Consider the following 69,707-nt stretch of genomic DNA (forward strand, 5'->3'; position numbering starts at 1 on the left):
GCCGCATCCACAATGCGACATGAAGAAAGCTTGATAGTTGTATGCTTCAGTAGATATTTATGGTGAGACAAAAGAATTGTTAGGGTACCTTCCCTGCTTTTCTCTGGCTTGGCTCAAGCTTTGTCGAGTTCTCTGTTAATATCAAATAATAACTACCCGACAACGCAGGCGATGCATTCATGCTTTGTAATTTTTTCGTCAATTCAACGAATCTCAACAGGTTCGGTAAGACATTCACCAAACAAGTTATGATCGATAGCTGTTTTTACATGGTTGGTCATGCGGGGGAATTCCGCCATTTCAAATTGCTCTGGACTCTCCGACACGTACATCAAAAAATATGTTACACTACCTCCTCCGAAAAATCTTTTGCCACCGCAACGGGTGAAATTTCTCATTTCTACTTCCTCATCATGCCTATACAACTCCACCAAAACCTCTATACATAGTAAAACATGCCCACCTCGATGAGACTGGTATGGGGAATGTTGAGAACAACAGCTGGGTCCCGACTATTCTTCCGCAAAAATGTGTACATGTAATCTATGGCACACTTCTTCAGAAAGTTCGACGATTTCTTAGCTTTCACGTATGAGTGGCTCATCATATATGCAAGACCAGCCTCCCTTGCTTTTGCAAGAACCGAGAGCTCCTTCCGAACATCTGTGCTGTGGTGCGCCTCGCTCATGGGAATATCAAAGTGCACCCGCCTCTTGTGGATCGGCCTAGGGGATGATGATAACCACTCCTGTAACTGCAAACTGCAATTCGTTAGAAGGCAAGCATTGCTCAACATGGTGGCTCAAAAGGCCAGAAACCTAAGAGATGCCTGCCCCCTTCCCCCCAAAAAAAGGTACATCTAAATTACCTGCAAGGAATCTCCGTTATTTGAGATGACACTGGATTTGATGCTTTCCTCTCTTCTGTCTGAGAGGCTGTTGAAAAGCAACCCAGGGGTGGTGCCCATGACGGCCAAGTGTCGGTCCCCTTCGAAGGAGTGCTCATTGCTGGACGTAGCCTCCTCACGCTGAATAAACTCGGCGAGATTGGCTATCAACTGATTCTCAAAGTCGTCCTCGTCTCTGCGCACGTCTTTATAACCGTAACGTACAATACATCTGCAGTCCCGGCGCATCGATTGTCAGCAAATTTGGAATGCAGAAAGTTTTGTTTGCTACTACGTCTATTTCTGCATCCTGTTGAGTGACACAAAAGAAGATCGAAAGAGAAGAAACCAACCTGTACATATGGTAATTCTTTGGGCCAATACGGCCAATCAAGTAGCGTTCGTGCTGAGAAACATACGGCACTGGTGCAGATTTCATACAAACAAAAACTAGCACTTCGTGGAAGGCCGGCAAGTTGGTGACGAAGTGGGAGAAGATGGCCGGGACCCCACTCACAAGGTCGGTGTAGATCAATCCTATCCCGGGGACACGAACAATTCCCAGGCTTGGGCCGAGATTTAATAGCCACTTCATTGACACCTTGTTCTGGAAGTCGTATTCGTACTTCTTTGTGGTGCCGTAATGCCACACGTACATGATGGACATGAAAACTCCGGCGAGCACAAGAGGAACCCAGCCTCCCTTGGGGACTTTAAAGAAGGCGGTAGAGAGATAAAGGAGCTCAATACAGCCGAACACGGCAAAGAAGCACAAGGCCCAGAATATGCTGCATTGCCACACTGTTATTATGACTAGTGTCATCAGAAATGTGGTCACTAGCATCACTATGATCACAGCAATCCCTGCAGTCAGCCAACACAAAGCCCAAATATAGATTAGTTGCATAGTGAGTATTTACACCAACACTTTCGAGAGTAAAAGACTCCCAAAAACCTGAAACTGTGAAATAACCACAGAACATTTCTTTTGAATGTCACAACGAGCACTGCGGCAGGGGAGGCTGTACCGTAGGCGTTCCCAATGTCAATGGTGTTCTGGAAAGAAATAGTGAGAGTCAGACATAGGATGAACATGATCCAGTTTATCTCTGGTATGTAGACTTGTCCATAAACTTGGTTAGAGGTGTGAACCACTTTGACGCGAGGGAAGCAACCCAGTGCCATGCACTGATTTATAATGGAAAATGTTGCGGATATGACTGCTTGGCTTCCTACGATTGAGGCTAATGTGGCAACTACAAACACTGGCCAGAAGACAGGTCCTGCATGAAAAACGAAAGGGCAAGTCCAATGTACGTCAGTTTATTGGAACAAACGGGGAAATGAAAGAAATTTGAGTGTTATGGAAGGTAGCATAATGAGGTCTATTGAATAATCCACTGCTATGGAGGAACTAAATCCATGGAATAAGAAACTAACTTGGAACGGACTTGAAGAATGCATGATCGACTTCGTTAAGATGCTTGGAGAGATAGGCAGCTTGCCCTATGTATCCAATCAACAAAGACGGGTACACAACTCCCACAAACGCGAGCTGCAAAGAAATCCCACAAATTTACTGCTTAATGAAGTTCACGCCATTGCCCTAAACCTAACGAAATAAAATGAATGCCTGCGCTTGTTTTTATTTCGTCAGCTGAGCAACAGAGTCCTTCGCAATCTCAACGTGGAATATTGAAGAAGCTCTTATCGGTGATCGTGATCTGAGCTACAAATCTCAAGGTAGACATATGGTAGAGAATTTCACCTTGACAGATTTGCGGGAAAAGTGACCTAAGTCTGCGTACATTGCCTCGGCTCCTAGTCACAAGAGTTTATAAAATGGTCATCAGTAGGATTCTGCAAGAATATGAGTGAAACAAATTGAGAAATCCACTAGAAAGAGGAGAGGAAAACATTGTGGAAAACAATGACAGACCTGTGATACAGAGGAGTACACCCCCAAGAGCAATCCAGCCCTCCTTTCCATCCATCTTGAAAAAGTAGTACATGTAATATGGAGAAAGGGCTTTTAGTATACTTGGATTCCAAGTGATCAAATTGTACATGCCAATGCTCGCGTTGCAGAGAAGCCACGCAAGTATAATGGGCGCGAACAAACGTGACACACGACGTGTACCCATGTGCTGAAGTCCGAAAAGGAGGACCAAAATACAGCAAGCGACTGCCACCGTCACATCTGCAAGCTCGGATTCCCAATTTACTGATGAATTAGCAGAGATCATGCACTTGATACTAATTTCATGCTCTCTTCATCATATCCTATGTACCACTACAACAACAACAATCATAACGAGAATAACATCGTCTCCGGTGAGAAATTAAAACTCTGGTGGTGAATTACGACAAATCAATTGGAATTTCAAGGTTTCTTTTTTTCCTTTTTTAAACGAGAATCTAGTTATAGAGCAGAGAAAACTTGCACTCACTCTCGTGGAGGTGGGGGGCAGCGACCCGAATGCCCGATATCGCCGATAAGACTGATTCATTAAACCAACAACAAAAGGGAATCCAATCACAACGTCAGATTTTGTGGTCGTTTCATTGCTTAGATTACTCAAACGACATAGCAGCTCTGAACAGATTTTAAAGTCGAGACCTACAGATGGAAATCGGTTCCGACTTTGAGGTACTTCGGGTATTCATCAGGAATCTGCAAATCGCTACTGCTTATTGGCACTGCGCAAGAAAGAATATTGGACGTCTAAGGCAGATTAGATGCCCGGAGAACAGGATGAACGATGTGAAGATAATGATGACTGCAATTTCTACCTGAAAGAGCAGGGGTGAGAGCGCCATCTCCAATGACCATGCAAGTTCCCAGCAACACGACAATGAGGAGTCCATTTTGCAGGAACTTATGCTTCTCAAGCAGGTGCCTGAACCAAACCCCTCTTGGTGACGTAGTAGGTTGTTCCAACTTATACGACGAAAGCTCTTCATCAGCTGCTTGCTGGTTCAAAATTAGGCTGAGCTTCAAATGCCGGCACAGTAAAGCATAAAGCGCAAAGGTCCCTCCTGCTCGACATTACATCAAACTTGTCAGTACCATACCCCTGAAGTAAAAGAATCAAAACCATAAACCCTGCTGTAGTTCAACTATCATCAACAGGATTTTCATTACACGGTACAAAAAAATTTGCGGTTGAGCGAGAGGAATAAAGAGAAAGCTGCGGCACCTTCCCCATTGTCATGGGCACTAAGAACAATAAAAGAATATTTGATAACCGGTATCAGGGTGAGCGTCCAAAAGATGAAACACAGTACGCCCATGATCTCGCGCTCTTCGACATCATTCCGCAGAGTGTCTCCGAATGTAGCGCGAAAAACGTAAAGAGGGGAGACACTGAGGTCTCCATATACCACCCCAAAGCTTTGATATGCAAGAGTCAGAAGCACTGCAATAGAAGCTCTCTCAGTGTACTGCATCACCGATCGCCACTACTCGCCATTCAGTGCACTTTTCAAATTAGAAGAGAAGAAACTAACAAACAAATAAAATAAAATAAAAAATAAAAAATAAATAACTTCAGAGCTGTATCCATCGAAGTCTGATTCCGTCAGGGAAAATTTTATATAGGGAACTCAAAATTTTTCAATTGGAATGTGAAGCTTCAGTATCTGAAACACCGAGCCCTTTCTTACAAGTGTGTATTTTAAATCTTCAAACGTGAGTTTTCAAACGCGACTTATGAAGTAAGTTTCCGTCAACAGATGAAAGGAAACAATAAATAAACAAATAAAATCATAATTTACGACGAGTATCTTTCTGGAGAGTCGATCTAAACCCAAGCCTTAAAAGAGAGATACATGTTATCCATCCTTTCAGACTTTGAAGTTACACTCGCTAAGTCTTTTCGGAGTCGATCTGGAATATTCGAAACGATTTAAAGTGTCAAACCTCATTCAAAAATCAAGTTTGGGACAGAACCCACTTGACATCACCAACTGCATGACTTCCGAAAGGACTGGAAACTGTTCGTTGAGTCCTCTCGAACGCACCGCACGACTCTATCGATTAGTAGCTCTGGATACAACACTGAATTTGCAAACTCACAGCGACACTAACAGAAACGCCACAGAAGCTATAGCTAGAACAAGCATCTCCAAAGGGGAGGAGCATCAAACCTCGAATCTTCCAATCGAGCTTTGCTGAGAGCTTGCACGCTCCGGGTCCATGATCAAAACACTTGACGAAAAGAATTTGTGACAGCACTTCGAAGCTCAAAAACGCGCTTCTAAGACAAGCGCGCCCACATCCTGGCTCAGATGCCTGTTCGGTCCACACGAACATGAAACAAACCGCGGGGAGGAACCACTCTAATCCTCTGCATGTCCTCAATCGTCGCCAAAATTCCACACCATGCTACTACACATTGTGCCACCCCTCGCTCAGCTCCCTTTCTCACTCTCCTCTCACCTAACCTCAGCTGCGATTTCCCGGAATAACAACCCAACTCTCGCTAATCCACAAGCCTCACAACCTCACGTTGTTCTCTTCCATACCCACTCAGAACATGGCTTCCTCATCAAAAATCACTCTCCCCCATTTCGCATCAAAAAAAAATCCTCATCAGTGGCTAGCATCTGCACACGGCTCGTTCACAGCATGGCCAAATACTCCCCCCTCTCTCTCTCTCTCTCTCCCTCCCGCCCTACCCACCTCTCTTCACTTCCACCCAACACTATCTTGTCGGTGACCGGACATTTCCTCGGATTACACCACCAAATTACGTTGTTTATGATTGAGACAAGTGAAAAAAGCGAGGAGCAGATAAACAAACTCGTCGAACTAGCAGGGCTGAGCAGGAGGAGGGGCATGAGAGAGAGACCCTAAAGTAGACTGATTCGAAGCTAGATCTTGGACAGAAATGATGAGCGCGCGGGCGTGGGCGTGAACGAGAGAGAGACAGAGAGAGAGTCAGTGAACGAGTTAGTGAGTTGAGTGAGTGAGTGAGCTCCCACGCGGACAAGCGTGATCAATGAGCAGCAGCAGCTGGGGCCGACGAGACCTGCAGCGTGCAACACGCTGATCCCTCAAATAGAACACACTCCCTTGCGCTGGCTGGCTGGCTCCGTTGCTGCGTACCCCGCGGGGAGGGGCTCAACAACGTCTTGGAAACCACGACCTCCTCCTCGACGGTGCGGCGATGACGGCGACTCCCAGCGCGTTCTGTCGCCGTCGCATACATCCTCTGCGCCGCACACCACCGTCGCCCCTCCCCTCTCCGTTATATCCTCGGTGGATTTCGTCCCGTTTCGTCGTGATGTTGACAGGGGTGGACGAGTATTGTCTTTTTCGTCGTGATATGGACGGATGTGGACGATTTTCGGTACCCTGCTCATGCCAGGCGAGCCTGCCATGAGTTTACCGCCGTGCTCTTCCTCCCTAAAGCTCGCCGAATGGGATGTATGAATTGATGAATGGATGGATGTCTTTTCGCGGTTTGCGTTTTGGATGGATGAATAATTAATATTGAATAATTTAGTGTTTTTTTTTTCATTGTTTTCTATTATTGAACATATGTGTAATTTCTTGAAAGATTGTCCATTGACTCGTTTCATTTGGGGAATTTTAGGTTGATTTAATAAAAATTTGGGTCACTTTATCATTCCCTCCTATATATAAAAATTGTTCTTGTTCCTAGTTGTTCCAAATTGTTGCCCTTGTTGTGAATGTTCTCATTCCCTCACCCAGTCCTTAGCAATGGTTGGGAATAGTGAACAGCTGGGAACAAGAATGGGGACTTCAAGGATGCAATGATGGTTAAGATAAAGTGGGTTGATTTATCATTCCAATATATATATATATATATATATATATATGTAAATGGTTCTTTAAATATTAAAGTAATACTAATATGATAATCCAATTAGAATTTTGAGATACATATTTAATGGGTATATTAATATTTATATTAGTGTTAGAATGAATATTAACATGATAATCCATATCATATTTAAAATGAATATGTTTTATGGTTCTTTTAATATTTGTATTACTTTTAAAATAACACCAACATAATAGCCCAAATCAAATTTGAAAAAGTTTGCTGAACTTTTCCACGTGAACTTTTCCACGTGGCGAAGCTTCACAGCTTTCTCGAGAGAGAGACTGAGTCGTTTCTCTACCCACGTGTCACACTCCTCCTCGCCCAAACTTGGAGGGAAAATCACACGTGGATTTTGACAACAGAGAGAGCGTAATCAAACTCCTCTTCCTTTACTTCATCCCCCAAAAAGTAAAAAGTTCGAGTCATGCATTCAAACCCTTGTCCACCCCAGTCGTCTTTTGGTCCAATACTTTTACCCACAAACTTTTATTTGTCAAGTGGTGAGCTTTCATGCCACAATATTATCATGCCCCACAAAACCCAAAAAGAATAACAAAATAGAATAAAATAAAAAGAATGAATAAAATAAAATAAAATAAAATAAAATTTGCACTTTTTTTTCGAAAGTGAATGAAAGTTCCGGCAAAAGATATTGGAGTGTATTTGTGTGGCATTTTCGTAGAGGTGGCTTCATTGCAACAAACTTTAGTATATAGATAATGATAAAAGAAAATAAACAAATAAATAAGATAAACTAATGAAAAACACACAAATGCTTTACTCAAGCAAGCAAACATGTCAACCAACTACAACAAAGTCACATAAGAAGTGCTTTACTCTTTGTGTCTCTTTTTATCATAAAATCAACCATTTGCATGCCCTACTTTTTTCCCTATGATCCAACATTTCTAACAAGTTATCTCACCAATCATTGAATTCACGAATGAACTATCTAACCATTTATGTCATTGTTATAATAAGTATAAACATTATCATTAATAAAAATATTTTTATTTTATTTTAAGGTTTGGGCTAATTATAGAGTGAAATCTTTTATGTGAAGTCTAGGAAATTATCATAATAAAAAAAAAAACATTGTGGGAATTGTTTAGTAGTTAAGAAGTGTTCAAGAACTTTAAAAGACGCGGAGGCAATTAATAACTATGCATTTACTAATTTATTGCGGAAATTTGTGAAATTAATGTTTGATTTCTCCATAAGAGTCAGACACAACATGTGAAATTAATTGAGGGTTTCTCTAATTTATGATTTTTTTTTTTGGAAAGAACATCTTTAGACACTATTCTTTCCCATTTATATAGATATATATATATATATATAACTAGCACGCATAATTTGAAGTGCTGTATTATTAATTTTTTCAAATATATATGTATATATATTATTAATTGGATAAGGTTGTTTTATAAAGTACTTTTTTTGTATTTGTGCATTACAAGACAGAAATAATTGGAGCATGTGGAGGATTGTTGATTTTCACCTTTCTTATTTAAATTCATGAAGAAGTGTTTCATTTCAAATTTTTATCAGGAGATTTATACATCACTCAAGAAAAAGTTTATTAAATTTGGATGATTGATTACACAAAGCTTCAAACAAAAGACGTAGGCAATTCAGTAATCTCCCATTTACACCAAATATTGAGCATTTGAATCCAAAGGTGGTCAAAGCCAAAAAATACAAAATACAAAATAAAACAACAGGTAATTTCTATAATTTGCAACAACAATTTATGCTATATTACTGCAACCTTCAACACACGCTATTGTATTTATGTATGTATATAGGTGCATGTTTATTAATATGACTTTTTTTCTATTTTCTCTTTTAATCAAAAAGACTTTCAAACAATGTAGTAAATACTATATTTGATGATAAAATGGTGTTTGTGTGTATACATATTTATGTACCAATAGGAGTGAGACGTTTCCATCCGCAACAATGGTTGCATGATATAAATGCTCAAAACAAATGTTCATGTGAGACGAAGTGGATGGATCTCCTCACCACAGGAACTGAGACAAAATGGGGTCTGTTTACTCCACAAAACCCTAACCCTAACCCTAATCTCACTCCCCTCCCTTGCTCTCACTCCAGCTCTCCTTTTGCTTCTGTTTTGTAGAACATGGTCCATCTCTCATCTATTGGGGTCTAATCTGAAACTCAACATCCCACGCTGCCTTTACCTTTTTTTCCCACAAAAGTAGTGCTTGATGTTGATGTTGATAACACCCAAAAGCTTTGCCTGTCCCTTAGTCTAATGGAATCCTTCAAAGGGGATTTTATTGTTTATGTATATACAATTGTACATATATGTAAGTAATTGATATTGTTAATAAACCTGAATTGAACACTGTACTTGGAGAAAATAATCACGTATGCAATTTTGAGCTCCATTTGGACAGAAATATTCAATTCCAAGATAGTTTCAAGCATTACAGTAAATTTTATTGATTTATTTTCCTGCATTTGTATGTGCACACATGTGAATGAAATCCTTTAAAGCCACACCATGCTCACAATAAGTTACATAACTTCCTTTGGAGATGCAAAATTTTGATAGGATAGATAGATAGGGGAATGTTAAATAGACCAATAGTTTGACTAAATAGACCCACCTTTGATGAAGAATATGGTAATTACAACAAATGTGGTTGGTTTTTATTAGTTGCAGATCCGATAATGGGGAAATGAATCATTGTTTTTTTTCATGAAGGATAGGATGGGTGGGTCAATTTTGTAAAAAATTGGGTCTATTTTATATATATATATATATATATAACACATGTTTGAAAGAAATAAGAAAATGGATTGTTGATAGTTATGTGAAATCATCATTAAACCATCCTACTTAATTTGTAACTTATTTCAATGCTTATCCAATGTTAATATCTAATAATTCCATTTTTTAAAAATCACTTTACAAAATGGTTTTCAGATTCTATTTTTATTCCAATATTTTATACAGATTTTTTATTAACTATTAATGAAAAATCCTTTAAATCATAAACACACACACACACACACATATATATATATATATATATATATATATATTAGTATGCAAGATGTAATAGCATGTTGTTACATTTACCTAAGTAAACCACTTGATTTTGATATTGATTTTGTTTAATTTTTCTATTGATTTCCTTCATAAATATTTGTAAATCTTCATTCAAAATACGCACATATTAATTTTAAACATAATTTTAAAACATAGTCAATCTTCCATATATATATATATATATATATATATCAAAAATCATCATTTGCTTCAATGCTGGTTTTTCAACAATGACTTGAAAAATCATTACCTGTTTTAATAATTGAAAATTGAATAATTAGGTGTATTAGAACCCACTTCAAATTGCATTTAATTTTTTTCGTAAACTTTTGTATAAAATTGAGCATTGAACGAGGTGGTTGCTCTGATTACACAAAAATAGAGCTTGCCTACTTTTTGCACGTACGATGATCATTTAATTACAAAAATTAAGAAACAAAACAGAATAGAGGTCAACTACCACAATCAACACTGCGAACACGTGCATTGGTATCAATCTAGATAACTCCATTCCAAAGATAAAACCATTTCCAATAAGATTTAAGAAAAAATTTCCTGAGAATATTTCTAGCTGTGCACAACTCCAGTTCAAAATGTTTGACGAACCACAACTTGGTGCCTCAGACTTGGGGGTAAATGAGTAGGGACTCGGGACGAAATAAGAAATAGCTCTAGAATAAGTGGATCATGCATGAATTTAACAACAGCATACTGTGTAATTCAGAAGCATTTCTTCACAGTTATGGCCAGGTCTCTGGTGTGATAGCTAAGTTGAGCTTAGAGCACACAAATGTATTATTAACCACTTCATTGCTCCTAGTGGCTCAATCTCCGAAGACACAAGATTCCATGACCTTTACACAAGAACGTAGGTAAAAATTTCATGAAGTTCTGAAGCTTTGGAATAAATATTCCATGCTTCACAAACAAACATGTAGCAACAGCTAGGAATAAAAGAAGATTGATCACCACGTTTAACACTTGGAACATATCTCCAAGAGACAAAAAGTATCACTGGCAGGTTAACTTATTCAATAAACCCAGTACTGCTGTTTTATACCTCCTGAACCATCTCTGGTTCACATGTGACGGAGAGTGGCTCTCACAACATATGACTCAATAAATTCACCTGGTATAGTCTAGCATGACGAGCATGGATACAAATTGAGCTGTTTGCATAAGACTCATTGCTTTAGAACAGATACAAAAAGGGCATAGGATGTGCTCACATAAGCAGGCTAGACTTAAAAAATTGCTAATATATGGTTGTGTTAGCAAGCATAACAGGCTTAAATCTTTCACCACGCTTCAAACGCTTAGTGAGTTTAGAACGATACTCAGCTATTGGGAAAAGGTATCCTCCCATCTCGCACCCTGTTAAGCCTGCAAACATTTGAGCACCTCGTTAACATACACACACACACACAGATATATATATATATATATATATATATATATATATATATATATATATATATATATATATTTTCTGCAATATGGAAATTTTATTTACAAGTATACATGCAGTATCGTTCGTCTGTTTACGATCATGTAATCCGATTCCTCTGATATCAAGATTAATCTCTCAAGGAGTCGAAAGGTTTGGGAGGACAGGAGAGAAGCCCTGAGAAAAAATCTGAAACCAGAGGGACTCAGGTTGGCAGAACACATGTTAAACATCTAAGGAAGCAACATCTGAACGATTTCAAAGAAGAAAAGAGGTGAGAAGGCCATACAAGGGTTCAAAACACCACATCGCTCACCTCCAGTGACTTTGCAAACCGTGAGATGCTCCACCTTCTTCAATGCCTAAGACGTACCCTGTCTGGGACCTTAGCAGACTCATTTTGTTAATATTTCTGTCTTGATGCATGGCAAATTATGCTCTGCTGTCATTAAAAACATTCGTTAAAACCTGCTTTCAGTTTGCCTGGTAAAACCGATGGTGAAAAGCATGAGGTTTGAGACAGACCACATGATTGACATACCAAACTTGCCCCTACACCTAATCCAATTCTGGAAAAAAGGAGCGACTACCTTCGTCTAAAGCAGTGAAAGCTGGTGAATAGGAACAAATAGCAGATTGAATGCTGGAGAGCTTCTGTCGAATTCCCAGCATGCCATGCCGTCTGCTAGTCCACGCATTAAAATCCCTGCAAAAAACAGAAAGAAAGAAAAAAGTAGACTGAGGGTAATGCCACACCACTATTTAAGCTCTGCACGAAGTTTTATTTAATGTAAAACGGATCTCACCATGCAACTCTCTTGGGGTCCCACCGTGCAAACTACTGCATTACTTGATTCAGCTCACCAACTAATAACGAACCGAGAGTATACACAAGCCTGTATTGAAACTGGAAAGATTAACCACTACCCGTAACATATGCTACCAAATCCTCCAGAGAAAAATAAAAATAAAAAAACAAACAAAACAAAACAAGAAACAATAAAGAAACTAATCAATAAGAACCAACCATCCCCCCCTACGAACCGTAACCTTTACTTCCGCTACAGTACTGTTGAAATCCTCCAGTATAATTCTGAATTCGGACATTATTGCCAGTTCGGAATTGCGACAATCAACACACCAAAAGAACAAAAACTACTTGCAATTTAACAATGTTTACAATTAATTCATGCAGGAAAATGATATATATACCAGACCAAGATGCCATGATGAACTTCTGTGGAGATCAATCAAAACTCCGTTGTGATATTATTTCTGGCGCAGCAGTTCCGGGAAGTTTCATGTGCCTCCGTTGAGACAGGTGCCATGCTGGTTACTTCCAAACGAGCTCGCAGCTTCCGCAGTTCTTCGCCCCTTCGCAGCTTGAAGTATTCTCGGGCCTCCTCAGAAACGAGCTGCTCCTCCGGAACAGTGAACAGCGCCATCACGTTCTGTTCCTCGAGGATGGCGATTTTCATCCTCGTCGCTGCGGCCATGTCTGCTGTCGCCCGCGCTTGGGCCTTGATAGCATTTATCATCTCTACCTCGCTCTTGCGCTTCATGGGCAGGGGCTTCTTCAACACGTCATCGCGTATTTCCTCGCGCATGGCGTCTATCATCTCTACCTCACCCTTGTCGAGATCAGTGGAGGCACCAGGATTTTTGCGTTTCACGGGCGGCGTCTTCCTCACATCCTCGCGCGCGTCTTTCCATCGAGGAGCGTCTTTCAAAACAAGCCAGCAGTGTATAAATGTGAAAGACTGATTACTGGGGTGCCTCGACCTGTACAACTCGAGAGCCTTCTGAAGCATTTCCTCTGAAGATGTTCCTGACTCAGCCTCTGCGCGCACAGCCCCATAATTCTCAATGAATTTCGCCACATCATGCTTAATCATCCCCCATTTCGTCTCCAACGACCTCGCGGGTCTCTCGCCACAGCCCTGGGGTCGATTGCAATTGTAATGAACCTGCACCCTATGCCAGAAACTACCCGCTTTCTGCTTGTTCTCTACTCCAGAGTCTTGTAAGACATGAAGATACGATCGGCACAGTTGAGTCTCTTCTGCCGCAACGTATAACATCCCCTTCCTGTTCCTCGTCGCCGTTGAAGCAGCCTCAGCCTCAACAACTCCAGCTCCTCCGTCCACACTAACCAAAGCCATGGATCCCCCTAACTGAAACCCTAACCACCCCCTGTACCGCTAAACTGTCCACATGAACTCTCCCCGAAACATTCTCACAACCAGGCGCTCAGAAAAAACTGTATATTCAAACCCAATTCACAAATATCAACTTCATAACCCTCCGAACTAGACTGCGAGCATGCAGAGACTCCACGCAGAAAGTCGGAGAACGATTCTAACGAAAGGGTGAGGAGGCAGAAATCAAGACCTACTTGTGAGGATAGGGGTAGAGGGGGGTATAGCGGGATAGGGTGGGGAGCATCGAACGCCGAACCTCTTCACGTCTATACCGTCGCCGCTAAGGAGCCGTAAGATAGATTGCAGAGCGAGATGGAGGGGGCACGGTGGGGAATCTCGCTCACACATCCGCTTGAGCTTGAGATATCTCCTCATGTGCGAGACGGTTCCCAACGGGGGCGTTCTCACGAGTTCCCTCTCGTTAACGAGCCTGGGAACGTGTCACCAAAATAGAGTTCCCCTGTTTCACCCACATGGGAAATTTGAAGATGTGAAGTTTTGGGACTTTGTTTGTGCGCTCGTGTTTTATTTTGTTTGTTTGCATGTGGAGATGGATTTTAATCTTGTTGGTAGTGGGGGAAAAAAATGATGGAGGAAAAAGCTGTTCTTCTGGTCCCCATAGTGCAGAAGACGTTCCAGGCAGTTCTGGAACAAATATAAAATAAAAATAATAAAAATAAACTGTTCATTCGATGTCTTATGTGTGTTCAACAATATGGGTTGAAAGAAATTGTATGAAATGTGTGGTGGAAAAATTTTCAACATATATTTGAACTCCCAATCTGGAACAATTTTTTTGAATTCCCAATGGATTGGTGCCAAGAGGTTATAAATGCTTGATGTTCCAAAAAAAACAAAAACAAACTACTTTAATAATAATAATAATAATAATAATTTCATATATTATGGGTTTAATGTAAAGCATGCTATGTGTGCTATAATCTTTTTTTAACTAAATGTTTGATAATTTTGGATAGTTTTATTATAAAGTTAGACATACATGCATTACATTTTATTTTGAATCTAGATTATAGATTTACCAATTACTTTATTTTCTCAATAACATTAAAAGTATAAATTGTGGTAGTACTTGGTGGAATACATTAATGGATGTTAATTGTGTATTAGTGTAAAATATAAAAAAGAGTTGCAACTTGATAATCATAACATTGCAACATAGCACTTTTAGATTGTAGTTGCTTGCACTTGTGGTATATAGTGTTTTGATTTGTTATTCTCTTTTAAAAAACATGTTGTTTTGTTGTCATAAATGTGTTAAGAACATTTGCAAAAGTATTGAAAATGTCAAATACATGTCATATATTTTAAAGATATTGATTAGAACTTAGCTACGAATTAATATAATAAGATTAGATTTGATCTCAATGTAAAAAAATACATATATATATATATATATATATACGGTATTGTTAATGACACCACAATTTTTGTTATTGCCACCCCAACATTCAGGTGTACAAGATTCGGGAGACACAAGGACAAGAAGAAAGAAGGGGAAGGGTCCAGCTCATCTCACTGAGCCAGCTCGGCGCGTCTGAGTTGGACCCAAACTGGACACGTCGGACGGAAACCGGAAGCGCCGGTATAGAGAGCGAGAGATAGCCGGGGGGCCGGAAGAAGAAGGCTGAGGCCAAGGGCGTTGGCGCTGCTTTGGCTGAGTAGCAACATCATCAGATAGATTAGAAGAGATAGAATGGAATAGAAGAGCAGAAGAAGACCAAGCTGCGCTAGCTCCGACGCATCCTAATGTTCTTCATGGCCATGGCGTCGTCGTCGATGATGGTGCTCAACCCTTGCCGCACGCCCTCTACCGTCTCCGCGGCGCAGCTTCTGAAGGAGCCCCGCTCAAGTGCTCTTTCTTCTTCTTCCAATGCCAGGTTCACTCAATTGGGCTCGGAGCTTCGTTGGAGCGCTCGCCTCGCTGCACCATTGCTACCAAATGGTGGTGCTAGGGTTGTGCGGAGGCAGGAGCATTGCAGTGTCGTGTGTATGGTGCTTCCCGCTGGAGATGCCGAGTGAGTGTGTATGTATGTGTGTGTGTGTGTGCGTTTTCCGTTTTTTGTGGTGTGGGTGGTTATTGAACGGATTCTCTGCAGCGATTTATTGAATTGCTGTGGAGGGTTTTCGGAAATTTGGGGGCTTGAGTGTTCTGCTACGCCGCTGTGAGCTTTTCCTGGGTTGGATTTGTTTTGGGTTTTTCGGATTTGTTGCGTTGCTTGAGCACGCGTCTCAAATTGACCTGTTTTAGAGTCGCTCTGATTTGGGATTGCATTGGATTTGATTTGGTAACTGTTTGTCAGAATTGTATCTTCTCCGGCTGGAGCTAAATGGGAAGCTAGAGCTTTGAAGTCTTTCAGCATGGCTGAGTTGGAAGCTCGCAAATTAAAGTACCCTAATACGGGGACGGAGTCGCTGTTACTTGGAATTCTTACAGAAGGTGAGGAAGCCTTGAAACATCCAAATTTTGGCCTACCGTAGCGGTTTTGAATTTAATAGCTTATTGTCAGATGAATTTCGGTGCAGTTTGATTGCGCATTTGGAGATTCATTCGCAATGTGAATATCATTCATCAGTTACCTCTGATGCAAGGTGTGGGAATTCACAGGGACAAGTGAAGCAGCGAAATTTCTCCGAAAGAACGGTGTAACACTGTTCGGAGCGAAGGATGAGATAATTAATCTTCTGGGGAAAGCTGATATGTACTACTTCAGTCCAGAACATCCACCTTTAACTAGCTCTGCCCAAAAAGCTATAGCTTGGGCTGCTGATCCAGCAAACAAACCTGGTAACTCCATTCTTGCTCTCCTTGGAATGATTTTTTCATGTCATTTAAACTGGAGCTGTAGCGTTTAGATTCTTCAGGGTTTAGGGCTTAAGTTTGCGCATTAAAGAAAAGGAGACAAACGACACTTCACCTCATCCAACCCGTACATGTCAATATTCTTTTCAAACTCCTAGAGTGGTTTTATTCAAGTTTTGGACACCAGTCTATTGTAGCAGAAGCACGCATCAAGCAGGAGGAGCTCCGAGTCCTTAACAATGTTTTGGTAAACGGAGCATGCTCTATGTGGTATGTGGTGTGTATTACAGAATGGGTTTCTGGTGAAGAGCTGAGCACAACGATGTTAATTATCGGTATCTGGGCTCAGAAAGGCTCGGCTGGTCAAAAAATATTGGAAAAGCTCGGGATCAACGATGACAAAATTGCTAAGCTCTCCGACACCGTAAGTGCCACTTCCTGGCTTTTTGCGACAACGATTAGCATTCTCACATGTATTGAAGATCGAGTAACCAGTACCTTACAGTGTTTTTAACTAGTAAATTCCATCTCAACAAGTTGTTTTACTAAGGTTTGCTGTATGTTTTTACTCGACTAACGATTGTATTGAGCGTCATCATTTTTGTTTCATGTTGCTTTTTCTTTTATGTGAATGCATATTGATCGTCATGTTTCATTGCAGATGAAGAACTCGCCGAACAAGAGAGGGAATTATCAACAATTAGCTCAGTAGGCAGTTAGACGTTTTCCAGTTTTGCCCAATTTTCTTTCATTGTGATCCATTGTAAAAGAGCGTATCATTGGTCAACTTATTGCATTAGGTAATCGCATTTTTAGCACGATGGTATCTCAACTGGTAGGGGTTGCTCGCTTCGTTAATCTTGCAGTTTTTGTATACAACCTTTGCTGGCTTTGACACGTAGTTGCATTTTGCAGAACTACATATTCGTAGGTATCGTGCAAAGCAGCGCGCTTTTGATAGGAGTTATTTTATTCCAGCAGGCCAGTCTGCCTTCTTAAATTTCTTATCCGAGAGTTTTTGCTGTAACCTCTAGGCTCTCTGCGTTCAGGATCAGTTTACGAGTGTGAATCAGGGGTCTATTGTGAGAAGAAAGACAAGTAAGCCTGGTATATTTCACTCAGCTACTGTTTCATCATCAGGATGCCAGGTTAGCTTACTTGTCCTTCTCTGGTAACGCAGGCCCATTTGTGGTTGCTCCTCTCGACTGTATTCCTCGCCTTAACCTGGGTCGAGTAATTTTTTCTTGCTCCACCTTTTCCGCAACCATTGTTTTAGTCGGCATGTTCATCATGAACATTGAATTCATGAATGCGTTCATGCAACCTTAGACTCATCGTTCCCTCTCCAGCTTGTAGCGATGTTGTGCATGAGCGTATCCGGGTCTTGGTGTACCAGGAAACCTGTCTGGCGGATCTCATCACAAGATGTTTTCGTTACCCTGCACACTAAAAACAAATAAAAACACAATCGTCACGCTCACACTTACCGCTTGCGCTCTGCATTTCGAAGAATGATTAAGCCCTAGAGTCGACTCACATGTAGGTCGGACGCCACACCCCGGAGCGCATCGAAGTGCTTTTTTCATACTTAAAGGTATTAATTCGAGTAGAATTACTATTACTTGACAGGTATAGAACAGCTCTGGTGGCCATAGAAGCCAGCTCTGTCGACCTTAAACAAATCAACCGATCTACTTGCAGTCATATTTTTAACAAGGCCAATAATGAATGAACGTGTGTCCACCGAGTACTCTCCAAGTACACGCTTAGCTTCAGGTCATACTGCTGTCCGCGATTTGCAGTGGAATTGAGTTCCTAGTTCGAATGTAGGTTGTTGCTTGTTTGAGCTTTTGAGGTGTGAAGCTGATCCGAGTTTTGCTTTACCTCTCAGTTGAGCTGCAGGAAGCTGGGACTCAGGGATGGGATTACGATTGCAAAGTTTTGTTCTCCTGCATCACCTACCCTTACCCGTCCCAGCCCTGTCCTGTTTACAACCTAAGTATAACAACAGCTGTCCGCGCCTATAACAAATTCTTGAAATTTATTCTGGGAATGTACTCATGCTGTATCGAGGAGAAACAGGGATGAGTTCGGTAGCCAATTATATACTCGCATGTCAATCTTTTTTTGGATTTTTTTTTTTTTTTTTTTTTTTTTTTTTGTTTTGTTTTTGAAACAAAGGAATGCAAACGGTTCGCGAAACAGTTGGCAGGATTAGGCAGTAAGATCCGATGCCTCTCGAGACAGGTGGAGGAAGCTTTCCAACAGCCACCAGTCTAATGCAGTAACCGTCATTTGCTGGTCGAAGGGACCGCCAATTGAAGCGCGATGCCTAATTGCAGGTCTCGTGCACACATCAATTCCGCGGCAATCACAAACTCCCTCAAAACAATCTGAAAAAAACTGCTCGAATGGGACCTATAGCTTGAAGAAGCAAGTCCCTTTCTAATTAAGTGCAAGTAGTCTGCCCGTGCCAAATGCACATCCTAAAGCCATGGTTTGAATCATGGAATTAGCAATAAAACAGCAGAGCTTCCGTAGCTGAAAAGTATAACGCAAAATTTGGCTTATGGTGCTCGTTCCTGAGCTAGCCATTTCTGGTTGCTGTAGTTATTTATAGTTGGTGCTAGTGAATTTGTCTGGGATGATACAAAACGAAACACCGAATTGGCATTGGAAAAGAGGGAACGAATCCCAAGTTTTGAGCAAATAAGGAACTTACCAGGTCAGCCCACAAAAGTCACCTCTCGATCTTGTGACGATTGACTAACTTATGAGGCGAATATAAACATTCTGGAATCTGGTCCGCTAGGACCTGCTGTCCTGACAAATGAGCATGGAAATCTACTGACCGTGGTCGTTCTTCCTAATCACATGCATGCGGAGATTTTTCCTTGTCACCTCGCAAGAGTTTGCTTCCACCCTATTCCCGACTTTGAAGTCGTCCTAAAGTCGGTCACCTCCTATACCTCGTCCTGTGTTGGCAACCTCTTCGACCTAAAGCCTTCGGCCGATGTCATGATATCCTCGACACAATTGCGAACTTGTTTGAAGAGGCTGTTCTGCACAGCACTCTATAGATACAGAAGCTTGTGTCGGGAAGCCGGGTACATGTCGACAACTTCACCATCTCGAATTACTTTCCCTGAAATCACTCCTATCATACTTCCAATCGACCACCCAATTTAGCAGACCATTACTGAAGCACTTAGTTGCATCGTTGTTCAACGAAAAACACTCGTCTGGTCAGCATATCATTATATCGTACAATCATTCACCAAACATGTGAAGAAAATCATCGAAGATAATCGGAATAATGAGATGTCCTCTGTACTCAGCTAATAAGCAGTCAGAGCAGCGTCCAAGCATGCGAAGGGTGCCCCTCAAATGAGACAGCGATTGTAAGGCCTCGAAATGACAAAAGCCTGGATCCTCCGTGGTCCTCTCCCTTGCATCTTCTTCATTGTGAGTACGCGAAACACTCTGGAGTTTAGGTCTAAGCAAATAGTTTGTCAACCTGTATAGCAGTTTCATGATAGTCTCATGCCTCACATGCGGCAGGCCTGACATCTATGGCATAAGTACAAAGCAAGTACACGTGACATTGGACGAAAGCCCAGACAAGAGAAATACGCTGTGACTAAATCTCATGTCCAACTAAGTTTCGCATCTGGAGGTAACCCATGCATCGATGGTTCCTTCGATGAATGTTTGCATTTTAACCAGACAAAACCTTGTTAGTTTTTCATATATCCATTCAGATATTTCACATACATGCTCAAACTTTGAATCCAATGACTTGGCAACTAATAAAAAGACATAGTCCACACACTGCATGTCTTGATGCAATACAATATTATTAGTTTAATCGATCATGGAAGTCGGAGAAAAGTCCATTCATTTAAATAGGAAGGATATATGCTTAGAAACCTGAAGCGTCAGTTTAAGCACCATGCGTCTCAAAGTAAAAGCTAGCAATTCGAGGTGGGAAGTGGGCAATTCAGGCTTCCCGGATTCGACTGCGTGACTTCTGCATTTGACAGGACAGCTGACCGAACTGAACGAGCCATTGTTTTGCTTCTCCACAGGCCCCACGGTCTAAACAGTTGTAGAATCCCAAGATACATCAGATGAAGCTGCGTAAGGTCGGGGCTTGAGAGGCTATTCGTCGATCCCCAAGCACATCCGGGAGCTTTGTGGGACCCAGTTTTACGCATAGGAGTGAAATGAAAACCATTCCAGCGCCGAATTACTGTGAGCGCTTCATTAGTTGGATGTATGAGTGACTGAGTAGCGATTGGAGTCGGATCCACCGCCCAACCAGCTGACCCATTGGGTACCTGCAAGGAGGGGCCCACTCTCAAGTGACCCATGAAGTTACAGTCCTCTCTTTGGTGCGGCCTGAGACACTACCGGTTAATAAAAACACGACCCACCAGCTCCATTATACACGGTTGGAAGTCATTTCACTCCAGACGTATCCTCTTTTCTGAAGATTGGTTACTGAGGCAGCGGAACAGTACGTATTTTGAAACTTTTCCGTAGAAGGTAACAACCATTATTAAAGATCTTTCTCTCGGGAAAAGCGGCAGTCGATCCGAAATGGGGGGGCTGTTGCGACCAGGTCAGTCAGAGTGTGGGCCATCTGATGGGGTTTCTTCAACAACAAGTGGCAGTTTTGAAGCATGAGAGCTCGGAATTGGGAAGAAGGGGGGGGGGGTTGTGGGAGTGGGGTCTGCGGCGACCGACCAGGGACCTCATGGATGCTCAACAAAGTCTCCCGAAAGGCGCGACGTCCATCGCGGCCTCGATCAAAGCTGATCTCCGGGTAGAGGATTCGATGCAGTTCACGCTTGTTCGATCGTCCAATCACAAGCGCGATCGATGAACATACACTGTGGGCAGAACCATGCTGACCGACACCCATCGATGCGTATCCAAACTGCAGCGGAGTGTTGAATTCTAAAATGTAGAATCTCAGCGCAACCTCATCAATCGTATTCGCGAACCATCTTCTTCAGATTCAACGGAGCGGCGCTGCGATTGCAATACCGTCATGCGATCTCTCCGCGATCGCTTCCTGCCACCAACCTCTCTTTCTAGCGTTTTGATCCTACGGCAGCGGAAGAACCAACTGGGCTCGACGGATGATACTTTGAAGCTTGTGTTTCGATGTAGATTGGATGGATGAAATGAGATCGCTACGTATGATTGTACAGAATATTTACTTTTTCGATTCATATTTCCAAAATGTGAATTGTCCTTGATATTCACTTTTTGTGGATTTTTTTTCTTTTTCGGTTTGATGTTTTCTTTGCGTTGGGTGGCAGAGTTGATGGGAAAACAAACAAAAAAGAGAGTCAAAGAAAGAGAAAAACCTCCAAGTGTATTGGTCCCATTGTTCAAGTTATATACACACATATACACACACACACACACACATATATATATATATATATATATATATATATTGTGGATTCATTAAATGCTCATCGCCAAAGTATTGTGCTTCAAATAAAGTAACATGATTGAAACTATAATGTGCTTGAAATACGCTCCAAAGTTAACAACTTTGTACGTGTATTTATATATATATATATATATATATATATAAACATATATGTACATATAATATCCTTTGGTTTATTCTAAATTGATTCTGATCCTCTTCAGTATTTTTCTACAAAAACCATGCAAATAGACTAAAACATGTAAACATAAATCATGAACATGTGACTTTTTCGGCACCCAGCTGATAAGATTGCGAGATACTTTTTTCCATGGTTGGAAAAAAGTCAATTCAATTTGTAAAATGTCAAAAGACATGAAATTGCATGCAAGCCACCTTAATATCCAGGTATAGGAAAAATTAATCACATTCACCTAATAATACTTACAGTTTTTAAAAATTTGTGTCGGTTCCGTGAGAAGTGCTTGTACAATGAGGCAAGTGTTAATGGGCCCTCATATTAGTCTACCTTGCCAACTATTAAACTATATAAAGCCAATAATAAATTTAGATTTAGTGAAGAATATGCCAAGTTAATGTTGGGTTCACAATTCAAGGCCCTATGAGCGTGCGTGGGCGAGAGGTGCTGGGGCATGTTCAGAGCACGAGAGGGACCCAAAGCCGTGCCAGAGAATGTAAAAGAAATGAGGAGAGGGAGGGGGAAGAAACGGGCAGGGCAGAGTGAGAAATTTCGTTCGAACATCTGCCCGAATCCTTCTGATCGACCTGGTCCTCGTCGTTGCACCGAGCCCGGCTTTGCCTCTTCTTCTTGCGCCATAGCCAATTGTCAGTAATGCTTAGAGCTCCTCCATGAGCGAGAGCTCCAAGGAACTGTCCACTTTCTCTTCTCTTTCTTTCATCACCTGAGAATGCATCCATCCTTTTGGGTTGCAGTTTTTCCCTTGTTGTGAGAAGGGAAGATCCTCGTTAAAACTACGGTGTCGTACATTTACAATCTCTCGATCAGTACCTGAATCGGCTCATCTGGCGCAAGAGCTTGGGCTTCATTATTTTATTTTATTTTTCTTTTCAGAAATCAGTTTGCTAGACTGACGGGAGGGAATCCGCTTAGAATTAGCGATTAGATCGTGTTTGAAGTGGTGAAGATTCTTTTAGAGAATTACTTGTGCGTGAGCTTATCCGTTGTGATTTGCGCTGCATCTGGGACTCGGTTTGTGGCCTCTAGGTCTTCAGAATTGTGTTAGATACACGAGGCCGATTGTCGGATTTCAGGTACAAAGCGTAACCTAGGTCTGCTCAGATACGTGGAATTTTGGTGTGAGCACTGCGTTACAAGTCGTGCTTGACTTTTTATCAATGCAAGCAGCCTGATTGAGCTCATAGATAGCAGTTTTTGAAGAGCATATTTTGTGTTGAATCTTATCTGAGACGTCCTAAACAATTTCGAAAACTCGAAGTAACGCATCTTGTCGCATCTGTATCAGTTTAGTTGCGATCGGCAGCAGTTTCTGGTTGGTATCCCCCTTCGAATGTTATAGCTGTGCAGAAAATTTATCACGGGGATAGCGAAGCAGCTTGGAAAGGTTGAAGATCCAAAAGCTGCGATAGTTTCTGTAAGTTTTCACTGTTTTGATTCACCTACACATGTGGCAGAACCGAGCGAGTGTTGTTGGTTCATGTTTTAGGTGAATTCTCCAGGTGAACTCTTAATTGCGCGAACGATGGTTTCTTGATTCTGTTTTACACTCTCCGGTAGTTTAGCGTGCCTGGCTCAGACAGTGAATTTCGTCTCTTGATCCTGGTGCACTACGCCACTGTGCTTTGCAGTGCAACCTATTTCACTTTTCTTCAACAAGTGTAGTGTTCAGTGCCTCGAACAGTTTAGCAGGTCTAATCTCAGTCGATCTCGGGTCGTCACAGCACCAAATGTAGTCCACCCTCTTACCACATATGGCCTGATTATGCTGTATTGTAATCTAGTGAGTTAATCGGATGAGAAGTATTAGTTGCAGTTTTATAGCCGTTCACACACTAGGAGGATGTGGCTTACATATTTAGCTTTACAGTGTGGACCGTCATATATTTTGCACGAATCCGACCATTCGATTGCGACTTGAATTGAAGAATTGATTTGTTCGTTTCAGTTCGTATTACAGCACTGTGTGTGTGTGTGTGTGCGTCGATGTCTTCTTGGTGTAGAGCAGGTCACTGTTTACAGTCGTTCTCCCAATCTCTGTAGAGACAAAGATAAAATTCTTATACAAATTTTTACTTCACAATATCCTTTTTAGAGAGATGGGAAAAGGAGGTGGAAAGTGTGCAAGTAGAGCGCACAGTGCGAGCTCCACAAGAACGTCAAGGCTCCCTGCTAAGAAGAATAGAAAGCCTCCAGTTAAGTCGCCAACACAAGCTTCGAAGTCAAGTTCTTCTAAGGACAAAGTCATTGACCCCGATCCTTCAACCCTGGTGCCTCTGATTTCCAAGGTTCACACCCTTCTCTACATTTTCGATTAATTTGCACCTTTTCAGCTGCATGAGGATCCGTAATCGTAATTAAGAATGTGCTGTGTGATTTAGCTTATTGATATTTTTTCAGACGAGCCCTGGCTGTCAAAATTGGACCTGTATATCCTGTGGTTGGGTTTAGTGAATAACACTGTAGTCTGCAATACGTGATACTATTGCCGACAATAGCCTACTGTGAACGCGGGTAGATGTAATGGTAACCGTTGTTTATATGCTGGCCTTTTGTTTTATCCAGAAAGAATCGCAGCCAGCCGCAGTTGAGAAAATTAATGATGATGATGACATTGATACGAATGTCACCTTTGATCAAGAAGAATTGGATTATCCTGCATCCGAACATGAACGAAGGCTTACAGGAGCATCATCGTCCGAGATGCCAAGTGTCTACAACACTGCAAATGCTAGTCCTGCCAGGTCATTTTCAAGTGGAGCACGAAGCCCTGACACTGTGTATCTCAGCGGATCAGAAGACATCCCGCAGTACATTGCCTCACCTGTGCACCCTGTTGGGATGCCCTTGGCCATAAAGCATTCAAAGGCTGGTGCAAATTCACCAGAGTCTGTTGTCTCTTCTCAACGCCGTATTCACAATGATGAGGATCAGTTTATTGCGAGATGGGCACCTGCCTCATCTTCAAGTAGTACTGGGCCAAGCGGTGGTGTTTTGAGGAAAAGACATAGTGTTGCTGCATCAAGCACCGCACCACTGGAAGTCAGAAGTTTGACAACCAGCAGTAGTTTTCCAACACCTGGTGGGCGCATTGAGGGAAAGCCGGTACCAAACATTGATTCTGTTAATAAAACAATTGATGAAGTAAATCTTTTTGGAGAAAGTGAATCACGGAAAAAAGATGGGCCCCTAGTTGTAGAGGGACATATTGCCAATAAAGAAGAACCGAAGCCGTATGATTCTCAAGGAGCAGAAGCATTAAAAGAGTCATTAGATGACAACTGGGAAATGGTACCAGCACAGCATCAGTCAAAAGGGTTAGGTCGGGAATGGATTGCGGTGCCTACGCCTAGTATCACTGACACCAAGCTGCATGCGCCTTCATCTCAAGGTGTGTTACTGTTTTGGTGTTATTTTAGAAGTGATTTTTTCCCTTGTGCTTGTGAAAGGTGGGTTACAAAGATCGATGACTCAGTAGTTTGTGAACACTATGAAATTTCTGATTTGACGAGAAAATGCATTTATGCATTGAAACGCTTCTACCAGAACTGCAACCTCAGATAATATTTTGAAGTATTCCCTCCGTTCTCTTCGAACATTCACATCACTCATTAATGATTTTTGGGCGAAGTAATCTCTTCATTTACTATGTGACAAATTTATGTTCATCCTAGCATTGTCGTTTTGTAATTAGTTTGAATGTTACAGAGAGCAAGGAGGTGGAATCACCAGAGCAAGTGAATGAGAGAGGTATTGGGAAGTCAAGAGAGGAGCCCCTTGAAGTCTTTTCGAGTATACAACCAGTAATTTCAATTGCAGATAGTGTTAGCAAGGCCGCAGAAGGACCAGAAACTCCTGTCCAAAAAGAAAATATTATGAAATCAGTGGCCAGTGATCAGTCTGACGAGATTGAAACTCGGTCGTTAAATGGTGAAGGAGGAGATTATGTATTTTTGGGGGCAACAGGAAGTCCAAAAACAGAACAAAGTTCTCAAGATCCAGACCTTGACACTGATGTTCCTGAGTCAACCATTGCACTGAATAAGCTCGCTTCATCATCAAAAGGTGATGATAGTCCTGTGCCGAATGCCACACTCCAAAACAATGAGGCAGAGGACATACCCATTGTAGCACATGGTCTAAGAGAAGAGACTCCTACTATATATGATAGGAATGAGGAAGACAGGGAGGCAAAGCCCCTATCAAAATCCGTAAAGGAAGATGAGGAAACACCAGAAGTTGCCGAGAAGGGATTGGCATCTCCTGCTCCGGTACCTGAAGAAAAGGATGCTCCATCTTTTGAGTTAGATACTACCCCGCTCGAAAAGACTGCTGCTCCTAAGCATTCCGAATACGATCCTGCAGAATTAGTGGAGGAGGCTGGAATAGCCGCACCAGCTCTGTCGGAGGATGCCCATGTCGACCAGCCTGATGTTGAACAAGTTCATGATTCCAAGGTTTCTGGTGAAGTTGAGGCGTCTACATCCGAGCCTGTTATTGAAACTGAGTCTGGAAGTGCAGCCCCTGCTGAGGGTGTGTCATCGGTTGAGGAAGCCGTTCATGAGTCGATTACTACCCCAGTGGCGGAGAATTTGGCAGCGGAGGTTGGTGAACAAGACGGTATAGGTGTGGAATTTCCGGCAAATGACAATCCTGATGCTGATAGCTGGAGAATTTTCAAACAGGAGATTGAAAATGATACATCACAGGCTTCCGAAGGACCTGAGGCAAATGTGGCCGAGGAGGCTAAGGTCGAGGAGCTAGCTGCAGCAGCGGATGCTGAAGTGGAAACTACAGCTTCAGCGGGAAAAAGGGAACTTTTAGGGGGTCCGGGGGCCTTTCAGGTCGACTCAGCCTCAGTTGAGGTGGAGGTTGCCCCCGCCCGTGTGGAGGAATCTGCTGTCACTGAAGTTGAGAAACCCACATCTGCAACGGAGGGAAATAACGCAGAGAAAGCTTCTGCACTAGTAGAGGAGGAAGTGAAGCAGGAGGCCACTGCTTCGTCTGCCACAGCTTCTCCACTAGATGCAAATGCTGCGGAAACAGCCCTTGAACTGCAGAGCCGTGAGAGCGAACTTCCCGTTGCGGGTAGCGAGCCGTTATCAGAGACTGTATCAGAAATCCAGGCTGTCCCCGACCGAGACGCCGATTCCCCAGTTAGTGAAGACCAGGCTGCGGCTATTGGTGATGGCACGCTTGAAGTGCAGCACGATGATGCTCCTATGGACGTGGTTGAATCTGCACCTCTTGGAAATGACGCATCCACACCAGCTTTAGACACTGCACAGGCTGAAGAACCCGTGGCCTCAACCTCCTCTACTTCAGCTACTGCGGATGGAGTACCGGAGGTGCAGAGTCGTGAGTTTGAGATTCCCGGTGCGGGTAGCGAGCCAATTCCAGAGGCTTCATTAGGAGTTGAGGGTGCGAATGAGGTAGACGTCGATTCCCCAGTTTCTGCGGAGCAGGATGCGCCTGCTGGTGATGACACACCTGTAGCGCTGGAGCAGGCCGTCCCCTCTAGCTTGGACTCACCCACACCTGGTTTGGAGTCTGCAAAAGATGGAGGGGATGTGGTATCTTTGAGTAAGGATGAGGAGGTAGATGCTTCACCTGTGCAAGTGGTTGAGGACAGCTCAGTGGTGGATGCAAGTGCGGAACCGTCGCCGACAGCTGCCGAGGCCGTCGCTGATGAGGTTGCAGGAGCGCAGGCAGAGGTGCCCGTGATTGTGGATGCGAGTGATGCAGCGGTCACACCAGATACGAATGCTGTGGACACTGCTGAAGAACAGAGCCGCAAGGTTGAACTACCCGTTGCGATCAGCGAGCCGGTATCACAGAGTGCATCCGAGGCTGCTCCCGAGGTGGTGGGTTTAACTGATGTGGAAGGTGCATCCAGTCCTGTTAAGCAGGTAGATTCTCCTAAGGTGGCAGAGGTTGCTCCAGGTGAAGATGCATCGGCAGGTATTGCTGGTGGCTTGAAAGACGTTGAGTGAACGCTCAGTTTGCAACTATTCATTGTCTCCAGTTTCTTCACGTACAATTGAAACGATTTCTGTTTTCGATCTGTCAAAGTGTCCCTCCTTTTAGTGATGGACATTCTGCTTTTGCCACTGTGGATGAGAACCTTGGCTATTTAACGCTTAGCATTGGGCTCCAATCTCGCTTGTGTCGACTGTTGCCAAGCATAGCTTGTGACTCCTGTCAGTCCAATCCTTGCGACTTAAGTATCTACAAGAAGCATTCGGTTGTAATAAGGTTAGCTGTGACCGGCCCTTCAGCAGTGCGTTGGCTGTCCTTGGGCAAGTAGTGGGAGAATTTGATATTGTTGCAGCGAGGAGGGTGTTGCGTACGGGGGACGTATGAGCGCACACGTATGCCTGCATTAGTCAGAGAATGCTTCGCTTCTCGTGAGAGTACGAGTAGGTGGTTTCAGTGCGAACTGTTCCGTATAAGAGTTGTTACTAATTTTGTCCACGACACTATGTGCAGTATGTTCGGAATATGAGAATAATAGATGAAGTTTCTCACTTTCTGTAGAATTGGGTCTAGGTTCTTTTTTAACACTATTAATATGTCTGGAGTTCCACCCATTGTCTGAACTAATCCAAATGTCACCCACTGTCTGGCAGCGCTCGGCAAGTTTTTCCTTGTCTTCTTCCTTGTCCATACAGGTCATACACCAGCCGTTTTGTACTGTAAACAATGTAAAGAAAATTTACAATGGGATCAATTCTATCATTTGTCTATAAATGAGTGCTTTGCTCTCAGGAGGCTTGTTCATTTCTATTATTGCCAAATCCTTTGCTGCAAGGTATGCAGGATTTAGTTTGTTGGACTTGGTGGGAAGAATTATGTGCCGCTGTTTGTAAAGTGTTCCTTTCTCTCCAGTGGGACAAGATTAGTTCTACAGTTTTGAAAGTAGGGTTGTTTTCCAATGATCTCCACAGTCCCTTGTTCAAAAGACCCCAAATGAACTGAAAAAGAAACAATTGAACGCGTCCCTTGATTGGTTTGAAAGAAGGAAAAGAATCTTGTTGAATGCTTATCTGATTGTGAATGGTTTTCTTGCGAGTGACTGTATTTGGAACTTCGGTGAGTATTGTGGCATTGGTGACTCTCAGTGCATGGCTACTATTGAAGAATATGAGGTTATATGGGCAGAGTTGGCAAAATGCATTGTGGGTTGGTCATGTTAAGTAGGGTTTTCTTGAAGAATGTAAACTAAATCTAAGGTGGGTGTTAGGAGATGGTGAAGAATATAAAGGAAATGCTGCATCTAACTTTGTGGAAGTGTAGGTATTTGTACCAATCAACTTACAATTTACAGCCTGCATTTATTATACTTTAAATCCAATCAACTTTAAAACTAATATAAAGAAATAAAAATGAAGCTTATCTAACTTGATATTATAAGCAAGATATGCTTTGTATATTAAAACATCAAAGAATATAACACAAATCGCATTATGTATGTATGTATGTATGTATGTATGTATGTATTGTAAGTTTTTTTTATTTTATTTTAAATTTCTCTTGAGAAATATTTTAAAAAATATATGCACATTTTAAAATTCTTTTATGCACACATAATTTAATTGAATCAATATAAACCCAAATTTAACAAATCCACGATTTTTATTATTAGAAGATACAAAAAATTTCCCAAATGTTTCAGTTTGTGTTAAAATCTCTAAACCATTTTTATCAATAATTTTTCTTCTTTAGTTGGATTATTCAATAAAAATATTCTTTTTTTTATTGACAAGATTATAATATATCTTCATAAAATACTTCTAAATTAAGATTTTATAAATATCACAAATTTAAAAGTAACATTAACAATTTCTTTCTTTCTTTCTTTCTTTATATTATTGAAGAAGCTCTGATCTTTGTTCATTCAAATTTTTGGAATCTAAGATTTTTTTTTTTTCATAATATGAATTTTATTACATATCTATATTTTTTAAGTAGATAGAAGTAAATTAAAAAAAAAAAAAAAATACAAGAAGTACCTAAGTATTACTAATATAAATTTTATAGCAGTATAATGATTTCATTATTTTCAATTTAGTATCTATTTCTATTTCTCATATAATATCATATGTCACTTATACTTCTTAATTTTTTGGTGGCTTATCTTCACAACCTTAATATACATTGTGACAAGACTAACATTGAAATTTAATCTATTTCAATAAATTAAAAAAATACATTAAAATTTCTCAAAATACCAGAAAAAATAGCAATTGCAAATCATTTTTACTTTTTAGTAATAGGATTTGGTATTTTATGCTGGAAAAATATCATAATTTCATTCAGTAATGCACAAGCTCAAACATGCATGTAAAGTTGCAAAATTATAAAATTGACATCAATTCCTTCATCTCCTTTACACAAATAAGCTTTTTCTAGCCAATTATTCATTAAAGAAAAAAGTGTACCATCTGATTGTGTGATGATTTTGTTTAAAGAAGAACAAACGGTCTTTGAGTAGATTGGTGTGGATGCATGGCAATGAGGACACTCAAAAGAACATCTTCTACATCATGTAATACCATTATTCTTAGCCCACGGCCACTTACTTAGGACAACAAATTAAGATTGTGGTGCATTCAAATTAATTAATCTCTTTAAACTAGATAATTTTAAAAATTAGAACTTATTTAAGATTTAAGATGGTGGATTCATATTAACAAATTTCTTTAACATGTGAGTAAGTTTACTTAGAGTGTAGTATTTTAGCTTGTAATTTGCAAGCTCCTTTAGTTAGTTACTTCACTTTTAGTGTGAGATTTTTTTTGAAGTCAAAATTGTTGCAAGTTTATTAATAATGTGTTTTTGATGGTTTTTTACCATACGTAAACTCTATTATATTTTTACTTTGTATCATCTTTAATTTGATTAATTCTTTTATTTTTTAACATAAATATAATTCTCTATACATATAAATATTGCATTTGGTGCATTGGTTTACATTAGAATTGTGTTAATATTTTTTTGCTATGTATGTCTTTAGAATCCTTTAGAAGAATATCAATAGGCATTTCAATAAGAAAGAATCTCTGCAAAAAAAAGAACTATCATACCATTTTATAAATTTGTGATTCTATTGTATATTAAAGACTACCAAAAATATTTCATTGTAATCTCCAAAGTTTTTTAAAACTAAGATATTTTATTAATATAAACTCATGTGATGTTCAAGGTGCATAAAACTTAATTTGATCTTAAAAAATATTTAATATATTTTAAAAGATAAAAAATTAAATTTATATTTAATTAATAAAAAAGCTAAAAAAATAATTTATACAGATATAAATATATATCAATGATTCAAATCTAAATAAAATTTCAAAAATATAAATATATAATTATCTGTAAAAGAATTCATAAAAAATTATTTTCATAACAAAATAAGATTTTAGAATGGTGCCCTCTAAGTCCAAATAGTTTTAGATCTTAAACTAAAAGGTGTTGAAAAGACTAAATATATTTTTAATGTTTCTTCTACATATTCTAAGAAATAAGAAGACCATGAAAAAACTTCCTAAAAACTACAAGGTTTATAAACTAAGTGTCTAAGTTACAAGAGATTTCTACAATTATTATATATATATATATATATATATATATATATATATATAGATACATTGCACGTTTAAAAACACTTATAGATCTAATCTACATTTAAAACAATTATTTAAATTTTCTCAAAGAAAATATTATCTATTTATTCTATTCTTATATATCTTTAATTATATCCATTTATTTAAGTATTTTAAGCAATTTTAAAGTGTCTTCATTAGGCTCATCACAAATTTTTGGCATAACAAGTCAAAATAAAATTGCTTTGATTTGAAAATATTGATTTTTATATAATTATTATTCACATAAATTATAAGCACTGAACCAACTACAAAAATTTATTACTGAATCTTTGAATTACATCAGTACACTTGTCTACTTGACTTGCACATATTTTCCATTCAAAATCATATTAACTAGACTGAAATTTGATTAATTTTGCACACAAAATTTTAAACATATATATATATATATATATATATATATATATATATATATTCCAGATTGAAACAAAATTCCAGAAACAAAAAAAAATCATATCATTAGTCATGTGAATGAGCTCACATGAGGCACAATATACAATACCATTTGGTGAGGGAAATGGAGCTTTAAAAGTTCTTTAGGATTGAAATTCTAAGCCCTCTTCATTCCACTGACTGCAGAACAAGCATGCAAAATGATGCATTTATTCACAAAAATGTTGCAGGCTGAGGTTTATTAATCAGTTTCAACTTTCCATAGCCCAGGTGTGATTAGAACTGCACAACTAAATCAATTGCTCACAAGAATTCTCTACCTCGTGTCAATATTGTCTAACTGAATATACTCGACCCTGTCGGTGAAAAGTGTGACAAAGCGGCAATATTTGATAAGTAATGGCTGGATGTGATTTATGGGTGGCGATTGGATGTGAACGATGGTAAGGAGCCTGGCTATGGAGCTCAATGAAAGGAGATTAAAAGGTTTAAAAATAAAACTAAAACGATTTTCGAGTAATTAAATTCACTTTCAGCGAGGTGAGGGCAATTAAACTCTGTATGAATTAAACGCCTCCTCTAGAGAGATCCATAGGAATGGGCTTCCATTTCTAACAGACAAGTTGAATGTGTCTCTTGTCAAGGATTGGAGTTCTCTGATAAAGTTTCACTTGATAATTTCAAGTTCTCAAAGTTAAAGAGTGACTGTGGTTGCAACCTCTAGCAAAAGGTGTGCTGCTTTCCCTCGAGATTGTTAACATTTCGGCTTCTTCTGTGGAGGTCCAAAAGAAATCGATAGTTTCTGTACTAGCTTGGTCTTGTCCCCTTGATTTCGAATCAACACTTAATCCCTGGAGATGATTATTGACACACAGGAAATTTCGTGTTTGCATTAATTAACAAGTCTTTAGTTTGATGATGTAAGCAGAAGAGTAAACCTTCGCTTGACAGAATTGAAGGTAAAACATTATGTGGTATGTGCATTGCAATCCTGGCCTTCGCTGCAAATTAATTTGTTCGCATTATGAGCTTTCTAACTCAAAACCTGCATAGAAATTGTAGCTTATAGCACACAGTATACTCCACGTTTGTAAAATTCGAAGTAATTGCATTGAATGAGAATTTTTTCACATGTACCAGACCGCTACAGTGGTTTTATTCTATAGCAAAGACACCCTCGGGTTGCTTCAAAAAATGGACATAACAGGGATTAGCAGTAGTGAATGCCGACCTTACACTACGTGTGCAAGGAGTATGAAATCCGTCAGCATGCCAGAACAAAGCTTCATAGAACTGTACAAAAAGAAACATATTACATCGAAATCATGAAACCTAATCTGCATACAAAGATCATATTTTCGAGAATGGTTCTTTATCAGAGAGTTGCCATAACTTCAGCCTGAGAAAACAGTCCCACGGAAACTGATGCAACGTTCACTTCCTCACCCACCTTTCAGACACGACATCCCACCAACTGTCGAACCCTAAAAGCCATCTCAAACGCGGCGGGTAGCTCGAGAAAAAAAAAATCCTCAGCTCGGCGACGCATCCGGTGTTGTGATGACCCACACAACGCCGACCACTGCAACCACCCAATGTCGAAGCACAGATTCAGTCGGTGCTGGTTGAAACCTCATGGTGTCAGCTTGAAGTTGGCCTCGGTGAAGTTGATACTGGCCACGTTAAATCATCTCTGTTCATGTATATGTAAATGTTTGTTTCTACAAAGCAAATACAGAATAAGATCAGATGCAGAAACTTAGTGAGAAAACCTAGTGCAACCTTCGGCAGTCTTTTCTGCCCTTCATTTCATGCAGTTGAGTTTCATGTTGTTGCTTAATATGCAAAGGGAACAGTGTTGCCGAGTGGCTGGGCTATTCATAGCCATTACATTTAAGTAGTGTTCGACAATTGCGGCATGGATTGCAAGGAGGTTTGTGGGTCCTCAATTTGTGGGCCTACTACAACTGGACACATTCTTCACATGGACCAGGTTTGTGTAAATCCTCGGTGGAGTTCACTGTTTGGTTGAATTTGTATAAGGTTTTTAAACGATTGATTCCAAAATAATAAAAATAAAAATAAATATGATTCTTTTGTATTTTGTGTTTGAAAACTTCAAGTTGAAAAAGAAGTTTGTTAAAGATGATGTTAATATTGGGTCGGATTTCATTTGCACTTAAGTCAAGTATTTCTCAATTTTTATATGGAATTATTAAGCTGGACATTATGTTTTATTATTACAATATTAATAATAATGACATCCTATTTTTTAAAATGTTACAGGCCAAAAGTTGTTAATATGAATGTATTAAAATGTGTATGAATATATATATATCTATATATATATATATATATATATTTAGCAACTTAAAGTTTTATTTCAAATAGTTATTAAAAAGAATTGAAGCATTAAACATAATAATTAAATTTTCATGTAAAAGATTAGCATTTAGAACTTTAGACAAGTTCTGAATATTTTAACATTACTACAAAATGTATAATAATTGGTAGAACAAAAATCCAACTAAAACAAAATGTTGCATTCAAATTTTAGTAATATACTAAAAGATTGGTTATTTAGTGTATTAGATGGTTTATTAATATAATTAAATAAAATTATTACTATATTTATAAATATATTATATAAATAGGATGAATAAAAACAATTTAAATTATATTTTGTTATTAGCATTAACATGGATTGTGATGTGTCTAATTAAAAATCATTTATATTGTTTTTGAAATTTTAACCGAAAAATAGACAAAAATAGATTTTTAGTTGTGGCAACTTTAAAAAAAAAAATTGTATGTTAAATATTTTTATTGATATTTTTAAGATTTTACATAATAGATTAGATAATAACTATTGTAACTATGTCTTTTAAGTACATAATAAAGTAATGAAAGTGAGAAATATGTTGATTTGAATATAAACCCTATTCTTTTTAATACAAAATCATGTAATTTTTTTTATGTGATTAAAAAAAATGTTACATAAAGAAAATAATGTTATGTAAAGTTGAGACAATACACAATAATATCTAATGACTATGTGTTAGAAATAATCACTTATTTTTGTATATTATTTTAGAGACGGATGGCATCTTAAATAAAATCGAGGTTTTTAATTTTCCTAAAATAGGTTAAAAGAGTCATTGGAGATCCATTAAGTTAGAAGATTCCTAAGCTTGTCTTCTGTTGGAGAAAATCCAAACTCTTGGGGAATGTTTTTGTTTTTTTGTTTTTGTGTGTGTTTTTTATTTTTATTTTTGGTAGCCTTGAACAATACTTAAGCTGAAAACATTGTCTTCTTTTTTCATCAAGTTTTGTATTCCACATAGTTTTTGAAAGTTTCAAACTAAGATCCTGTTTATTTTGATACTACAATAATAGATTAAAAAATAATTAATCCAACAACAAGAATTTTAAAATATTAAACAATTTTTTTGTTATACTATTAAAATTTATTTTCTGGTTATAATTATAACACATTAGTGTTTGTGTGTGTATATATACATATATATATATATATATAATATAATATAAACTGTGATACATCTATGACATTCACAAATCTTTATATGCAAAATGAATACAAAACACTCTATTCAGTACAGATATAGTTTTATATATAGAAGGAACATACATATCCATATCAATGAAACATTTGTTTTTTTAAATGAATTAACTTCAATGTTCTAGCACAGAAACACACATTAGAATCAATGCATTACATCAAACTCAAATTGCATCCATAACAAGTACCCATCTTCTCACACAAGTTTTTGGATAGAGGAGTAAAAATGATAAAATAAAAAAACAAATAAATAAAAGGGTGGAGGATTCCACATATCCAAGTATTCCCTATCCAAAAGCTCTCCCTTGGCCTTTGAAAAACTCAACTCCCCCTTTCAAGAGGTCTCTTATTATTGGATTCCGGTTTTTCGCAAAGTGTGTCCCATTCATGGATGCATAAATGTTCGACATGCAATTAGGGTTTTGACTTTGTCATGAAACGGTCACTAATCCACCCTTTTCAATATTGAAATCATGTGTCTTTTGTCATGTGCATGTGTTTTTAATTTATGTGGGTCATTCATTGCCTTGAAGAGTTTGACCAATTGTTAAATGCCCCCTTTGACAAGATGCCCACCGCAAAAGCAAAGTCCAAGTGGGTCCAAGTCACAATGGCTCCACTCGGCCCCGCTTGAATGGCACCCATTGGTTAGGGTTGTGAGATGATATTGAAGGAGTCTATGGGAGCCACAACCCACTTCTTTTATTATTTTGATTGTTATTATTCCCTAGGGACCAACCCCCCCATGGAATCATACTACTTGGCTTAAATGAATGGTTCACATTTGAAGGATATACATTTGTATAATAATAACAAAACCCATGGATGATTCCTTTGGACACACAAGAGTAGAGTCACTAACTGGAGCCACCCAAGAAAAATATCACATTTGCATTCTTTTCATAGAGTTCAAAAAGCTTAAATATGAGAAGATTTAAAGGTTGTAAATTTATATTATTATTATTATTATTATTATTGTTATTTTCTCCATTTTGTTGTTGTTGTTGTCGTTGTTGTTTTTCTTTTTAATATCAATCTTTTGGGTCTCTTTTATTTTTCTTTGTGACTTGTTTATTAAACGTGCACCTTGTTTTCATTTTCAATGGTTGTTTAAGTTGGGTGAAGTGTGTGGCACAACTTCTTTTTGAACAGTAGAGATTATTTAATCGTGGTTCTTTCCATTCCAACAGCACAACTTTATAAGTTTTATGCTAAGTTGAAAACTAATTTTCATGGGTAACCTTCAAAAAGGCAAATTGCTTTTTTTTACTTGAATTCAGTTTTCCATGCATTCATTAAATGATTGTGATACATGCATAGATTTTATTTCTGTGTAAATTATAAAAACATTCATTTGAATATGAAAATTGTCATTGAAAGATGTACAAGTCCAAAATTCAATCTATCTTGATGCTATTTTGTGCTGTAAAAAAGTGAATTGAAGAAAACAATTACCCTAAGATTTTTATATATATATATATATATATATATATATATTAGAAGATTTTGATTATATGGCATAATCTTTGATTTTTTTTTCTTTTTATAAAGTCAAATGTCTTGATCTATTTACAACAATGAAGTTTACTATGTTCTTCTAGATAATTTTTTCTTTTTTCTTTTTTCATATTCTCACTCAAGCAATAATAAAATAAGGAATTTTTTACAAACAACACCCATTTATCCTATATTGTTATTATTATTATTATTATTAACGCAACTTATTTAAGTTATTATAAATCCTTTTCAAACAAATTTTGTTGTTATGCTAATTTTTGAAGGCTGCATTTTAATGTTTAGTACTTTCCAACAAAACAATATATGTTCAGAACTTGATAAAATTGTTGAAGGTGCTATTAACAACCTTCTTAAAATTAGGTGAAATGGATGTTTTTACCAAATATTTCCATATTCTCAACTATGCATTGTTCAAACATGCACTTGCATAACAGAAAATTGGAACAATATTTTATTCTAATTCTATCTCAATTTTATTTTTAATTTCTTACGTCTATTCAAAAGGTGACAAATCTCAAATTAGTTCTAAGTACATAACAAATTAAGACCTGGATAATAAAATAATATAAAATAAAAGTGCAAGAGAAAAGAAATAAAAATAAAAGCAATTAGAAAAAACCCGAGAAAAAGAAAAGTTAAAGACAGAACAAGAAAAAGTAACTCACTGCAAAAGCTAACACTGCGAACGGATATATATACGATTTTGAATATATACGATCACGTGTACGATGTCGACTGCCCACGAAAAAACCGTGCGTAGCGTGGTTTGAGTCTTGGTCTCGCGCGCGAAGGCGATCTTGAAGGTGAGGAAGCTGGGCTCTGATTCTGTGCATGGCGGAGTTGTGAAGGGGCTTTGTGGTGCCGCTGGCGGAGATCGAGAGATGGTTGAACCGACTCTTGTGATCGCCAGGGCTCAATTTGTCCCTGTTGTAGCCATCGCCCTTTTGCGTCTCTGACGACGCGCTTGGCGAGATCTTTAGCCTGCTATTCTGTTTGCGGAATTCGGTTAAGTTTCGAAGAAGTTGTGTGAATCCAAAGGGAGGCGAAGCGGCTTTGACACGGAACAAACGAAACGAGTCCTGGTCCTTTCCCTGCCGGTCGGAGTTTCAGAGTCGATCGGTTAGTTTTATTTTACTTGGGGGATTGAGCACTTCTTCTAGATATTCTGTACATGATCACGTCAGAATTTGAGTTAGTGTTGAGCGCTGTGTTGATCTGGGAAAGGGGAAAGAATTAGCGAAATTTCGCAGATCTTCGGTGGATTTTTTAAACCAAGCTGAGAAGCGCGTAGGTTATTCAGTTTGTTGCCGTTGATTTTCTTTCGTTTCGGCGGAGGCTCGTTCGTTGAGTCGGCGCGGATAAACTTGTGAAAGGATTGTGCACTCTTTCGATAGGTGGGATTGGTTTGCAAGGACGGCTCAAGTTTCCATTCGAAGCGTTAGGGGAACACGTGATTGTGCAGTGCGACGGTTTCGTTTACTGAACTCAATTGTATCTGTTAGTTTCTATCTGTCCCTATTGGGTCGAATTTGAGGTGATTTTTAGTATCTCATACTTTCGTCATTACGGTGAAGCGCCTCAAAACGCGCTCTTCAATATATTGTTACACTGGATTCAGTGCTTCAGTCTTGGATATTTGCGGAATTTATTGAGGATTAGTTCCTGTTGTAGTTAAGAAGGTACACGCCTTCATTTTATTGACGTCGCAGTACTTCGCGTGGTGTATCCTCCCTGGAAATTGTGCATTTTTGCACGTCAGTTTAGGATTTCGTTTTCTTCGGCGAATTTTAAGGCTGAAGAAGCGATTGTTTCACACCAATAAAGTGGTGTAAATTCGAGGGAAAAAAAAACAGAAGAAAAAAACAAAGAAAACAAAAAAGAGAGTATAAAATTCTACAGCAGCTTCAACTTCGCTTTTTCACCACACCGCAGCTCTGAACTGAGATTTTAAGCATTTCAGCTCCTGGAAATAGATGTGCAGCAGGTGGATGAGAGAAGTTCTCGACGTATCAACTCTTAGTTGCAGTGGTGGGCAATTGAAACCTTAGAGAATTGCTTTGAGAACCTGGCATCATTTTAGGTCGTACCAATCACAGATTTGGATATATTATTAGAGGGTCGCGAGAAGACCAGCTGTTAGTACACACAGGGGTTGTGAAAGCGCAGCTTTATAGAGAAGAGGAGAAGATGAGGGAGGAAATGGCCTCTCGGCAGTCGAGCTCGACAGTGAAGCAGGATTTAGCTAAGCTAAACACGGATGGTGACACCCGGAGTATTGCGCTGAAGTCCCTGAAGCTATTTGTGGAGCAGCTGAACGCATCCACCTTGCCTCGGTTCATATCTCAGGTAATATTAGTCAGTTTTCAATATCCTCTCGAAGTATCCTTGGAGTCAGCATCTTCAGACAGTCACATCGGAGACTTCGAACGTGACCACGGTGTGCAGTCGTATTACTCTCGAAGGGTTTGTATGAAACTCCTGCGTAGAATACGGGATCTTGTAGATAGAGTTGAAGCAGAGTTGTTACAGTGAATTACGCGCTCAACCATCTCTCTCCTGATGTTTAATTCTGTACATTGAACAGTGTTTCGGAATCATACTCTGTCGTCAAATTTGACTCGGTTCTTTCAGCGAAGATGCATCTATTCTCATCCAGTCTTACTGGTCAACACAGATTGCAGAATCACGGGAACCCGCAGGAACGCGATCTTACACCATTTCCTTGTATGAGGAGGTCGCAAGGGTGCACGGCAAGCTGGTTATACCTCATATTTCTAAGATAATGTCCGCTTTGGTTAAATTCTCGTCTGCAAGTGGAAGCTTTCCTCAACTGCAACTTGCTTGTGCAAGAGTTACAGCTGCCATCGCTCGGTATAGCATCGACTCTGACACCTTCCAAGAGGACGCGGAGAAGATAATACAGGAGATTTGTGGTCCGCTGACTGATGCTCTTGCAGCGAAGTTGGAGCCTGTGGCAGCCAGTGCAGCTGCTTGCATTCATGCAGTCGTTGAAACTGAACTATGGAAGTACGCACAAGATGAGATTGTTCACGAAGTGTGTCATCGAACAGCGGCAGCGTTAAATGAAAAATCAACTCGAACGGTAGCCCACATGCAGCTAGTATACGTTTTAGCATCAACAAACCCTGACGCTCTTAGCATCCATGGAGCAAGCTTGTTGAGGGCCGGTGAGGACACTTTGAAGGAGACGGCGAATTCATGGCAACTTCGCAAGAGCGCTGCCAAGCTGCTCCAGTCGGTGCTCACAATCCTTGATAAGGAGTCACTCGAAACGGAGCTCCACTCAGCATTACATGTGTGTTGAAGCTCTTTCTTCTGGACATCTTTTCATGTGTGATTTACTGATTTGTGATTCAATTACACCCACAATGGTATGTGGATGGATGGCATACCCTAATTTTTTCTGACGTTGTGAAGGTCCTGGAAAGCTGCCGAATCGACAAGATGATACACGTAAGGACAGCTGTTAGTGAGGCGCTCAACATTGCAAAGATGTTATCATCTGGAAACGAGACCGACAAATCATTGGGTGTGGCTGCAGAGCGTAATGGTCCGAGTTCTTGGTTGAGCGAAGACACGACTCCTTTCTCTCCAGTGTCGACGCGGGGTACTAGTCCAAAGGCTTCAATGGGTCCCAGGGCTTCAAGGGCTATCTCTCCTTCTCTGGTTCCGAGGCGGGGCACAGTAAGTCCGAGAGCCTCGATGAGTCCAATTAGGGCGGGTACAATCAGTCCAAGAGCCTCCATGAGCCCAATTAGGGCGGGTGCAATCAGTCTAAGAGCCTCCATGAGCCCAATTAGGGCGGGTACAATCAGTCCAAGAGCCTCCATGAGCCCAATTAGGGCGGGTACAATCAGTCCAAGAGCCTCCATGAGCCCAATAAGGACGAGTGCAATCAGTCCTAGAGCATCTATGAGCCCAATTAGGGCGGGCACAATTAGTCCAATAGCCTACTTGAGTCCAATTAGGGCGGGTAGAAGCAGTCCGAGGGCTGCCGGTCCGGGCCTGAGAGCTTCCAGCCCAAATCTGAGGGCAGCAAGTCCAAATTCTCAAGAATCACGCCGTTTGTTTTATTCATCTGCTTCAACATCAACTTCAGACTCTGTGCAGATTCCATCTGGCCGAAGCAATGACAGGTCAAGGGCAAAACGAGCACCTCTTTACCCTCCCCGAGGCGTAAATTACGCCCATTCACCCCGATCTACTGGCACTCCAGTCACATCTCCTTCGAGCTCTACCACCACCATCGAAGAGTGCGAGTCACCATCACGTAGATGTGAGAATTCCTCCTTCCTACACAAGGTTTATGTTGTTAATCTTCCTACTCAAGCTATTACTCGTCAAGAATTTTCAGGGTTCACGGTTCATGCCTTGGGTGGTTGTCTGCACCTTTACACTGCTGGTTTTAGCTTTTTAATGTCGTGAAAACATATAACATCGTATATTACGTATGCTGAATAGTGCGCCGAGTATTTCTGAGTTTGATTTCCGATGACCACTGGGATATTGAATGCTTGCCATGACTCCATGGTTTGCAGAATGCCTGTCGATTTCAATTGATAAACTTCCTTAGGGCGAATTTGTACAACTTAGGAAACATTCATGCCCTTACCTCCATCTTTGACATGTGCTCTGCCATGTGCACAGTGTTGATTGCAAATGAGATTGTTCGGTCACGAAGTACGGGCATTTATCCAGACGAACACGCAACTAGGCGTGGCGGCAAGTATTTGCGACCGCCGGCTCCTTTGATCTCGGTTGCATCTACTCCCCTCTTGCCCACTCAGCTTAATGCACTAGGCGTTGAATTTCAAGATTCAAAAGAAGCTCAAGTTTCAAAAGACTTTGAGACTGATTCAACCGATTCAAAGGACGCCCAGCAGGAGAGCCCAAGCTTGCCTTGGTTAAAGCTGGAGGGCACGAACAGCTTGGATCAATATTCCGGACTTGAGCTTGCAACCGATGACAGAGCGCCAATGTCAAGTGCTTTAAGCACTAGCATGGAAACGAGACGGACTAATGTGGGATCTGCAAGAGATGCTCCCAACGCGGATGTTGAAGTGGAAAAGCGCGAGGTTTTCACAAAAGACGCACCTGTCCATGCTCAAAGTTCTGCAGCAGCTGGAGCAGAGGTCGATACTCTCAAAAATTTAGCTCGTCTGAGCGCCAACTTGGAAGAGGTGAGGAAATTCTGAATTGAGCTCTGGAGATTTAGTTTAGCGCTTTTGCTTTCTAGGTCATCTTCTCAATTATTTTTGGACTCCAGGTGCGTAAGGTTGGTTTACTGATTGACAAATCTTGTGTTTTTTCTTTGATCTGCAGAAGACCAAGTCACTTTGCATGGCAAAAGATTTCATCTCGTTCGTTCCACCCATGCGGCTTGTGCGCTCTCTGTCGAGTCTCTCTGACCGTGAGTCGGGAGGAAGTTACTATGAACAGGATATGAGGCTGTCTCAGGATTACTTGTTCAGATCTAACAACACAGATGCAGCCGAATTGGACGCCGAGACGTCAAGCGAGGCAGGATGGAGCGTTCGTAACAACCCAATTGCATCTGAAGTGTCTTACATATCTGATAGTTCTGACGATGAGTTTGACGAGCGGCGTAAGGCAGATGATTTTCCCAGACTTCGCAAGGTAGCCTCTCTCGATGCTACTCCTCGCGAGATTCACATGATCTCACCGGATCCTAAAGTGTCCTGGACATTCGACGACGGAGCAACATTGGACCTCGCTGACCGTGCTTGCAATCCTGAAGAGGTCCACGACGCATGTCATGTACGTCCTCCATGCGTTTTGACCGAAGCAAATACTACACCGTGCAAACTGCTGGACCCAATTCAAGCTAAGGACATGGATGGCGAGAAGCCGGCTGCGACAAACGGATTATGGGATGTGGTTCACAAAGACAATCAGTATAACCACAACATTTGTGAAGATGCTACTAAAGAATTGAACTGTAACAACGCTTCTCCCATACGATTGCAAAATCAGGTGGATCAAGGCGAAAGCGGATGTTACACTGTTCGTACTGTGAAAAAACACTGGAAAAGATTGTGTTGGTATACGGAAGCAGTCTTGGGGGGATCTCTCTGTGTAATCCTTGCTCTTCCTCTGGCCATGGTTGCTAGCAAAGCTCTTAGTGGGTCACTCGATCTTCAGAGCCTTGTACCCACATAGTCAGACAGCCATGTAGTTCGTCACACTTTCACATTTTTGTATTGTACCGAGTTTGTTGTAGCGTAGTTGTCCACGTAACAAGGGGGTGTAATATCAGTTAAATTAGCAGGTATATTTGTAGTGAAAAAGTCAACCGACTTACCGTGGAATTAGAAATGTGATCAATCTGGGAAGTTCGTTGGGGATACATCTAAGATTTCTTGAGCATAGGATATTAGTCGGCAGTTGTGCCAAAATTGTAAAACATTGTGCTAAATGTAGTTTACTGTGCTTGTTTTCGTTAGGAATTCCTTTGTATACTCTGCACGTATGAATTTACCAAGTGGACAGTGGCAGACCCCATTTCAAGGAGTATTTATCAATCCCAATTGACACTCCAATTTAAATATCAAGAATACCCATGTACTTTTTATAATAGCAAATATACCCCTCATTTTTGTCATATTTGCAAATCTATCTTTGAGCTTGATAAGATATAACCTTATTCCCATTTTAGATGAATTTGGGGCACAAACCACATGCCTCATAGATTTTGGTGCAATACTATTTTGCATAAGTTGGGCCCCCTATAAATTGGTTACCAACATTGCCGCCACTGATGCTACCATGGCAATATTTCTAGCAACTCTATATGGTACTAGCTCGCATACTCTAGGACAAAAGATAGAGTGTAGAGAGGCGACTAATTGCAATCGACTTCTTTTAGTTCATGTTTTGTTTTCTACTAAGGATGCATAGCTTTCTAAATTGCATCTTTAGCAAGTGGTTCAAGCTAGAAGCTAGTATAAGCAAAATTAGATTACTACTTGAAGACCATCTCAAGCTAATTCAATATTTGGATGCAGATAGAGAGAAAAGTGCTCAAGTAGAAGCACAAAAGAAGATCTTGTTCACGGATAGAGAATTCCATATGCACATGACTTCAAGCTAGAGAGGTATTTAATTTTTTATGTTAGAACAAGCTTTGAAAGATAGTATATACTTGAACCAAAGAAAATATATTCTAATTGTCTTTTGTTGATCATTATGGTATTTAAGGACATTCAAAATGGAGTTTCCATATATATATATATATATATATGCATTACATTTGTTTTTTCTTCAATATGAAAACTTCTCAATAATGTGACAATCAATTGCTTGATAATAGCAAAGTTAGTTAACACTATGTAGAAAAATACTAAGGTTCTATATGTTAGCTAAAACATAAGGAAAGCATCCAAAGATAGGCCATCACAATAAAAACGAGTTTGCATTGTTTATAAAGCAAATATGTTTGTTAGAGAAATACTGACTAGTGACATTGTGCATGTGAGACAACAGATACAGACACTCTTGAAAGAACTTTGGTGTTTCAATGATGTTCAAATATCCTACAATTTCAAAAGCAAATCTTTAATGAATATTGATAGTAGAATTTTTCCTACAAACTTCTTTTGTAATTTTAAGAAACAAATGCTCATAAACTAGTTTAAAACAAGCACCAATTACTTGATCCTATATCATTGATTGTTTCTATATCATTTGCATGCCTTGATTACAAAGTAAGAAAAAATTTCATGGCTCAAACTTTAGTTCACATCCTTACAATTTCAACTTGTGATAGATTTCTTTATAAAATATTTTTTGGTGAATATTTGAAAACTAATTTGGATCATTATTTTTAGATATTAAAATTCAAACACCAAATCATTTGGTTTGATTAAATTATTTTTTTTATAGAAGAAAATATTTAAATCAATTTATTTATATACGTTATATTACATAGATAAAATCCAAAAATAAAAATAAATAAACAAATAAATAAAAATAAAAACATTCTTATAAATTGCACTTTGTCCTTGGCCTTAGAATAAGCGAGCTTGTACAGTAAAGAGTTGTTAGAAGTATTACCATGGTAACGGCAATGACATCTGATTTGTGAGGGCCCCACTTGTGCAAAAAAGTGTCATACTAAAATCTACACATCATGTGATTTGGGCCCCAAATTCACCTAAAATAGGAATAAGATTATATCTTATCAAGCTCAAGGATATATTTGCAATTATCACAAAAGAGAGGGGTATATTTCTAATTATCAAGAATATAAGAGTATTCTTAATATTTCAATATATTTCAGGAGTATATATGATATTTTTCCTTTTCTTTTTGAATATACAAAGTTTTCAATCAGATTTTCTACACATGCCATGCTTGTCTAAAAACTCTTGTGACAAGATTTTAATAAGCACAAAGTGACTAGATAAAAATTTCATGAATTTATAGTCTAGTTACACTTGTAAGAGCATTAGCCAACAAATTGTCTTTGACACAAACAATACAAACTCTTCAAATTGGTGAAGAATCTACAATAAATATTTTGATATTGAGATTTTGGATTTAACCTACTCATCCAATCCAATTCAAAACATTGAACATCTTAATATAGAAAAACAGAACTAATAGTATCAAACTAGTTGGGTTTTGGATTTTTAACCTTGTTCTTCATTGAGGGAGGTTAAATGTAAAAGAGATGCAACTATGTGTTCACTTACATACAAATCAAATCCACATATTATGAATATTTTTTGATTTTAATAATTCTAAAAACATAATTTTTTTTTGTGTTTATTTGATAGAAGGGATTCTTGAGTATTTAGTTTTTTGTGTTTGTTTGATAAAGTTGTAAACTTGTTGATTCTTCAAATTTTAAAGAAAAAAAAAAAATATATATATATATATATATATATATATATAAATTTATAATTTAATTTCTATTTTTAAAATTTAAAAAATAGATTATAAAGAATACTAGGTTGAATATCTTATATATTTATAAGTTAAAATATTAAAATCTTTCTATTTTAACATGTGAACTAAAAAATATGAATTCTTGAAAGGATTACAAACAGTAGAATTAGTATTTTAAATCATTAAATTAGTTAATAATTAGGGAAAAGACTGTGTGTTTAGGAAGATCAAATAGAAGTAGCATACAATAATTGCAGCATGAGGAAGTAGACTTTCATGTAACACCAGGAGTAAGTAGAAGTGACCCCAAGCCTGAAATGCATTAGCTCAGGCCTAAGACTTGATGATATACAGAAAAATGTGGTAGGAGTTCACTAACCATCATATCGCACCAATATATGTGATGTTTGCATGTTCGGTTGCAAGATGATTCATTGCCAATGTTAAAAGAAAGGTAGTCAAGAAACCTATTCAATACATCACTGAATTGAAGTAGACTTGGTTTTAGAAGATATTCTCAGTCGACACAATATATTGGACACAAGGAGATATTCAACATGTTCGGCACTCTATCGAAATGTCAAAATGAACCTCTTAGAATTTACAAAAAAGAGATCCAGGAGAGTCCACAAGAAAATGAATTCAGTTTGGAGCAGAAATTGCTTAATACATAATTATGATCTTTGTTTGCCATGGTGAGGAGGAGAGTGAGATTGAAGAGCTATGACAATTGCAGTGCCATTTGACAACCCCCTGTGACCAGTCTTGACACAAACAAGGGCACGGATAGCATGCATCTAAAAGCCAAGCCATATTCTTACAAAAAAAACAGATGGTGATGCAAATTGCTTCAACGACGTTAAATCTAAACAGCTACAGGATTAGATCAGAGGATTTGACTACAACGGAACCATACTCAGATACAGTTTGCATTCAAAATTGTCCTCAAGAGCTCACATGCATAAATTGAATATGGAAAGAATACAGGCAGAGGAAAATCCTCAAACCGGTGACCATTTTGTGATGCCAGATTTAGGGCTGTGACCACCAACATTCCAATTGATTGGAAGCTGTGAATGACAAAGAAACGTAAACAAACACTAAAGGAAAACTGCGCATTAGCAACGTTATCCAATTGAATCATATAGTGTCAAAAGAATGAAGACTTCTCCTAAAAATGAGGCGCCTAGTTACGCCCCGACATTCTCAAACGCCATCGCTTGACACTACCCAAGCACTTAGGCAAGCTTTCCACTGTTGGGGTTGGTCTTTGGCACGAGGTTCTTGCGGCCCTTGGCGCGTCTCCTCTTCAAAACATTCCTCCCGGTCGGTGTAGCAGTGCGAGCACGAAAGCCGGAGACTCGTGCAATCGACTTCCGCGACCTCGAACGCTTAGTACACCCCAAGCAGGGGCTGCCAGCTCTCACGACCAGAGGGAGCCCTCTCTTCACGATTGGGAGTCCGAATGAGGTCGACCTCAGAGCCACTCCTGCATCCAGGAACAACGAGCCCACACATGTGTAAGCGATTCCATAATTCTCCTCCTCACATTCGACATCGTTAGAATAGTGCATGAATTTGAGCCAGAAACTACAGTTGCTGTGTAACGATTGCGAATCCAGAGAGCTTCAGCCATTTCCCAGTCAATCCACCACCTATGATAAAAATCGATTATGTGCATAATTCCCGCCTAGGAAGATAAGAAAGAAAGAAAAAGAAAAAGAAAAAACACATTACCATTGCCAGACCTAATTTAGACACCCTTTGGTGTTAAGCTTAAACCCAAACCCCAAGCTACCTTTGATCTTCGATTATGGTCTACTCGGCTCTCACGCCATCTACATAATGTTCAATACCACCTGCAAGAGAGAATTCGGAACATGCCTGCAAAGTGAGACGAGGAGAAGGACGACACCGCGCGGGTGGCGGTGAATGAGGATGCCAAGCTGCAGTGAGCGGTGCTGCTGGAGGAGAAGAGCTTTACAGCGGAGCTGGAGCCGAGCGAGAGGGCGGCCATGGAGGCGGAGAGCGCCATCGCTACCACGGCTGCTGGAATTGGATTGAATTGAATGCCCTCGCCCACGCACAACGAGACGATCGATGCTCGCAAATGAGTGAGGAATTCGCGTGACGGGAGAGAGAGTAGAACTTGCGGCGTCGAACAATACCTGCCTTATCTGTGTCGGCGAGTGCCAGCCACAGCTGCCCCTCCCTGGACTCAATACCCGGGAGCAGGATCATAACCTGTCAGATGTCTATATCCGGTTGTGAATGACGACCTTGATGTGTGGAACCGACAGCGGGTCTCAGGGGAACCGAACACAATGTGCGGTCTACTTAATAGCCTGGTTAAACTATGGAGTGGAATCCTGTTTTTGAGAAATGATTTGATGTGTGTGTTTAGGAAAATTCTTGTTCAGAATTGGGTTTTGGTGCTTTGCCATGTTCGTTTGTTTGGAGTTTTTGTGAACTCTGAAAATTTAAAACCTTTTGTTTTTTGGAGAAAGTATGAAAGTAATATAAAAGATTGAAAATTAAATATTTTGAGTTAAATATGATTTTAACTTTAAAAGTAATAGAATTTCTTTGCATTAAAATTCTGATATCTCTTAAATAAATACATTTCAAATGTATTCGAGTTTAAAATATTAGCAAAATTAGACAAATTTAGTTTTTGTAGATGTCCACATGGGAATTTCCATATATATTTTTATAGATATTCTCATACTTACTTGCATTCTATCACCTTTGCCATTGTAGGTATTGGTAGCTTAATTTTGTTTCCATATTAAATTCAAAGTCTTCAAGGAAATTATGAATATGTTTTACAAAACCTAAAATGTTATTTAAAAATTAAAATATTAATCTTAATAAAAATGCTCATCTAGCATTCAAATTAATACTGAATATGTTGACATAGAAGCCCATTTTTAAAAATCAAAGTTTAAAAGCCTTATGAAGATCTCCCATTTTGTGAAGAAAGAGATGTTTATAGACCTTTGAATATAGAATAAAACACAAGGAGGTAATCATACAAACCAAATTATTCTACTATTTTGATCCTAAATATGGTAACTTATATCTTAATCGTGAAATTATGACAAACATCAAGATTACGATTTTAAAAAAGAAACAACAAATTATATTGGAAATCTAAATTAAACTTCTTGATCTTTGAAAAAAAAAAAAAAAAAAAAAAAAAAAAACTTTTCCAAGTGGGTCTGATACAAATTCCAAGAATCAATATTATTCATGTTATGTAGAAGAAAAAAAAATGAATTCTATCATTTCTTTTCTTTTTCTTTCATGTATTTTCGACTAAAATAATTTAAGTATAAAACCAGCTAATTTTTATTTATTTATTTATTTATTTATTTTTAATAATATAGATCAACCACAAGTTTTGAAAATTACAACCTCTTATCTTATCTCCTAAATCTAAAGACCTCTTGAATTGCCGCTTAAAATGTTTTTTTACTACATGTTTTTTTTACATTTGGACACTCTGATTTATTTAGTTTTATTATTATTATTTTGATAAATAGGCATGTATGTATATATTTCTATATTTATTTATTAAAATCTTTAAAATTTTAAAGAGATGAATATGTGAGGAATATATATAGATATATATATATATATAGATATATATATCTTTGATGTTAATAATAATAATCATAATAATGATTAACTATTATAAATCATCCTAAGTAGACAACATTCTTAATTTATTACTTAAATGGAATAGATATAGAATTTTGGATATGAAAATCATTGTTTTACTCTCAATCAAATCATTAATATACTTCAAAAGTGAACTGAAAGTAATTGATCTAATAGTATGAATATTATTCTTAATAATAACATCCCATACTTTTGTTGAAAAACAATTTAAGAAATCAATACTGATAATTTGAACCGATTTTTTTGTTTACTAGTGACTTCAATGCATATTAACACAAGTGCATCTAAAGTTTTGATTTCTATTTCCTCACAACCTAAGTTTAAACCTTTACAAAATATTGTGCATTAAAAATCACATTATATGCACAAGGTTATATTATGTGTGGTAAGTTCAATAATTTTAATAATACATTAGTTTGTAAAAGATACACACATCCATACATACTATCAAGGACATGAACAAAAAGATGATGCATAAACCAATAAAATCCGTGTCAAAGAAAGAGTGAAAAAATAAAAATAAAGAAGTACATATATTAAAAGAAACTAGAAAGGCTTATTGCCAAAAGACAAGAAAACTTGAGACTCTTGAAACTAGACTAGAAGCAAGAAAGGAGTTGACAAGAGTGAAGAAAGCTTCACTCTTGTCTCTATATATACTATCTAACTAGAGGCTACATGGCGATGTTCTATAGGACTTCCAATATATATTGACTTTGTAGGACACATGCCTTGATTTATAAGACAAGTTTTTCTATATATGGGCCACATAGTTAGCTTGGTCTTCAAGTTAATAACATGTGTGGTATATGGCCAACTTATTGACCACGTTTTTAATCCAAAAAGTTAATTAAAGACACCTATAAAATCAAAGCAGCATCTATAAAGCTTCTAAGAAGCTTCCATATCAAATAATATAGAATTAACTTACTTTTATCTACTTCTACTTATTTCTATCTATTTATACAAGTAATTAGTAGCTTACATGCATATGTCGGTGACATTATCTCCTCTTCTAGGAACGAGTTCCACGAGGAGTGGTCATCATATGTTGAGAAAATCTATGATGTGACAAATTATATTTGCCACATACCCAGATCTTTGTTCTCTTTGAGGATGGTTGATAGGGCCTTTCAACCATCGATAGTGTTCCATATCAGAACAAGAAGACCACCCAATTATTTGATCATTGTTGAGGCCTTCATAACTTCCTTCAAATAAAATATTTGGAACACCGTCACAAATTGTTCTTACCTCTAATAAAATTACCAAACATCGAGAGTCTCTTCCAAGGTCGTGATACCAAACGCATTGTATCTTGTCATCTATTTGAGAAAAAACACGTCGTTTTTGAGGATCTTCATCTCGATTATGTTATCTTGAAGGTTGTGATAATCGCAATGTCTCATCTGGTAGGTTAGCAAACAAAGGCTCTTCAGTTGAATCTGTTGGTTGTTGATTTTCCATCTTCTCAACATTACAACTGAAAAAAAGCTACAAACAAGGATTAAAAGTAGAATGTTATCTTACCTAAATCTTGTTTCTTTTATAAGGAGGTTTTCATCTTGATTTTGATAGATGTCGTTGATGAAAAGCGTCCACCGCCTTTGTTGCATTTGCAAGATTTTTTACTAGCTTCCATGTGCATTCACTAATATTATATTTGCACCAATAGACAAGATATTCTAACTTATTTTGGCACCGCCTTGAATCTAGGACTTCTTCCGCTTTGAACTCTTCATTATTTTCCACTTCTATAGAAAGAGGTCGAACTTCTCTTCTTCTTGATATGTCCATTGTCTTGTATGATTTAAGAAGAGACACGTGGAATACTAGATGGATTTTCATTGACTTTGATAGTTGTTCCTTTTGATAGACATCTGCATTGATCTTTTGTTGTTCTTGAGCTTCTTTTAATTGTGCCCTTATTGTTGTATGTAGCTTTGTTAAATGATTTATCAAATCTTTTGCCGTAGGATTATTAGCTTTTGAAAAGTAAAAAGTATCAAATCATGGATGATAATCATAATTAGCAAAGAAAGGTGTTTATTTTGTAGAAGAATGTATCATGTTATTATATGCAAACTCTGCCAATGGCAAAAGAGTTGTCCAATCATCTTATTGGTAGTTGATGGTACATCTTAAATACTACTCCAAAACTTGATTAACATGCTTCGTTTGTCCATTAGTTTGAAAATGAAATTCCAAAGATAGTTTTATATCCACTTTTAAAATCTTAAAAAGAGTTTACCAAAATCTTGATATAAACTGAGTTCTCCTATCCGATATGATATCCTTGAATAATAGATATTGTCAAAAAATAGCTTAGCTATTTCTTTACATGTGATAGATTTTGTACATGGTACAAAATATGCCATCTTGATAAAAATAATCTACTATCATGAATATAAAGTCATAAGAACCTGAGATTGGAAGATCCGTGATAAAGTCCATAGAAACAGAAGACGATGGTTGTTCTGGAATCGATAATGGTTGAAGAAGTTTGTAAGGTCGATGACAAGGAGTTTTTGATCTCGAACAAATGTTGCATGATTGAACAAAATCTTTCACACCCTTTCACATTTGTGGCCACAAGAAATCTCTAGATATAAGCTCTAAAGTCTTGTTGTATCCAAAATGTCATGCTGTTGGAAAGTCGTGACGTACTTGAAGAATACATAATCAAGCTTCTCCTTTTAGAACATATAATCGACCTTTAAAATAAAATATGTTGTTTTTGAATTTAAACTTAAAAGTATCTTGAGGCTTAGAAGAAAGATTCTTGATATTGTAAACAAGAGGATCAGAAGATATACTTGATTGGATTTATTCCACAAGGATTGAATCAACAATCAATGTTGATTTTATTATTCAAAGATGAAAATGCTCTTGCTTCAAGAGAATTGTTCTTTGCTGATCAAAAGATGCATCTCCTTCTTTTAATGCAAAATAAGAAAGGGTGTTTCATAAACCTTGTTATTTTTTGGGTCGATATGTGATCTTGAAATCAAATCTTGATAAGGACATGCTCAAACGGACTTGGCCACAATTCAAAATACGTATTGACATAAAGTACTTGAGATTCTTGTGGTCCGTATATATGGTGACAAGATTGGAAATGCATTCTAGATAATGATGCCATTCTTGAAATGAATCCATGATTGCAAGAAGCTCTTTGTCATGGATTTCATAGTTAATCTCGACTATTGAAAATTTCTAGAATGAAAAGCTACTAGGTGAACTTTATCATCTGCTCTCATTTGTGATAATACGACATCCAAAGCAAAATCTAATGTATCTATTTCCATAAAAAATGCCTTAAAAAAGTCAATATAATACAAGATTGGTACAAAAATAAAGGTCGACTTCAAAGTTTCAAAAGATGCTTCAACTTCTTTGTTCCACTCAAGTTTATCTTTGCAAGTCAAACGTTTAAGTGGGGCTGCAATTCGACAGAAGTCTTTGATGAAGATCCGATAATAGTTGGCAAAGCTCAAAAAGCATTCGATATTTCTTATCGTTTTTAGAATCTTCTAATCCATAATTGTTTGAACTTTCTTAGGATCCATCATAAGTCCATCATTTGAAATGATATATCCTAAGAAGTCAACTTGAGTAGTATAGAATACACACTTTTTTATCTTGACAAAGAGTCTCGCATGCCTTAATTTTTGTAACACACGATGAATATGAAGTTCATGTTTATCTGTATTCTTAGAGTAGATGAAGATATCGTCCAGATAACAAACAATAAAATCATCTAAAAACTCTCAAAAAACATCATTCATTAAATGTTGATAAGTTGTCAGTGCATTTGTAAGTCCAAAAGGCATGACGTTGTATTCAAAATACCCATACCTAGTTCAAAACACAGTCTTCCATTCATCTCCTTCTTTGATATGTATTAGATTGTATGCTCCATGTAGATCTATTTTTGTATAGATCTTAGCTTGATTCAATTGATCGAGAAGTCTAGATATTAAAGATAGAAGATACCTATTCTTGATGGTGATCTTGTTGAGTCCTCCATAATCAACACACATCTGTAATGACCTATCTTTCTTCATCACAAATAAGATTAGAATTCTTGTTGGTGATTTGAAATGGCGTATGAATTTTTTGGCTAGATTTTCTTCAATATATTCCTTGAATTTAGCCAATTCATTTTATGATAAACTATAAATTGGTCCAAATAGTAGTTGTGCTCCTTCTTGAAGGTCAATTGAGCAATCATAAGAGCGATGTTCTGAAAGAGTATCCACATTCTTCTTTTCAAATACATCTTGAAATTCTTGATATTAGCTAGGAATACCACTTGAAGTCTTTGCATCATTAGAAACAGGTGTGGCATAAATGACACAAGGTGGCCCTTCTTTTGCAGCATGCAAAAAAGCTCTTGCACTTACAAACATAGGTTTAATTATACTAGACTTATGACTTTTTACTAAATTAATTTTACTCTTAATTATGCTTTTAGAGAAGTCAAGGATACAAGAAATCAAATCTATGCAAGGATTATACTTTTTTAACCATGATAAACCTAAAATGATTGAGTTAGAGGGAGATCTAATTATATTAAAGATTATGCAACTATTATGACCATTTATTGCTACATCTATAGGAAGTGTTTTATGAATAATATCTCCAAAAGATAACGGATGACCATCTATGACTTCTACATGAACAAGTTTGGTTTTTTGTACTAATGGTATTTTATGACTTTTAACAAATTTTATGTCTAAGAAACAAGGTGAGGCTCTTGAATCTATCAAGGCAAAGGCTTTATAATTATTAGATCCTAAGTGCACATCTATTATAAAACAAAGAGAGGATTCTGAGGAGAGGATAGGACCTTCATTAGAAATTATATAAGATTCCAGCTGCTTGGTCCCTATTGTAGCTGGACAAATTTGTTTTCTAATACATTGTCTTCTTTGATAGATGTCCTCTTCATTTTGTGATTTTGTTGCTTCTTTAGACAATGTTGAGCAATGTGTTCAGGTTCTCTACAATATAAGTACAATCCTTCTTGACAATGACTAGTCTTTTCTTGCTCGATAAGAGGTTTAAAACATACCACATCAATTTGCATATCTTCTATTTCTGAATGTATGTATTGAGGAGATGTTGGTATTGCCATCAAATTGTAGTAACGTTGAGGCCTATTTGTACGACTCTCAAATCAAAATTCAAAAAATTAATTGTTATATTTCACAACAAAGTCAATTGCTTGATTCAATGTTTGAGGATTAAGTAAGTTGAGCATCAATTTCTTTACCTCACATTGTAATCCATAGAGAAATTAGCGAATAAGTGGAACATCTTTGTACTTGATATCAGTTGCAAGTTGTAAAAATTGTGAAGCATATAACGTTACAGATCGATTGCCTTGTCACAAAATATGGATCTTATTGGTTGCAATACGAGTTACATCATGTTTTCCATACATGGTCCAGAATTCCACCAAAAATGCCTCCAGATTATCCAATATTAAATCTTGTTGTTCAAAAAAAGATGAAAACCACGATAGTGTTGAACTTGAAAGAAGTGTGCTAATGAATCTAACTTGTGATCTTGGAGTTGGATAGCTTTGAGGTTGAAGTTCAATCACAAATTATACTTGATTGATAAATCCTTGAAATTTGGATCTTGTACCATAAAACTTCTCGGACAAAGCAACTCTTGGTTCTCTAACACTTAAAGGATGTTCTACCTTGGGTGGAGGGACATGATTTGGTACAAATGTTGAAGTATTTCTAATCATTTCTATATCCTCACTTCCTGCTATTCTTGTTAATCCTTGTGGTGGTAAGCTAAGTTGATGCATTACAAGTATCAACTCCTTCAATTGCTCTTGCATTTGTGCCACTGCATTCTTCATTTCAACAAGCTTTGTCTTAATAAGAATCAAAAAAAATATTTAATACCACTCAAGATAAGTATAAGAAAGGGCTTGAGGACAAAGAAAATACTAAGAACAATATCAATTTAGAAGAGAGTAATCCGCAACTTCTAATATGCTTATGTCTTATCATGAGAAAGGGATAATCTACTCTTAATCAAGGCAAGACAAAGCTCTGATACTGTAAGTGTACTCTTATCAATCTGTCAAGGATATAAAGTAAAAGATGATGCATAAACCAATGAAATTCCTGTCAAAGAAAGAATGACAAAATAGAAATAAGGAAGTACATATATTAAAAGAAACTGGAAAGGCTTATTGCCAAAAGACAAGAAAATTTGAGACTCTTGAAACTAGACTAGAAGCAAAACAAGAATTGACAAGAGTGAAGAAAGCTTCACTCTAGTCTCTATATATACTATCTAACTAGAGGCTACATCGTAATGTTCTATAGGACCTCCAATGTGTGTTGACTTTGTAGGACACATGCCTTGACTTACAAGGTAAGTTTTTCTACGTGTGGGCCACATAGTTAGCTTGGTCTTCAAGCTAACAATATGTGTGGCACATGGCCAACTTGTTGACCACGTTTCTAATCTAAAAAGTCAATTAAAGACACCTATAAAGTCAAAGCACCGTTTATGAAGCTTCTATATAAGATATTATAGAATTAACTTACTTTTATCTACTTCTACTTATTGCTACCTATTTATATAGATAATTACTGGTTTACATGCGTATATTCGTGACACATATATACACTCATTTCTCATCAATTTTATGGATTGAGTGGCATTATTTTTACACTCTTGTCCATAACTTTAAGACTAAAAGACTGTATTTTATTTAATTATATTGAATTTGAATGTAAATGAAAGTAAAAAGAAAATATAACTATTGTAGATCTTAACCAAATCATTATAAAGATTCACATGGTATTAAAGATTTTTAACCAACTTAGAATTTTTTATTCAAACAAGTTCTAGAAGCATTCTTGACATTTTCTTTTTTTATTATGTTGGAGTAAAAGTGGGTCAATTTTTTTTGTAATATATATATATATATATATATATATATATATATGACTGTTTAATAGATCCAAGTTTTTTATCAAAATTTATCCACCCATACAACCATCATGAAAAAAAAAACAAATTATCTCTATATTCATTTTTCCACTAATGGATTTGTAACCAATAAAAACCAACCACATTCATCATGAAAAAAAAAAACAAATTATCTCTATATTCATGTTTCCACTAATGGATTTGTAACCAATAAAAACCAACCACATTCATCATGACTACCATATTCTTCATCAAAGGTGGATCTATTTAGTAAAAACATGGGTCTATTTAAAATTCCCATACATACATATATATATATATATATATTAATATTATTATTTTGCCTTGGAGCTGATTCTCGACAACCCAACCACCCCAAAACCCAAGAGAATCTCAAATTTATTTTAAACTTTCCCACATTCTTTTTCCAGTGTTAAGTTCCGTTAACAGGGGAATCGGAAACAAGTTTGCTTTGGGGCAAATGATTGTTCCCATACGTTCCCCAGGAGTTACAAAAGCCAAGAGATCGGGAACGCGGGATCTTCCACCTTCCTATGATGACTAAGCATTGGCTGTACTAAAAATACGTATTTTGTACACGATACATTCAAATACATATTGGTTCAATGTACTAGATCTATGTGCGGGCTTGCCAACGACGCACTGGTGCAGTATCCCACAATGTGTGGCACGCGAGGCATTGGATGTCATCGAAGAATTTTCCCCAGTTGCAAAAATCTTTCCACCCTCGGCATCGGATGTCATCGAAGAATTTTCCCCAATTGCAAATTTTTTTCCACCCTCGGCATTACTGGCTCCGAAGTGACCAGTTCCCCGCAGGCCAATCATTGGCGGAACTCCTCACGAAAGGATCTAGTCTGTGGGAGAAAACGGCTCTTCAACCACGCCCCAGTTGCGCTCTCACAGGAGTCGCAGAAAACCATGCGTATTCTCCCCCTCCCCCGCCTTTGAGCCTATTCTCCCTCGAGCCTCGCCGACACGAATGCAAGCACGGAACTGGACCTCCCTTCGCAATGAAAAAACTAACCCAAGAGCAGCCGAAAGTTTCCGGAGATGAGCAATCCATCGCACGGTACGAAACGCTTCCCGAAGAGACAACACTTCGTGTCCAGACCAGGGTTTCAATATTCCGCGGCGCGATTCGGGTTCTGAAACAAGCAGACCACAATCGCAGTGTAGTCAATTACCTGAACACGAGTCCAATCAACGTTGAATTCCTAATTTTGGTTGCTGCGGAAAGGTCCACCCCGCGATTGAACTTTTATTTATTTATTTTTATTTTTTATCACGCGTTATGGAATACAGTACACAGACGAACCCCAACCTTGTTATAAATATACGAAAACCCTAAGTAGACATCCAAGTGGACCCATCTTACCAATGTCCAACAGAATCTCGCCACGTTAAAAGGAGACGTGGCACTACCATCGACGTGGAGGATCCGAAGGTAGAAAGGAGCAGGGGCTGAGATCGGACGGTCATGGGTGGGGGGATGCTTTCCACCGTGGTGAGGCTTCGTTTCGCCGCTGTCTTTGCTTTGCCTTGTTGGCTTCGCAGTCGGTTGAGGTGGATGCCGCCCCGCGAGAAGATCTTCATGGCCTGGCTCGTCGATTGGACTGGAATTCCACTTCGATTACCGCTGCGGAGGCTCTGCTGACGAACGCTGAGGTGGGCTGATGAGGATTTTTTTAGTTTTAGTTTTAGCTTTAGTTTTTATTTTTTGTAGTTTTTGGTTTCCATGCGGAGTTCATTGCAGAGAGGATGGTTTCCATGAGAGAAATCGAGGGTTGTCATTCCGAGGGGGAGAGAGATGGGCAGAGATTTTCGCATTGCTGTTGATTGATTTCGTGAGAGCCGGGGGCGGTGCTGAGGGTGTGACGTCGAGCGAGGGTTGTGCCTTTTTTGTTTTTTTTTTTGTTTTTTCCTCCTTTCTTTCCGGGCTCTTCCTTCTCCTCCTTCTGCGGTATGCTTTTGTCTGGCTTGTCTGGCTGGATTGTTTGTCTGTCCCATTTGGGTCTCTCACTTCCACATCTGCTCGTGTGCTGCTGCCTTGGCATGCTCTGCTGTCATGTCATCTGCCAACTCTTTTTCGTGGGTGGTGTGTGTTGGGTGAGTGCGTATCCATCAGGGCGGAGGGTTGACTCTCCTTTACTCTGTTGTTGTGCTGCTGATCTTGGTTTGTCTGCAGCCACCATGTCGAGTTTGCGTCGTCTCGATGCTCCTGGCTGTTGGTGAAATTTGTTGAGCGCTTGCAGTGACATGGTTTTGGTTTATTGCCGTGAGGTGGTGGGTCGAGTCTCAGGTATTGTTGGGTTGGAAGTGTTCGCGTCTTCATTGTTGTTGTGCTAGTGAGGTGAGAAGGGTGTTGATAGTTAGAGCTTCGATTGCATGTTGGAGTTAGGAAACCCTGATACTTAGTGTTATTGATTGCGTGGCGTGGAAATATTAGTGGGTGCCCTTGTCGTGCGTTGGAGGTGGTAGTAATGCGGTCGAAAGAGGTTTGTGAGGAGAGTTTGAGAGGGTAGTAGACGAGTTGGGGTTGGAGTATTTGTCTGTTTGAGGATGACAAGCGACTCAGAAAAGTTGGGGAGACCCTCATGGTAGGGCTTGATGAGGATGGTCCTGGTATTTTATTTGATTTTGATTTGTTTTACGTTTTTTCCCTCCCCAAGTTCCTGCACTTTGAGAGTGCTCAGTTACAAGGCTGATGTCTCTCTATGATGATGCCGAGCTCCTCTCATGACCTTTTGCCTTGTAATTTATTCTCTAGTAGCTTTTTCTCTACCGCAGGCCGCAGGTGTTGATGTGGACGTCATGATCAGAGGAGCTTCCTGACAGTCGGTTTCGCAAGCGAGGGTTTCATTATTTGGGGAACAATTGTATTTCCAATCGAGGTTTGAGGACGCATACAAGCGATGGGGACAGCAGAGGAGACGGTAGTCATTCCACCCGCCACCTCTAAGGCTCCAAAAACCAGCAGCGCCACTGCCAACACAACTGCCACAAAGTCTCTGATTCCCCTTGCGTCTCATGATCCCGACGCGCAGGCGGGCGCTCATGGATACAACGAATGGCTGGCTGCTTTCCAGGCATACTACCAGGCGGGAGCTCAGCCACCTGTGGGTGGGTTCCCGCATCCCTACATGTGGGGAGGTCAGCCCGTAATGCCACCAGGCTACAGGGGGCCACACCCTTCCTACGGCGCCATGTACCCACCAGGAGGAATGTATGGACACCCCATGTACGGGCAGTACGGGACTCCGGCGCCGGAAGCAGCGACTGGCGTGGAGCAGGGAGCAGACGGGAAAACTGAGGCCAAAAGTGGTGAAGGTGCGAAGCTTTCGACTTTGAAAAAATCTAAGAACGGGAAGGGCGGTCTACAGCCCTCGAAGAATGCTGAGGCCGGAGGGAAAGGGAATGGGGTGCCGCAGAACGTAATCAATGGTGAACGAGAGCACGACGACGAAACGGGGACTGATGACGGTGGTTCCACGGATGCAAGCAGAGAGGAAAATGCGCAGAACTTGTTGGGAGGCAAGCGGAGTTTCGAGCAGATGGCGATGGAGGCCGTGGGAGCGCCGCCGTACATGCCACCCCCGGGTGCCGTATCGGGCGCCCCGGCACCTACGGTTGGGACCCCAGGGCCAGGGGGAAGTTTGGACATGAGCTTGGACTATTGGACTGCAGGGTCACTCTCGCAGGCGAAGGGAGGGAAGCAGACGTCTGGGAGTCCTTCGACGAGCGCTCCACCAGCAGAACTGTGGCTGACGGACGAGCGAGAGGTGAAAAGGCAGAGGAGGAAGCAGTCTAATCGGGAGTCTGCGAGAAGATCTCGACTGAGGAAGCAGGCGGAGTGCGAGGAGTTAGGCAACCGAGTGGAAACGCTCACGGCAGAGAACATGACCCTGCTGACGGAGTTGAACCGGATGACGGAAGAGTGCAAGAGATTGCAGGCGGAGAATGGCTCTCTGGTGCAGAAGATCCGCGGCACACCGGTATCGGAGATGGGTGGTGCACATGCTGCTGCTGCAGACGCGGGAGATGTTGCTCCCGTGGGTGGGGAGAACGAGGCAGTGTTGTCAGCGAAGGAGATAGAAGAGTCACAGAATGATGGGAACGGAAACATCACGAAGCCGAAAGAGGGGAAGCCTGCAGGTAGAGTAAAAAACATACATAAACGTGTATGAATTATTTGTTGTGGATGTTGATGTCTGGGTTTCCAAGCCGGTGTATTTTAGTGCTTTTAGGGTGCATCCTGTTTGCAGTGTGGGTATTACGTCTCGGGAACGGTGGCGGGAATCGGTTGGTATGGTGTCAAGATTTTGAATGTATGTGCTGTTCAGTTGTTCGTACGTTGTATGCAAATTCACTTATGCGTTTGGATCGTGTGCGTTAGATTCCGTTGTTGATTCATGCAGTCTCTGTTCAATTGATGTTCTGCAGTTAACGGTGGCTCAGGTACGAAAGTTCAAGAGGAGCAAGCTGCAGCTACATAGGCTTGGAGGTTCTGGGTCGGAGCTGGCGAATCGGTGGGGGTTCCAACAAAACGATTTCGAATTTTCCCTCTTTCTACACGCCCCTCTATAAATCATGTACAATTTAACTCTGCACAAACATTTGAATTCTTCCACAGATGGGTGTCCTGTTCGAGGGATGGTTGGTGACTGGGAGAGGTTAGAGTGAATAGTTTATTTCACTGCTGCGCTGGTCCAGCATTCTTTGAAAGTAGCAGCGAACACTCAAGGTGATGTTTAGGATAATTGGTAGTTGCTTTTGTACATTTTCACACGTCGCGCAACGGTGGTTTCATTTTTATTTAAATGCAAATCTGGGTTGGAAGTTACATGTGGGGTGCATGGTGAGTGTTTTGGCGTTTTTTGTTACTCTGGCTGTGTGCGGTGCTTGCGTGCTGCTTCTGTTTGGACTGTACTTCCTTGTTTTTGGATAATATCTTGCTCTGTTCTGGATGCTCTACTAGTTCTTGCATTAATTGCCCCGTCCTAGAGTTGAGTATCATATGAATATGTGCGCTTCTGTTTGATATTTTTTGGCTTGATTGAGTACTGCTGTAGTGATTTTGCTGGTGTTGTGCGGGTCCAGTGTCACAATGAAATGTCGATCTTTTCAGAAGTAAGTATTTTTGGATGCACAATTGTGAAACTGTTGATTACAGGTCCTGCATATTCTGCGACCTTTTCTTTAAAGTTGCTACTGAAGGTCTCAAGGATTGCATCGATGGCAGCATTCATTGTCACAAAGTGGTCTAAGATGGTAACTAAAAATTCACATTTTTCTACATTTTGGTGATATTTCAATGAAAATGTACATACTAAGTGGCTGAGGGTAATTCACCAAGTAGCAAGAGAGTCATCTTGATATTAATTGATGCTGTATTAAAGATATTATTCAAGTACATGATTACATGTTAAACTTGTTCATTGATTTAAACATGAAAAGTCAAAATGAGTTTGATGCCCTCTTTAGGTATGAAAATTACATTTTAAAATTATATTATAATCTTAATAAATATTTGGTTGATAAGTGAAAAAAAATAACACTTAATTATTGGTTGTCAATGTCGCAAAGCATATATAGGCTCTCAAATAATTTCTATGTTGCAAGAGCATGATTATACTTTGTTGGTTATTGTACAATGCTCATCATGTTTTTTGTATAAAAATGAAGATTCTATTAGAAACATATTTAAGTTGTTTAATGATGGATCTAATTGTTCTAATAACAATAAAAATCAGTATTAATCAGTACAACTTGTTATTAAACTTCAATAGAAAGACACTGAATTCTAATTTTTTTAATTAAAATTATTAGAACATTATTAATTAGATGTATTAAGTTGTACTTGGTTGGTGAAGCTTTAAAATTTTGAGTTGAGATTTTGAAACATTTGAAGAGGAATAAAATTAGATTTTATTAATAGATGTGATTCTAATTTTATGAATTTATTAATAGATGTGATTCTAATTTTATGATTCTAATATTAAGATTTATTTAAAATGACATTGTTGTTGAAAAGACTCATCTTATTTTTTATTATTTTAATGTACTAATTATAATCTTGGTTGTTGTTGTGATAAAAAAAGATGCATTGAATGCTTTATATATATATATATATATATATATATTTCATATTAATATAATAGATTTCATCATTTCTTTCAAATATTGCTATTGCCATGAGATCTTTGATGTATTAAAAAAATCATACAAGTAATAAAAATAGAAAGTTGTTAAAGCTACACCTCTCGTAGCCATTTCATGATTGATTTCGTCTCTATTTCTTGTTTCTATCTCTGTCCTCTAATCCCATCTCTTATTCCAAGCCTCCCTATTTTCAACTTTTGTTCCGAATTCTCCCATTCATGTTCTTAGCCTAGGACAAGCTCCACTTCACACTTCCTCCCTCCTTCCCTCCTCCTCTATGAAATGAGATTGATGGAGTTTAGGTCATTAATTAAGAATTATTGTCATTGGTAAAGTTAGGGAAGAATGATGTTTTTTTTCTGCAAGATGACAATGGCATAGAGTTGCTCAAATTGGTGATAATAGTGCTTAGGCATCAAACAAAATGATGAGTCCTTGATTAGAAGGCTCCTCCTTACATTCAAAATAAAGTTTGAATAGATGTGAGATGGTATTTGAAGTTGCTTGGAGTCTCCAATTGTCATCTCTCCAATGATTGCTTTGTAAGTTCCTATGTGCCTACACAAATGGAAGCAATTGTATTACTTACCATGCGAATGGCTACATTGTTTCCTTATTTCAATTAGTGCTACAAGTTTTGGAGTCACTAAAGTAAAATACTAAAAAATCAACAATTTAGTAAAAAAGCTAGATGTTATTCACATCATTTTTTATTTTTATTTTTATGATTTTTATGATTAATAAGAAATTGAGAATTAACCCTAAGATGTAACAATGATTTTTTTTTAGTATACATTCTATTAAAAATCTTGATTTTAATTAATAGTAATTATAAAATTAAAATATATAAACAATATAAACCTAAAGATAAAACTTTAAATTTATTTTAAATAACTGATAAAAATTCTTAAGTAATTGAATTTTTTTAGAAAATTAGAAATTGAATAAAATATCAGAAATAATATAAACACAAAATATTAGTTTAAAACTAGAACAAATATATTTTCATGAACTTTTAAAAAACTATATAAAAATAAAAAAAAGTATATATATATACATATTAAAATAATTAACAAAAGGATAATTTTTTAAGTTAATATTTTTATATAGAATAATTTTTATATTTTTATTTAATGAAACAATTATGACTTCAATATAATTTCAAATAAAAATATACATTAAATTCAATGAGTGTTTTATAAAAATCAATTAAAGGTTTCAAAAATACATTATTTCCAAATTTTTGATTTTTTTAATATAAGAAGTATGAATTTATTTATAATATTACTTATAAATATAAAATCTTAAAAATAATATAAATTTAATTTGATAAATCCAACCAAATGGAATTTATTATATATATATATGTTATTTTTATTTTTTAAAATAATTAAAATAGTAAATCATAGAATTATAAACTATAGATTCTATAGAAGTTTATATGCATATTTTTGCATATAATTTTTTATAAAATTCATATTCTAGTAAATTTTATTCATAAAATTATATTCAAATTTAGATGCAAATTATTCAAGCATTTGAAAGATTAGGTATAATGTTAAAACAATTAAATATTGTATTTTAATAGTGTATATTCAGTAATTTTGAAAAATGCTTGAATAATTTTCATCTAAATTTGAATATGATTCTAGTAAATTTTATTCAATAAAATTAATATTATAAAATTCATATTCTAGTCAAATCTGCATCTATTAAGCGTCTTTGCAAGATATTATCAAATTTACTTACTTCTACTTATTTCTATTTAATTTCTTTAATCTATATAAATATATATATATATATATATATATATATATATATATATATGTCTTTGATTTCAATTAATGCAATAATTACAGAGCTTCAGAGATATATTATTAAATTAATATTTTATCCATCCCTTATCATTTATAATTTATTAAGTGAAGTTTTTTTTTTTTTTTTTTTTTTTTTTTTTGTTTGTTTGTTTGTTTGTTTTTGTTTTTGTTTTGTTTTGTTTTGTTTTGTTTTGTTTTTTTTTTCTTTCTAATTCTATCCATCTATTTGAATTTTTATAGTTTAGACAAACTATCATCTACTTATCATTTGTGAACCAATTTATTATATACACAATCAAAGATCTCAATAATGTATTAGTTATTTTATAAAATCATAACTTGTTTATTACAATTTTAGTATATTAATTTAATTTAGTGTTAAAGAGTTACAACAAGCAATTAGAATAAATAGAAAAATAAAATATAAATTAATATTAATTGACTTTAATATATTAAAGCTTAGGAACCTTTATTAATTAGAATGTTTATTTTAAAATCTAAATTTTAATTGATTCTCTACAAATAGAAATAAAAATTTGTTATATATTTCTTATATAATGTTAAAATAGAAATTTATAAGAATTAGTTACAAAAAAAAAATTTAAAAATGATAGAATGTCATATTACTTAATCTAGATAGTTGGTCTAATATTAGAGTCTAACACCAAGTGACAATCAAGATGTCTAATATGTTCTCTCAAGTTAAAAATTTAAAATTAAAATTTATACAATTTTAAATTTCTTATATAATATAATAATAAGAATGAAGAAAATCAAGCTATAAGATAATTTCAAAAGATTTAGAGATTCAGATTACTTGATTTTAGCATCTTGTATCTAATAGCTTTTAGTAATAAATGCATTTAAAACATGACCTTCATTTCAAGAATTTAGCAAAATTCAATATAGTTCCAAATTTCTTTATGTAATTCAATGTTAAAAAAATTAAGAAAATTTATCTATAATAAAATAATAATAGATCTTATATTAAATGTTACTTTGTTTAAAAAATTAATCTAGTAAGTAAAGCCTAAAGGCGATTATAGTCAAAATATTTTAATGTATTTTAAACTAAAAAGATTTGTAAAAATAATTGATATAAAATTAAATTTTAAATAGAATATAAAATTAATAAGCTACAAAGATACATTCTAAAAAAGAAATTAAAGAAATTAAGATTTAGACTTACATAGTTTTAAAATTTAAAATTTTGAGCCTTCAATTATTAAGATGTCTACAATATAGTACCAACTTTAGAGATTTATATATATATAATAAAATTTCATAATTCTAATTTTAATATGAAATTAAAAAATCATAAGGATAATACTTACAATAATATATATAAAATATAGTTTTTAAAGTCATATTATATCAATAATTATGGTTCAAATGCCATTTAGGATTTATATATCCATTGACCATAGACTTTATAATATCACAATTTCTTAGATAAAACTTTTAATATTTTTCTACTTAAAAATAAAATAAAATAAAATAAAAAAAAGAAATTATAAGAGAGATCTTACTAAATAAAGAATAAAAGATAATATAAATATAGAATTTATTTCTAAGCCATATAACTTAATCACAACATTATTTAAGTAACTTTATATCTAAGTAAGTTATATTCAAATCTATAGAAAGTTTGAAAGACATTCATTATATACAAAATATTTAAATAACAACATGCATAGTCTATTAGATGACTGAAGATTACATATAAAATTTTAGAATCTTTGAGATTTAGGAATTTATTTTCTATTTTTTAAACTTTAAAAATTAATATCAAAATATTTTTTTTACAATTACTCTAAAAATTTAAAATATTTTTTTATAAAAATTATTTCTATTTTTTTTATAGATTTTTTTATTTTCATCTTTTTTATAAATATGATAAAAAAATATATACCAAACATTATAAGCAATCAATTTGTGTTGTTTAAAATCCTCTTTTGAAGTCACTTATGAACTTTTTTAACGCATTATAATGAGATGTACAATAAATATTGAGAAAAATCCTTGAATTAACATTCTTATCAAGTCAAGTCTTATAAGTGGTTTTGAGAGTGGAAAAACTTGTAAGAATTTTCTTGGCTATGGTGTTTTAGCCATTTTAATAAAGCTTTAGGATTTTTCTTATTTTCATACTTACACTCTTGAATTCTTCCTCTGTAGTATAAGAGATAGCTTCACTTAGTTTGGTATAGATTTCTAATCTTTTACTTGATGCAAATCTTTTATTTTCTTCAATTTGTAATATAGCAAGATGAAATAAAATAGATCATTAAAAATATATATATATATATATATATATATATATATAATTTTTGGTTTTTTTTTGCTGCTAGATTATGGATACTATTAAATTAGGTCACTAAAAACTCAACTAGGCTATATACTAAGATATTGGAGTAGTATTGCAATGGAATACAGAGGCAATATGAAACAACAATATAAGTCACCAAAGTATAATATTACAATGCAAGAAGATCATGACAAGAAGGTCGTAGTAAAGTTGCAACATTGAATAGGATTGTTGCAAAAGAACATGTACAAGGTAATTATAGAAATAGACAAGTAAGATAGTTACTTTGGATTGTAGAGCTTGATTATAAAGAACATTACATGCAAAGTAGTAAGGTAGTTAGTAATCCACAAAGGTAAGTAATAGCAGCTTGCAATGTTTTTTTATGGCTTAAGACATCAATCCATAGTTATAAGTGAGTTACAGTGACAAGACATGAAAGTGACTAGATTACATGGTCACACAATATTTTGTGGTTACAAGGCATGCAATAAAAGATCATACAATGACATGGCTCATTTGCAATAATATGACCAAAGTTCATAGGGTTTTTTGGTCATAGACATAATGCACAATTATAGTATATTAAAAAAAAAAAAAAAAAAAAAACTTATTGTCCAAAATTCTTAAGTATCAAGTTTGGAAGTTCATTTTAAGTACTTATAGAATCCAAATTTGATTATTTTTGAGGCAATTTTATATGGAAGAGGCCTAAGAAGTCTATTGGTATACTTAATTTTTAAAGTAGCAATTATTTGGAGCATTGAAGTGGCATTTACTAAATTTTGATTATTTTTTAAGTGTATTTTTGATTTTTTCTCATTTCTCCACATTTCATTTTATTACAATATGTCATGCTTCAAAGTGTGATAGTAGGTACAAATTTGACACCTTAATTTTGAATATCTATATCTCTTTTACAAAAACTCAAAATCACACAAACTCTTCACCCAAATTATACCCAAAATCCTGAAATTGCTGACCTTAGCCTCCAAAGCTTGATTGAATTCGAAAGAAAAACCCTAATTCTTAATATGGCCTCGGGCAGCCTCCCTAAAGTCCATTGGGCATGGCCTTCGACCAATAGGAATGAAGTTTCTCATTCTTTGCCTTCATCCAACTATACCTTACTTTCATTCCTTCCAATAAGCCTCCTATTAGTTAAGATTTTCTTCTTTAGGCCCCAACCTTCTCTTAAGCTTTATACTAAATATCTAAATCCTACATAATATAAACACTATAATTAAAATAGATAAATCTCCAAATAAATTTTTTTATATAAATTCTCTTTAAATTTATTTACTAACCACTCTAATCTACATCAAGACTTACAAACATATTATATGTCTTAATTAATTTTTACATACTAAAAGCAATTACAGTACGACATCCACCCCCCCCAAACCTGCACATCCTCCGATATGTGCCACATGTTACTCCTCTTCATCTTCTTGAGATTTCTTTGAATTACTCATAGGCTCTTCTTCTTCATCTTCTTGGTTCAACTATTGAGGTAAGAATTCTTGAAGGTCTTCTATTTGAAATGACCTATCTCTTCTCTTGAAAGTCTTTATCTTCTTCCTTGCTATTGGAATCCTTATGATAGCTCCATCTAATTCATATAAAGTATATGTGGCATTATCATGGACTGTAACCACCACATATGGTCCAAACTATTTTTTTGCAAATTTCTTTATAGTACTATGGTAATACTTAAGGTTGCTATCATAAACTAGAACCCAGTCTCCAATCTCTATAGGCTTAGGCCTCAACCTATGAGTCTTATCAGATCTTTCTTTATTTTTTAATCTTGCTTTCTTTAACCTCTCAATTACAATTTGTAGGTCTTCAAGTAACCTACCCAATTGTTAGATTTGAAGCTTCAATAATCTTTCTTTATTTATATTATCTTTCCAAGATAAAAACATCTATGTAGGATAGATTTTTTTAGCTGGCATCATAGGTTTTTGTCCTAACATTAATTCCATGGGCATATAATTAGTGACAGTACTCTGAGTAGTTCTATCAGCCCATAAAGCAAATGGAAGCAGTTCAAGCCATTGAATTGACTTACCCTTACATACCTTAACCAATGCATAAATGATAGGAAGATGATCCCTCTCACTCTTTCCATTGGCTTCAGGATTATAAGAAGTAGTCAGCTTCAATTAAACTCCGTACTTGTTGAAAAACTCTCTTGCTTCAACGGCATTCAATTCTCCTCTATCAGCTCTCATTCTTCCAATGCTACCATATCTACTGAAGATGGCTTCCAATATAAATCTGCATATTACTTTTGTAGTCTTGGTTCTCAAAGCCCTCCCTTCAACATAATTTGACAGCTCTTCTCTTGCCAAAATCAAATATTTCATATCCCAAAGTTCTGATGGTATAGCTACCAAATCAATCACCCATTGAAAATATATTAAAGGTGGATAAGTAGGATGTAATCCATCTCTATACCTAACTTTAGATTATAGTTGATATTATGTACAAAAGCTTATAAAGTCTTCTACATCTTTATATAAATCCTTCCACTAATACCTTTCCTTCATCTTGGTATATGTAGTCCAAACTCCTCTGTGCCCTGTCCAAAGTGTATCATGATATTCTCTTAAAACCTTAAACTTAGTTTCAAGATCTTCTACTATCCTCAATGGAATTTTATCACCTTGTTTTGGCCTCTTCCATAGGA

General features: G+C 37.5%; 7 protein-coding genes and 2 long non-coding RNA genes across 22 annotated transcripts; 5 read left to right on the forward strand and 4 right to left on the reverse strand.

Moving 5' to 3' along the window:
* Positions 1–262: 262 nt before the first annotated feature.
* LOC112294970 (putative potassium transporter 2) lies at positions 263–5,845 on the reverse strand. Of its 2 annotated transcripts, none has more exons than XM_024546003.3 (11): positions 5,036–5,845; positions 4,087–4,330; positions 3,680–3,925; positions 3,337–3,387; positions 2,826–3,086; positions 2,655–2,707; positions 2,327–2,441; positions 1,915–2,169; positions 1,240–1,750; positions 869–1,118; positions 263–754 (listed from the first exon to the last, which is right to left on the reverse strand). In XM_024546003.3, the coding sequence occupies exons 1-11, from the start codon at positions 5,084–5,086 to the stop codon at positions 440–442; spliced, it is 2,352 nt and encodes a 783-aa protein (XP_024401771.1). In that variant the 5' UTR covers positions 5,087–5,845; the 3' UTR covers positions 263–439. The 2 variants fall into 2 exon arrangements, with proteins under 2 accessions (XP_024401771.1, XP_024401770.1); XM_024546002.3 differs by having other exon boundaries at positions 4,087–4,348; positions 5,036–5,811.
* Positions 5,846–7,040: 1,195 nt separating this feature from the next.
* Positions 7,041–9,120, forward strand: LOC149987488 (uncharacterized). The gene is made up of 2 exons (XR_016498226.1): positions 7,041–8,465; positions 8,679–9,120. It is a non-coding gene; the product is annotated as an uncharacterized LOC149987488 (long non-coding RNA).
* Positions 9,121–10,695: 1,575 nt separating this feature from the next.
* Positions 10,696–13,633, reverse strand: LOC112294939 (uncharacterized). 2 transcript variants are annotated; one of them, XM_024545953.3, is made up of 4 exons: positions 12,486–13,633; positions 11,864–11,979; positions 11,590–11,712; positions 10,696–11,209 (listed from the first exon to the last, which is right to left on the reverse strand). In XM_024545953.3, exon 1 carries the CDS (start codon positions 13,433–13,435, stop codon positions 12,524–12,526), a length of 912 nt encoding a protein of 303 aa, XP_024401721.1. In that variant the 5' UTR covers positions 13,436–13,633; the 3' UTR covers positions 10,696–11,209; positions 11,590–11,712; positions 11,864–11,979; positions 12,486–12,523. The 2 variants fall into 2 exon arrangements, with proteins under 2 accessions (XP_024401721.1, XP_024401722.1); XM_024545954.3 differs by having other exon boundaries at positions 11,590–11,715; positions 12,486–13,631.
* A 1,522-nt stretch (positions 13,634–15,155) lies between these two features.
* LOC112294945 (ATP-dependent Clp protease ATP-binding subunit CLPT1, chloroplastic) lies at positions 15,156–17,559 on the forward strand. Its single transcript, XM_024545957.3, has 5 exons — positions 15,156–15,510; positions 15,796–15,932; positions 16,101–16,280; positions 16,586–16,719; positions 16,957–17,559. The coding sequence occupies exons 1-5, from the start codon at positions 15,242–15,244 to the stop codon at positions 17,005–17,007; spliced, it is 771 nt and encodes a 256-aa protein (XP_024401725.1). The 5' UTR covers positions 15,156–15,241; the 3' UTR covers positions 17,008–17,559.
* Positions 17,560–22,567: 5,008 nt separating this feature from the next.
* LOC112295310 (uncharacterized) lies at positions 22,568–28,500 on the forward strand. 4 transcript variants are annotated; one of them, XM_024546686.3, is made up of 5 exons: positions 22,575–23,037; positions 23,250–23,378; positions 24,057–24,249; positions 24,527–25,352; positions 25,670–28,500. In XM_024546686.3, the coding sequence occupies exons 3-5, from the start codon at positions 24,061–24,063 to the stop codon at positions 27,952–27,954; spliced, it is 3,300 nt and encodes a 1,099-aa protein (XP_024402454.1). In that variant the 5' UTR covers positions 22,575–23,037; positions 23,250–23,378; positions 24,057–24,060; the 3' UTR covers positions 27,955–28,500. The 4 variants fall into 4 exon arrangements, with proteins under 4 accessions (XP_024402456.1, XP_024402454.1, XP_024402453.1 ...); XM_024546688.3 differs by lacking the exon at positions 23,250–23,378 and having other exon boundaries at positions 22,568–23,037; XM_073540768.2 differs by lacking the exon at positions 22,575–23,037 and having other exon boundaries at positions 23,052–23,378.
* A 4,877-nt stretch (positions 28,501–33,377) lies between these two features.
* LOC141046509 (uncharacterized) lies at positions 33,378–33,962 on the reverse strand. Its single transcript, XR_012219556.2, has 2 exons — positions 33,805–33,962; positions 33,378–33,604 (listed from the first exon to the last, which is right to left on the reverse strand). It is a non-coding gene; the product is annotated as an uncharacterized LOC141046509 (long non-coding RNA).
* A 3,996-nt stretch (positions 33,963–37,958) lies between these two features.
* On the forward strand, positions 37,959–43,608 carry LOC112295321 (uncharacterized). Of its 2 annotated transcripts, none has more exons than XM_024546728.3 (5): positions 37,959–39,466; positions 39,795–40,436; positions 40,559–41,417; positions 41,789–42,321; positions 42,464–43,608. In XM_024546728.3, the coding sequence occupies exons 1-5, from the start codon at positions 39,308–39,310 to the stop codon at positions 43,319–43,321; spliced, it is 3,051 nt and encodes a 1,016-aa protein (XP_024402496.1). In that variant the 5' UTR covers positions 37,959–39,307; the 3' UTR covers positions 43,322–43,608. The 2 variants fall into 2 exon arrangements, with proteins under 2 accessions (XP_024402496.1, XP_090100478.1); XM_090244352.1 differs by having other exon boundaries at positions 37,960–39,466; positions 39,705–40,436.
* A 3,369-nt stretch (positions 43,609–46,977) lies between these two features.
* On the reverse strand, positions 46,978–48,214 carry LOC112295063 (large ribosomal subunit protein bL34c). Its single transcript, XM_024546199.2, has 2 exons — positions 47,936–48,214; positions 46,978–47,540 (listed from the first exon to the last, which is right to left on the reverse strand). Exons 1-2 carry the CDS (start codon positions 48,084–48,086, stop codon positions 47,290–47,292), a joined length of 402 nt encoding a protein of 133 aa, XP_024401967.1. The 5' UTR covers positions 48,087–48,214; the 3' UTR covers positions 46,978–47,289.
* Positions 48,215–58,252: 10,038 nt separating this feature from the next.
* Positions 58,253–61,568, forward strand: LOC112295604 (G-box-binding factor 1). Of its 8 annotated transcripts, none has more exons than XM_024547400.2 (3): positions 58,253–58,393; positions 59,516–60,880; positions 61,169–61,568. In XM_024547400.2, the coding sequence occupies exons 2-3, from the start codon at positions 59,641–59,643 to the stop codon at positions 61,219–61,221; spliced, it is 1,293 nt and encodes a 430-aa protein (XP_024403168.1). In that variant the 5' UTR covers positions 58,253–58,393; positions 59,516–59,640; the 3' UTR covers positions 61,222–61,568. The 8 variants fall into 8 exon arrangements, with proteins under 8 accessions (XP_024403168.1, XP_090100479.1, XP_090100480.1 ...); XM_090244353.1 differs by lacking the exon at positions 58,253–58,393 and adding an exon at positions 58,464–59,325 and having other exon boundaries at positions 59,499–60,880; positions 61,184–61,568; XM_090244354.1 differs by lacking the exon at positions 58,253–58,393 and adding an exon at positions 58,464–58,834 and having other exon boundaries at positions 61,184–61,568.
* Positions 61,569–69,707: the final 8,139 nt, after the last annotated feature.

Source organism: Physcomitrium patens, chromosome 18 (genome assembly GCF_059467195.1).
Source record: "Physcomitrium patens ecotype Gransden chromosome 18, ASM5946719v1, whole genome shotgun sequence".
NCBI classification, from domain to species: Eukaryota; Viridiplantae; Streptophyta; class Bryopsida; order Funariales; family Funariaceae; genus Physcomitrium; species Physcomitrium patens.

Coding starts and splice junctions, on each gene's coding strand:
- LOC112295321 (XM_024546728.3), top strand. CDS start 39,308: ATGAGGGAGGAAATGGCCTCTCGGCAGTCGAGCTCGACAGTGAAGCAG. Junction 40,437..40,558: donor AGCTCCACTCAGCATTACAT/GTGTGTTGAAGC, acceptor GACGTTGTGAAG/GTCCTGGAAAGCTGCCGAAT. Junction 42,322..42,463: donor TGAGCGCCAACTTGGAAGAG/GTGAGGAAATTC, acceptor TTTGATCTGCAG/AAGACCAAGTCACTTTGCAT.
- LOC112295063 (XM_024546199.2), bottom strand. CDS start 48,086: ATGGCGCTCTCCGCCTCCATGGCCGCCCTCTCGCTCGGCTCCAGCTCC. Junction 47,541..47,935: donor CTCCTCGTCTCACTTTGCAG/GCATGTTCCGAA, acceptor TCCTGGATGCAG/GAGTGGCTCTGAGGTCGACC.
- LOC112294939 (XM_024545953.3), bottom strand. CDS start 13,435: ATGGCTTTGGTTAGTGTGGACGGAGGAGCTGGAGTTGTTGAGGCTGAG.
- LOC112295310 (XM_024546688.3), top strand. CDS start 24,061: ATGGGAAAAGGAGGTGGAAAGTGTGCAAGTAGAGCGCACAGTGCGAGC. Junction 24,250..24,526: donor TGGTGCCTCTGATTTCCAAG/GTTCACACCCTT, acceptor TGTTTTATCCAG/AAAGAATCGCAGCCAGCCGC. Junction 25,353..25,669: donor GCATGCGCCTTCATCTCAAG/GTGTGTTACTGT, acceptor TGAATGTTACAG/AGAGCAAGGAGGTGGAATCA.
- LOC112294945 (XM_024545957.3), top strand. CDS start 15,242: ATGTTCTTCATGGCCATGGCGTCGTCGTCGATGATGGTGCTCAACCCT. Junction 15,511..15,795: donor CTTCCCGCTGGAGATGCCGA/GTGAGTGTGTAT, acceptor ACTGTTTGTCAG/AATTGTATCTTCTCCGGCTG. Junction 15,933..16,100: donor ACTTGGAATTCTTACAGAAG/GTGAGGAAGCCT, acceptor GGGAATTCACAG/GGACAAGTGAAGCAGCGAAA.
- LOC112294970 (XM_024546002.3), bottom strand. CDS start 5,086: ATGGACCCGGAGCGTGCAAGCTCTCAGCAAAGCTCGATTGGAAGATTC. Junction 3,388..3,679: donor TCTCACCCCTGCTCTTTCAG/GTAGAAATTGCA, acceptor TTAATGAATCAG/TCTTATCGGCGATATCGGGC. Junction 2,708..2,825: donor TGTACTCCTCTGTATCACAG/GTCTGTCATTGT, acceptor TCTTGTGACTAG/GAGCCGAGGCAATGTACGCA.
- LOC112295604 (XM_024547400.2), top strand. CDS start 59,641: ATGGGGACAGCAGAGGAGACGGTAGTCATTCCACCCGCCACCTCTAAG. Junction 60,881..61,168: donor GAAAGAGGGGAAGCCTGCAG/GTAGAGTAAAAA, acceptor GATGTTCTGCAG/TTAACGGTGGCTCAGGTACG.